This window comes from Sus scrofa, chromosome 17 (assembly GCF_054392235.1).
Source record: "Sus scrofa isolate SSC_HxYL_T2T_F1_AM1 chromosome 17, Sscrofa_HxYL_maternal_Yorkshire_Landrace_v2.0, whole genome shotgun sequence".
NCBI lineage: Eukaryota > Metazoa > Chordata > Mammalia > Artiodactyla > Suidae > Sus > Sus scrofa.
The window spans coordinates 44,183,166-44,253,146 of NC_139399.1; the positions used below are offsets into that span (position 1 = coordinate 44,183,166).

Here is a 69,981-nt window from a genome sequence, read left to right on the forward strand (position 1 = left end):
TTTTGTAGAAAGGTTCATTTGTGCCATATTTTAGATTCCACATATAAGTGGTATCATAGGGCATTTCCTTTGCCCATTTTTGAATTGGGTTTGTTTTTTGTTGTTGAGTTTTAGGAGTTCGTTAAATATTCTGAATATTAATCTCTTATCAAATCAGATACAAAATATTTGCAAATATTTTCTCCCATTCTGTGGGTTGCCTCTTTACTTTGTTGATATTGTCTTTTGATGCACACAGTGGAAAGAAATGTTTACATCTGGAAAAACAAGAGGTCCAGAGGGTGTACGTGTCCTGTCTAACGGTACAGAGTAAATCGTGTGTGATGTTGAAACACTCTGTGATGGTCGGGGTGGGATTTCTCATCTCCCACCTCATCTGCTACAACTGCCGTAATCCTGTCCCCACTGTACAGATGGGGAGACTGAGAGGGCTGGGTCTTGCCCAAGGTCACGGGGGTCAGGGCAGAGCTTGACCTGAACCAGGAAAATGACTCATGTACGGGTGTCAGATGGCCTGGGGCTGAATCCTGGTACTGCTGATAGCTGGCTGTGACTTCTGGCAAGTCACTGTTTTACTTGGAGACTTTCCTGTCCCCCATCTGTGAAATGGGGTCTCATGGGGCTGCTGTGAGGGTGCCTGGGTGCCAGCCCAGGATCGATCACTGCTAACTGAGCTCCAGATGTCAAACCCTAGCCTTCCCTCACTTTGGGGCCAAAAGACACTTGAACTTGTGCTCGGGTGCAAAGAATACACTTTAATCTCTCTTGGGGTGGGCGGGGGTCTGGTGAGGCTGCTCTCTGGGTGGGGTCACGGAGCCGTGCACGCGCACTCGGTACAGGCAGGTGAAGCGTGGGTTCCCCCAGTTGCTTGATATCTTCACCTTGACTGCCCCAAAAGTCCTGGGAGGCTGGTTCTGGAAGAGGCAGAGACACAGGGCCCCTCTCCCATTGGCCCCCACCCAGCCTGTCCAGAGGAGCATTTGGGAGTGGAAGGGAACCCCATTTCCTCAGGTGGGGAAACTGAGGCTCAGAGAGGGGAATGGACTATCCCAAAGCCACACAGCAAGTTGACCCTTGGGCTGGAATGGAAGGGGCTGAAGCTGGAAGGACACGTGGACTGTGACTGGGAGTGTGTTCAAGACTCGAGGTCCAGCGCATACGTGCTCCAGGACCCTGGGTAAACCCCTGCCCTCTCTGGGCTCCAGTTCCTGCTAAGATGGGAGGAGTAGTATCTGCTTCCCAGGGTTGTCGTGAGCAAGAAATGAGATCTTGGGGCTAGAGGACTTACCAGCACCTGGCGCATGGTAGATGCCAGTAGTGCGGCCCCCTCTCCTTTTTGATCTCCCCCCCGCGGCCCCCTGAGAGGGGATGGAGCCCAGTGCAAAAGGGGTCTTTGGCCCGTGAGGTCTCACTGGGGGTCTCCACCTCCCATGACATCACATCAGGAGAGACTGAGGCCCGGAGAGGAAGAGAATGGCCCAAGATTATGCCGAATTTGTGGTTGGGTCAGGATCTGGACCCGTGTCAGCTTGAATCCCATGCCTAGACATCCCACCAATCTCAGGGCCATTCCAGCCTTCACCCTCTGGTCCTGCTTCTGTCCCCAGCTCCCACCCCTCTAGGCCTCAGTTTCCCCACTGTGGTTGGACCAGGTGCTGGTGATGTGGTCACATGGCCTCCCAGGATGGAGACACTAAATTTGAAGCCAGTGACCCTGGCCGGATGGGCCCCGCCTGCTTAGCACCTGGAGGAACCACAGCAGGAGGGCTCCTGGGGGTCAGGGAAATGGAGGCCCGATGGGTCTCCTCCGGGTCCAACTCTCAGCCCTGGGCAGTGACTCCATTGCTCTGGGCCTCAGTTTCCTCATCTGTCAAGTGGATTGGTGACAACTGGGCACCCCCTGGGGCTGCTGAGGGGTGAAGCGGGGTCCCCTGGGTAAAGCCTTGCACACAGTGTGCATTCGGTAGGTGCTCAACGTGGGCAACTTTTCTCAGGTACCTGGAGCTGGAACATCTGAATGATGTTTTCTGGCTGAAACTGAAACGCCCCCAGGAATACCTCCTCCCTGGGGGAGCCTTCCATTCCCTGGAGAATCGGAACCAAGAAGAAAGCATCAGGTACAGGCAGGACCTCCAGAAGGTGTCACTCCTCACCCCTGGAGATTTGCACACCTCCCAGGATGGGGAGCTCCTTACCGCTTTGGCACCGTTCCCTTGCAACACAGAGTAAAGGATAGGAAGGGCACTGGCCTGGGAGTCAGAAGGTTAAGGGTCCACTTCTAACTGCTCTTGACTTGTAGGATTTGGTGCTTCCCCGCCCTTTCTTTGGACCTGAGTTTCCTTATCAGTAAAATGGGGGCTCAGTGGTCTCAAGACTAAACTGGCTCTGCAAAGCCTGGGGTGAAATAGAGTCCTCTCTGCCCCCTATCCTTGAAGCTGCGATCTGACCCCGACCCTGGCCCTTCCCAGTCTCAGCAGAGCCTCAGCCAGGCCCTCCAGGCTGCGTGAGTTGTTCAGTTTATCCCAGTGCCTGGAATCCGCCCCAGTTAAGCCTCGCCCCTGGGCGGGGCGTGCTCACGTAGATGACGAAGTCCTTGGGGGCCGTGTCCAGGCTGCCCGACAGTGAGATGGTTTTGGGGATGTGCTGCAGTGTCAGGTTGGACAGGTAGACCTTCTGGGCCAGTCGGATGGTCACCTGGCCTCGGTCACCGGCGAAGGCCCAGCAATTACCAGGCGTCACGTTGGGCTGGAAGGGGCCGGTGCCATGAGGCTATGCTGGGTGGGTGGGTGGGTGAGCACGCGTTCCCCATCCCACCCTGGCTCCCCTAGACCTCCTCAGCCCTCCTGGCTGGGCCAGATCCTTCCCATCTACAAAGCTTGGCTCCAGCACCACCAACTCCAGGAAGCTTCCCTGATTGCAGGCGGCAAGGAGGAGCCTTCCCCTCAGCCCAGCCCCCTGAGGGCAGGGGCCCTCTTGGGATCCTGAAGCTTTCCTGAGCCTCAAGACTTGAGGGCTGGGTGGGGGCCCCCTTCCAGCGCCAAAGTGGGCTGTCGCTGCCCTGGGCCTGTCCCCTTCTCCCCTGTCCCTCGCCTCTTGCCCTCACCCTGACTTCTCTCCAGCCCCCACCCATCAACTGTCCCCTTTCTCTGCCTTTGCTCCCTGCTGTCCTCTTCCTACCCTATCCCTGCCCCAGCCCCCTGTTCCTCACTCTCACCCCAACCTCTGCTTTCGGCTGCTGCCCCCAGACCCCTGACCACACCCCTGCCCCTCTCCCCTTGTCCTGCCATTCCTCCTGCCTCGAGGATCACGTCCGGGGGCTGGGCATAGTTCCACAGGCGGATCCAGTTCCAGTAGGAGCGAGCCTTGTCGTGGTTGTAAGTGGCTGACGTTTGCTCAAAGTCGATGGTGGCCCCTGGATGGGAGATGATGGGGGCGGGGGTGTCTCAGCTGAGCAGCCCTGGCTTCTGCCTGCGAGAGGGGAGTGTCTGTGCCAGGGCAGCACTTTGGAAGAGTCACTGGTCCTCCCTGGACCTCAGTGTTCTCCTCTGAGAAATGGGAGTAATAAGAGTAACGGTAAAGTGGAGTTTCTGTCATGGCTCAGTGGGTTAAGAACCTGACACAGTGTCCATGAGGATGGGGATTTGATCCCTAGCCTTACTCAGTGGGTCAGGGATCTGGTGTTGCCGTGAACTGTGGTGTAGGTCACACACGTGGCTCGGATTCCGAGTTGCTGTGGCTGTGGTGTAGGCCGGCTGCTGCAGCTCCAGTTTAACCCCTAGCCTGGGAACTTCCATATGGCTGCAGGTATGGCCCGAAAAAAGCAAAAAAATCAATCAATCAATCAATAAATCAATAAAGATAAAAGAAAAGAGTAACGGTAAAGTGGTAAGAGCGCCCCTTCTTGGGTTGTCATGATGGTGAAAGCAGTGAATGCAGCACACTCGTTTTCCAGCAGCGCCTGGTGCAAAGTAAGCGCTTGCTCACTTACGCCAGCCTTGCACGATACCCTAGCTATGATTACAATGGCCATTATATTTTTTCTTTTTAGGGCCACACCTGCCTGTGGAGGTTCCCAGGCTAGGGGTCGAATTGGAGCTGCAGCTGCCGGCCTTCGCCGCAGCCACGCCTGATCGGAGCCGCACCTGTGGCTTATGCCACAGCTTGTGGCGACAGCCAGGGCCATGATTATACCCACTGCACAGAGGAAGAAACGGCCCTGAGAGGCTGGACTGAAGCCCTCTGACCCCACATGTCCTCGGGCTTGGGGGTGCCTGGCTCAGCTGGTGGGGAGCAGCCCGCCTCCCTTATCACCTCCCCCGCGTCCCCTCCCGGGGGTACCTTTCACAGCCCTTCCCTTGGTCTGGAATGCTTTTCCCTGCTCACCCAGTCTCCACTCAACGTCCTCCCACTACCCCTCTGCCCATATCCCCTCTATCGCAGCCATGGCTTTATTTTCCCAAGGTACCGATTCCCAGTTGTAATTGGGCCCATGTTGATTTTCTTATGTGGTCAGTCCCCCCTCCACCCCCCGCCCCCGGCCACCAACCCTCAGTAGGTCTGGAGGACTGTGGAGGGGGTAGAGGGGTGAGGGAGGGCCTCCCCTCCCCACCTCAGCCACCATGAGAGAAAACAGCAAACTGTAGCAAGAAAACCAGCTGGGCTGCAGCAGTTAGCTCTGAGGATGAACTTCCCAGCAGCAGAGGCGCCCCAGACCTGAAATCCACCCTCTGAAGAGTTTCTGAGGAAACCTGAGGTGGGTCCATGGGTGGGGAGCGGGTAGGGGGAGTCACTCACCTATCGACTTCAGGGCAAAGTCCGGCTTTTCAATATAATCTCCTTGGATCATCTTCATTATTTTCTGGGCCATCTTTTGCTGAGAAGGCAGAAAACACAGCTGTGCACTGGGGTGTGCTTAGAGATGGCAGTGCACGTGCTTGTTCACACCAGGTGACATGTGGCAGCGGGGCACCCTCTTGTCCCTTCCTGCTTGCCCTGCCTGTGGAAGCCGTGGCTGGTCCACAGGCGGAGCTCCTGGTGTCTACGCTGTGAGGAGGCCCAGAGCCACTCCCGCTGCACCCGGGGGCGTTACTTGGTGTTTTCACACCCACTGTGATGGGGGGATCACACACGCAGGACCAGGAGTCTCAGTGAAGTTAAGGGCAGGGGGCCTGCAGTCAGACAGACCTTTCCTGCCATGGGCCCGTGGACTAGTTATTGCCCCTAGGTCTTGATTTTCTGTCTCTAAGACGGGATGATAGTCACTCCACCTCCCACTGTTGTGAGGATCAGAACTAAGACTCAAAGCCACTGCTACCTGCCAGGACTGTCTTTGGCTCCACATCTGTTCACACTTACTCCCTCCAGCAACCCTAGAAGGTATGTACTATTACCATCCACTTTTATTTTTATTTTTGGCCATGCCCATGGGTTCCCAGATCAGGGACTGAACCTCAGCCGCAGCAGTGATAATGCCAGATCCTTAACCAACTGAGCCATCAGGAAACTCCTTATCATTCCCATTTTATTTTATTTTAATTAATGAATTCATTGGCCATGCCTGTGGCATGTGGCAGTTCTCAGGCCAGAGACTGAACCCATGCCACAGCAGTGACCCAAGCCCCTGCGTGACAACGCCAGATCCTTAACCCACTGTGCCCTAAGAGAACTCTCATCACGCCTATTTTAAAGAAGAGGAGAATACTGGAGTTCCCATCGTGGCGCAGTGGTTAACAAATCCAACTAGGAACCATGAGGTTGCGGGTTCAATCCCTGGACTTGCTCAGTGGATTGGGGATCCAGCGTTGCCATGTGTTGTGGTGTAGGTCACAGACATGGCTCGGATCTGGTGTGGCTGTGGCTCTGGCGTAGGCCGGAGGTTATGGCTCCAATTCAACCCCTAGCCTGGGAACCTCCATTTGCCACTAGAAGCGGCCCTAGAAAAGGCAACAAGACAAAATAAATAAATAAAGAAGAGAATACTGAGTCACAAAATGGTAATTTGTCCAAGATCACACAGCTGATAAGAGACCCAGGAACGCTGGTTCCAGAGTTCAGGCTCTTAACCACTACACGCCATTGCCAGAAAAAGACTGCAAAGCATTTAGTACAGTGGGTGCTCCATAATTGCTGGCTATTATTTTATTAGACTCTTCACAGCTAGTGTTTACGCGGCAGATTATGTTTGCCAGGAATGGCTGCAAAAAGTTCTCCCATCCCGCACTCGTCTTGCAGTGTGGCTTTGACACTCTTCTCCCTGAGACGTGGGAGTTCAGTTCCCTCTCCGTCGGGCGGAGCTGTAACATGGCAGCAGTGATGTTGTACAGGCATCACTCCTGCCATGTGACTCTGGGCTCAGTCCTAAAAGGTGAGCTGTGCCTGCTTCTCTGGGGACGCTCCCTCTTGGAAGCCAGTTGCGGTGTTGTGAGGAAGCCTGTGTCATAGGAAAGGGCCACCATTGGGTGTTCTTGTCAACAGCTCTGAGTTCCCAGCTGACAGCCAGCATCAACCTCTAGACAAGCGAGTAAAGATTCCTCCAAATGATTCTTTCTTTTTTCCTTTTTCTTTTTAAGGCCAGACTTGCGGCATACGGAGGTTCCCAGGCTAGGGGTTGAATCGGAGCTCCAGCAGCTGGCCTATGCCAGAGCCACAGCAAGGCAGGATCCCAGATGATTCTAGACCCAGCTCTTGGGTCACTCTTGGCCTTCAAGTCTTCCCAGCTGAGCCCCAGACATTGTAAGCAGAGACAAACCATCCTTGTTGTGTCCTGTCTGAATTCCTGACTCGTAGAATCTCTAACATAATGAAATGATTGCGTTATACCACTATGTTTAGGATAGCTTGTTATGCACCAGTGGTAACTAGGATAATGGCTGGATGTTACAGGGAGGTGATTATCACTGTTTTGTTTGTGTGGAAACTGAAGCTCAGAGAGGACCTGCCTCAGCTCCAAAAGGTAAGAAAAGATACAGCATCCACAAAATAAGAATAGAATTATATGAAAAGCAGCAACCACCCAGAGAACAAAAAGAAAATTCTTAGGTATTAAGAATATGTTAGTAGGAGTTCCTGTTGTGGCGCAGTGGTTAACAAATCCGACTAGGAACCATGAGGTTGTAGGTTTGATCCCTGGCCTTGCTCAGTGGGTTAAGGATCCGGCATTGCCGTGAGCTGGGGTGTAGGTTGCAGACGCAGCTTGGATCCCACGTTGCTGTGGCTCTGGTGTAGGCCAGTGGCTATAGCTCTGATTAGACCTCTAGCCTGGGAACCTCCATGTGCTGCAGGAGCAGCCCAAGAAAAGACAAAAAGACAAAAGGACCAAAAAAAAAAAAATTTCTTAGGACCAAAGAACACATGTTTTCAGATTGATAGCATCCCAAGGATGGCCAGCCCCTAAGCACTTTATTATGACACTTCGGATGTAAGGTAAGATGTAGAGCTTCTAGGTAAGATGTAGTAAGTTGCAGAGAACCAGTGTTCCCATTGAAAACAACTAGAAAAAGCCAGATAGTTTACTAAATCATATTTTAGAAGCATCATTGAGCTATGAAAGAAATATGACCAGAGGGACTAAAATTCTAGAGAGGGGACTACCATTCTGAAATGTGCTAACATTAAAAAATATCAATTCCTGTGGCATTTGATGATTCTGAGAATGGGCTGAAGATCGAGGTTTAGGTGGGACTAGGGGCTGCCACTGATGAAAAAGAAAGCAGCAATTTTTTTAACAGTCACATAGAACTGGTGGGACAAAATTGGAGACGAGAAGCCCCAGCCAGGGCCAGTTTCCCCCATTAGATGCTCACTGAAACCCAAGACAATGTCGGAAGATGAAGGGCTGCTTTGAAAGGTTCTGAAAGGCAGACTAAAATGTCCTGATATCACAATCTTAGTCAACTAAGTCCCTTTGAGAAAGGGAACCCCAAAACAAAACAAGCAAGAGATTAAAGCCTTAGAACAGTGACTGACTCTCACTGAGTGTCAGAATCACCTGGAGGACTTCTTGAAACACAGAGAGTTGGTTCCCATCCTCAAAGTACAGGATTCAGTAGGTCTGGGTGGGGCCCACTAGTTGGAATTTCTAACATTTTTCCAGGTAATGCTGATGCTGCTGGAACGGGGGCACACTTTGAGAACTGCTGTCCTAGAAGAAATGTTGAATCAATACTGAGTAGCTATAGCTGTGCTTTACCTGCAGGCAGTAAACCAATTATGGGTACAATTAGAGGCTGAGAATCCAAGCTTGCCCCTGGCAGAGAAGGCTGCCAATGGAGTCAGAGATTTTGTATTCAAAATTGGGGAGTTCCTGTCGAGGCTCAGCAGTTAACGAACCCCACTAGGATCCATGAGGATGTGTGTTCGATCCCTGGCCTTGCTTAGTGGATTAAGGATCAGGTGTTGCCGTGAGGTGTGGTGTAGGCCACAGATGCAGCTCGAATGTTGCATTGCTGTGGTGTAGGCCGGCAGCTGTAGCTCTGATTGGATCCCTAGCCTAGGAACCTCCATATGCCGTTTTTTTTAGGTGCGGCCCTAAAAAAAAAAAAAAGAAACTCAAGGCCTCAAGTATATGGTCCGTCTTTTCCATTAAGAAATTTTCCAATTGTTTTCTTTTTTATTTTTAGGGCCACACCTGTGGCATATGGAAGTTCCCAGGCTAGGGTTGAATCAGAGCTACAGCTGCCAGCCTACACCACAGCCACAGCAACGTGGGATCTGAGCCGTGTCTGTGACCTACACCACAGCCCATGGCAACGCCAGATCCCAACCCACTGAGCAAGGCCAGGGATTGAAACTGCATCTTCATGGGTACTAGCTGGATTCATTTCTACTGCACCACAACGGAAACTCCTGACATTTCCCAATTTTTTGAAATTGCATAGGCAGGAGGCTAGAGGGTTCAGCTGAAAACCTCTGACTCAATTCTATAAAAACTGCAATTCTGTTCTGAACCAGTTCAATGCATATTTACCTAGAAGTGATCAGTATACTTCATCTTCCTTACAAAGAAAAGAAAGCACTCTCCCTGGTTGAAATTGTAATTATCTGGAGCATCTAGTTCTCTTGTAGACAATGCCCAGAAAACACTAAAAAATTACCAGACATGAAAAGGAAAGACCATAAGATTGATACTCCAGAGAAAAACAGACAAGAAGAGGAGACCATAGATGATACAAATATCATATTTAGCAGACAGAGATTTAAAAATAATGGTGACCAATGTTTTAAATAAAGAAAAAGAGGGACAACATAGACACAATGTTGGAGGATTTCACCATAGAATTAAAATCCATGAAAAAGAATCAGATGTATCTTCTAGAACTAAACAATACAATATATGAAATTAAGAACTTAAATGTAAAGTCTTAACAGTACATTGGACAGAATGCAATATGAGATTATTAGTGAACCTGAAGAAATATGAAGGGAAAATATCGAAACTTAAATGTGTAGAGAAAAAGAATGAAAAAACAAGCAAATCAAGTAATAGCAGTAGGAATTATGTAGAAGGCACAATAAAGGTCCAGCATAGATGTAATTGGAGTCCCAGGAGAGGATTTAGATAATGGGGTAAAAACAATATTTTAAGGAATAATAGCTAAGAATTTCCCCAAACTATTGACAAACATTCTACCCATGGATTCAATAAGCTCAGCAGTCCCCCAAGTAAGTTAAATACAATAAAATGGGGACAAAAATTTTTTTATAAATTCCCAGGGATAAAAACACCACATTCAAAGGATCAATAATAAAAGTGACATTAGACTTCTCTACAGCAACAGTATAAACTAGAGAATAATGGACTTCTTTCAAAATTCTCAGGGGAAACTATTTCCTATCTAGAATTCCATACCCAGCCAAACTATCAATCAAGCATGAGGATAGAATAAAGACACTTTCAAACATGCAAGTTAAAAAAAATTAATATATAGGAGTTCCTGTTGTGGCACAGTGGAAATGAATCCAACTAGTAACCATGAGGTTGTGGGTTTGGTCCCTGTCCAAGCTCACTGGGTTAAGGATCTGGTGTTGCTGCGAGCTGTGGTGTAGGTCACAGATGTGGCTCAGATCTAGCATTGCTGTGGCTGTGGTGTAGGCTGACAGCAGTAGCTCCGATTCACCTCTAGCCTGGGAACCTCCATATGCTGTGGGTGTGGCCCTAAAAAGCAACAAACAAACAAACCACCAAATAAAACAAAACAAAAACCTCTTATTCAACTCTTTTCCAGGAAATCACTGGGGGATGTGGACCATCAAAACTTGAGATATGAGGGTCAGGGCATCAAACAAAGAGATAAGTTTTGGGGGTCAGAATGGCTAGCACCTTACCTCATCAGACATGGCTTCCATCTCCTGGAGCTTGGCAATGAGCTGGTTTATGTTACCTCGGAGGTCCTGGATTTCTCCAGTATGATGTCGTACCTTCTCTTGGTACATCCTTATGAGGAAGGAGTGAGAACAGGAACTGACTGATTTGTGATGCTGCTAATATCACCCTCAGCTTCTACCTTAGCCCGTTAGTCCACAAAGATCTAGCTTCACATTTTTCCAGTCTCCTGGACCCATCCCTGGACCTACCCAGTAGGTTCTTATCTCTAAAACATGAAAACATTATTCATTCTCTTCCTCTTGCTTGGAATATCCTTAAACCCAGCTCATTCCTTCCAAATTTTTGCATAGTTTTTCTGCATTTAAGGATGCTGCCATCAGGAGCATCCTTAAATGCAGAAAATTTGTAACTTGTTGGTTAAAATTTGTAACTTGTTGGTTAAAATTTAAAATTCTCAACTACCATTTCCTGATCCCTAACCATGGGCCAGGAACTATTCAAGACATCTTACATCTTCTTTAATACCCATAATTAGCTAGAACAAGGTGGGTGTATTTATTCATCTCATAAATAAGGAGTCAAAAACCCAGAGAGGTGAAGTGACTTGTATAACTAGGTAGGAAATATGGGAGCTGGGATTTAAACTCAGGTTGGTCTGACTGTAGAGCCCACATTCTTAGCTGATACATCCCAGGTCCTTGCAATAGTTATGGGTTTTAGGTGATAATAGGACTATTTAGCAGAATCTTCTTACCTCAAGCTCTGCAGTGGACTATGTATGCTATCATCCTGGTGGGGTAGTGAGGAAAACAAGGGGTCTCCTTCAGATGGCCTGATCTGGGCACAATAGCGCTTTATCCATCCATCCTCCCACAGCCATAATTCATTCTTTCATCTGCTTTGCTATTTATTCTTCCATCCACCTACCATCCATTCAAAATCCAGTTTACCCACATTTTTATTCATCTATCCACATCCACCCTCCATCTACCCACCCTTTCTTATCTATCTGCTCCTTCATTTATCCAGTTTTCCTCATCCATCTACCCTGATATCCACCTTACATTACCCTTTGACCCTCTCATCAGTCCATGCATACATGCATCCAGCTACCCTTCCATCTTTCCACCATCTCCCTCAACTATCCATTCATCTATCCATCCCTCCATCAGTTTACCCACCCATACCCATCTGCCCTCCCATCCATCCACCCATCTATCCCCCTATCCATTTCCCCTCATCCCTACATCCATCATTTCCATCCCCCCTTCATTCATGCTCCCATCTGGCCATCTAGACATCCAACATTGATTGTGGCCACCCTGTGCCTGACATTGAGGTGGACCTAATTGCTGGAATTAATCAGACCTGGATCTGCCTTTAAGGACTCCCTATACAACTGGGGAAATTATGATTCCAAGACATTGCATATATGATTACAGAAAATTGTGGGGGAAAAAAGGGAACCGTGACTACCTCTGCTTGGATGCTTCTGGAGGAGGTGATATTTTAGCTGGAACTTGGCCCATGTGATGGAATTTATAAGGGGAGAAGAGGAGAGGAAGGGACAGGCCCATTAGATCCCCTTTCTCTCTAGACCTTCTGAGACGTTTTGCTCAGGGAGTTCGAACTACTGATTTCCTCCTCCTTCTCCTCCAGGAGCCACAAAGCAAATGGTTTCATCTCATCTGAGCAGAGGAAGAAACTTCCTTGAGCAGAGGGAGCAATGTGTCCCCCGGCCTCACCATCCCACTTTAGGTGGAGGCCTTGATAAAGGAAAGATGGGTCACCTCTGGGAGTGAGTGACAGGAGAGGCATCCTGGGGGAGGCACTGTGCATCTGTCCTTGCAAGACCTATTTTGGTGGGAGAGACGGGTTCCAGGTGGGTTGGCATGGCAGAGGCAGCGATTTGGAGCTGGAATGAGTCAGGAACTGAGTAGGGCCCAGATGTGTCAAGAATGAAAGGACCAGTCATTGAAGGTGACATTGACTGGATAGGGGCCTGAAGAGAGCACATACTCACCTGCCAGACTTCCAGTTTGGATGGTAAGTGCATAGAAAACACCCAGAAGCCTGTAGGGCCAGGAGAATGAGAACGAGCCATTTAAAACGAAAGGTTCAGAGCTTAGGCTCTGGAGTTAAGGTATTTGGAGTCAAATCCCAGCCTTGCCACTTACTAGCACTGTGCAGAGTTGGGAGAAGATACTTACTCTCTCTCTTCCTCAGTTTCCTCCTCATAAAGTGGGAATAATTATAACATCCACTTCATGATCCAAGGACATCGTATGTGCAAAGTGCATCACATTAACCAAACAGTCTATGTCTGTGCTCCCTCTCCTGTCCCAATCCTACTGGGGATAATTGGCAAGAGATGAAAAGTGGGTGGGTGGTCTCCCCTGACTTTTATGATCTCCGTGCTACTGGAAATTTCATCATCCAAGCCATTATTAAAAGCCCTTAAAACCTATTTGATGTAAAAATACCCAACAACAACAATGAAATAGAATGGAACTTCCTCAATCTGATAAAACCGTTTATGAAAAACCCACAGCTAAGATAATACATAATGGTGAAAGACTGGATGCTTTCTTCCTAAGATCAGGAAGAAGACAGGATGTCTGTTCTTGCTGTTTCTATTTGAAATTATCCTGGAGATTCTAGTGAGTTCAAATTAATCAAGGAAAAGAAAAGGCAGATGACATGATCTTGCATATAGAAATCCTGAATTATCCAAGACTGGGTGTCTTGTCCAGTGTCAGAAGTAATGAATGAGTTCAGCAAGGTTGCAGGATACAAGTCCAGTTGTATCCTGCAATCACTTGTACAGTTGACCCTTGACAACAAGGGTTTGAACTTTGGGGGCCCCCTTATATGTGGATTTTTTTTTTGAGAAATATACAGTCAGCCCTCCATATTTGGGAGTTTCACATCCACAGAATCGACCAACTGCTGATCAAAATTTCTTTCTGTAGTTGGGTGAATCCCCAGAGGCAAAACTTGCAGGTAAGGAGGACTGATTGTATTCTTTGTGACACAGCTCGGATCCTGTGTTGCTTCACTGTGGCTGTGGCTGGCAGCTATAGCTCTGATTTGAGCCATAGCCTGGGAACTTCCTTATGCCATGGGTGTGGGCCTAAAAAAAGTGAAAAGAAAAAAAAATTACAATTTTGTGCTGCAAAGAACACCATCAAGAAAGACAATCGTCAGAGAGAGTTCCTGTCGTGGCGCAGTGGAAACAAATCTGACTAGGGACCGTGAGGTTGCAGGTTCGATCCCTCGCCTTGCTCAGTGGGTTAGGGATCCGGCGTTGCTGTGAGCTGTGGTGTAGGTCACAGATGCGGCTCAAATCTTGCATTGCTGTGGCTCTGGCGTAGGCTGGCAGCTACAGCTCCGATTAGATCCCTAGCCTGGGAATCTCCATATACTGTGGGTGTGGCCCCAGAAAAGACAAAAAAAAAAAAAAAAAAAAAAAAAAAGAAAAGAAAAAAAGAAAAAAAAGCAACAACAAAAAAACACAATCCTCAGATCATGAAAAAATTTTTGCAGATCATATATCTGAGAAGGGACTATATAAGGGATTCTTTTAACTCAATTAAAAAACCCCCAATTAAAAAAAGTACAAAGATCTGAATAGACCTTTCTCCAAAGGAGGTATACTAATGGCCAATAAGCACTGGAAAATGTGCTCAACATCATTAGAGAAATGTAATAAAAACCACAGTGAGATACCACCTCACACCCCCAGGATGGCTAAAATAAAAGATAGACACTAGTACTTGGAACCCGCATATACGGTTGGAAATGTAAAATGGTGCAGCCTTTGGTAAAAAAAAGTCTGGCAATTCCTCAGTTAAACAAAGAGTTAACTTAATGACTCAGCAATTCTACACCAAGGTATATACGGAAGAGAATTGAAAACACGGGTCTACGTAAAAATTTTAGAACTTTCACAGTAGCACTATTAATAATAGCCAAAAAGCAGAAATAACCCTAATATCTACCGAATGATGGATGGATAAACAAAGTGTAGCTTATCTACACAAAGGATTCTCAGCTATGAAAAGGAATAAAACGCTTATTATATGTGCTGCAACATGGATGAACTTTTTTTGGGCGGGGGGCATACCCACAGTATATGGAGGTTCCCAAGCTAAGGGTCGAATCAGAGCTGCAACTGCCAGCCTAGACCACAGCCACAGCAATGCAGGACCCAAGCCAAGTCTGCAACCTACACCACAGCTCACGGCAATGCCAGATCCTTAATCCACCGATTGAGTCCAGGGATTGAACCTGCAACCTCATGGTTCCTAGTTGGATTCGTTTATGCTGTACCACCGACGGGAACTCCTGCATGGACCTTGAAAACACTGTCAGTGAAAGAAGCCATAAAGACAAACTATTGTATGATCCTATTTATATGAAATGTCCGGAAGAGGCAAATCCACAGAGCCAGAAAATAGATGAGTAGTTGCCTAGGTCTGGAGGAGGGGGCATGGGAATGACTGCCAGTGATGGGGGACTTCCTTTCTGGGGCTGTGAAAATCCTGGAACCTGGTAGTGGTGATGGATATGCTACTTTGTGAACATACTAAAAATTGCTGAATTATACTTTAAAAAATGAAGTAAATAAATAAATAAATCTATGGTATATGAATTACATTTAATAAAGCTGTTATTTTAAAAAATTGTATCTTTTGGGTTATGTTGCCTAGGAATTTCTAATTTCCTAGGAAATTGTCCCCCTGCCACACACCCCTTCTCCCCCACACATGCCATGTTGTACTTAAGTGGAGGGAGGAGATTCCTTTGTTTGAAAAAGCAAAATTGTCGGAGTTCCCATTGTGGCGCAGTGGTTAATGAATCCAACTAGTAACCATGAGGTTGCAGGTTTGATCCCCAGCCTCACTCAGTGGGTTCAGGATCTGGCATTGCCGTGAGCTGTGGTGTAGGTCGCAGATGTGGTTGGGATCTGGTGTGGCTGTGACTGTGGCTGAGGCTGGCAGCTGTAGCTCCGATTGGACCCCTAGCCTGGGAATGTCCACATGCCGTGGGTGCGGCCCTAGAAAAGGCAAAAAGACAAAAGAAACAAAGAAAAAGCAAAATTGTGATGTGGGAGGAGGTGGAGGTGGTGGCTGGAAGGAAGCCACAGAAACAGGGAGAGAGAGGGAAATAATTAACATAATATGGTTCTCGGAGAATTTCACAGTTTTCAAAGATTTTTTTAGCTTTCAGAAATTTTTCTTGGCCGTCACTTCATTTAATCCTCACAGCCACACTTATTATAGACAGATGAGGACACTGCCGCTTACAGAGAGGCAGTGTCTCAGCCAGTGTCACACAGTCAGTGCCAGAACCCTCACTCTTCCTCCCCAGGATGGCCAAGAGGCCAGAGCACCTCCACCAGGGATGGGACAGAGTCCTGGACACGCACCAAAAGCACAGAGGACCAGAACACCAGTCTTTTCCATGAGCTTGTGGAAGAGCAGCCTGCATCTGGAAGACAGAGAAGCAGTGGTTAAGGAGAAGCAGGGCCTTGCGTAGGCTCATCAGTCTCAGCCTGGCCCTTGCTCCTTTCCCACCCTGAGAGGCAGGTTCCCATTGGGCCGTGATACTCTCTCCAAGATGCTGGCCGGGCTCCATGGCTCACAGCATCTCAGAGGAAAGAAAGCTCTTACCCCAGTATTTGGGGCCATCAGAGATCAACTCACAGTGGTCACCCATGTCCTTCCTTTCGCCATCGACATACTGTTTTTCCCCTCCCTTCTTCTCTCCCGGTAAACGCATCCTTCAGGGTTCAGTTCAAATGTCCTCTCTGCCTACAACCTCCAGAGTCAACACTCCCAGCCTCTTTGTAGTGTCTACCTTCCCCAACGAACTGGGTGCTCATGAGTGGGAGAGGCCAAGGCTGGGCCCAGTGTAGGCATTAGGAAACATTTAGAGCGTAACCTTATTTTTTAGAAAATGTTATTTATTTATTAAAATAATTTTTTTTTAGGGTTTCACCTGTGGCATATGGAAATTCCCAGGTTAGGGGTTGAATCAGAGCTGTAGCTGCCGGCCTACACCACCGCCAGGGACCACAGCAAGGTGGGATCCTTAACCTACTGAGTGAGGCCAGGGATCTAACCCACATCCTCATGGATACTAGTTGGATTCTTAACTCACTGAGCCACAATGGGAACTCCTAGAATGTAAACTTTCAATGAATGAATAAGGTGGAAATCTCTGCAGGAATTTAGAGGCATTTGCATGGGCAGGAAATAGAAAGAGTGGGTCAGGCCTTCCAGGCAGAAAGAAGAGCGTGTACAAAGGTATGGAAGTAGGAATAGGATTGGGGGTCCAGGGAGTGAGCATCCTAGGCTTGCTGGTCCAATGGGTCCACTGCAGAAAGCAGAATAAGGGGGGCTTGGAAAGGAAGGGAGGGGCAAGGTTTCAGAGGGCTACAGGCCGAGGAGCTTGAAACCATGGGGAGCCACAGTGGGTTCTGGGGTGAGGGGATCCAATAAAAACCAGGTTTCAGATAGCTTATCTGTTCTAGTGATAAGGGGGTTCCAAACCATTGATGGGGTTTCCATGGTCACCAGCTGCATGGTCCCAGTCCCTGTAACTCTCCCCTTACCTCTTCCTGCTTACCTGCAGTTGTTGAACAGAACTTGGTGGGCCTGAGTCCTTAGGAAGCAGACTAGGCAGGCGATCCAGGCTGTGGGAGAAACAGGAGAACTCTCAGGAGCTGCACCCTCATCTTTATTTTACAACAACTCACAGAGGGTGAGGCCCTATTGCTGGGAGACCCCCTCAATGTGCTAGTCGAGCCCAGGATGGTCCCTTGCTGGGTGGGGTGAGCACCAGTTTGGAGTGTGTACTGGGACTATAGTAAGCCCTGCTTGCAACCGGAAGTTAATAAATACTTAAGAATGACTTCAGGAGCAGGAAAAGTCTGAGCTGTCCTTCCTAATGTCCATTCCCAGACACCAAGGGCTTCTCACTAGAAGAGTCCTTGTCAGTTTCATCCCTGGGTGCCTTGCATTGCCCCTAAAGGCTAGGCAAAAAGTAGGGGTTCAGGATGGGTGAGTAGGTGGAAAGATGTGTTTATAAATGGAAGAATGGGGAAGAGAACGGTCTGGAAGACAGATGAATGGAAGATGGATAAGAAGATAGGAAAATCAGAAGGGAATGGATGGGCCGATGACTGGATGGATGTGAGTATTAATAAAGGTAAATAAAGGTGTGGCTGAATTGATTGATGGGTGAATTGATGGGTGACTCAGTGAATGGATGGATGGATGGACTAATGGATGTGTGGATATTACGACACGTGGCTATGTGGACAGACGGCTGGATAAATGACTGAGTGGGTGAGTAAGTGGAGGTGGATGGACACAGAAGACCTATCTCTAGGGTGGGGTCAGACCCATGGCCTTGAGGTGAGGATGAGTTGCATCCAACCACTTCCATGGCTTCACCAACAGTGTCTTGGCTCGGGGGCCAGGCTGCTGGCAGAGGAGACGAGGGCTGGCAGTTAGCTCTCCCTCCAAACAGCAAGTCTTCCTCCCACTCCCTCTCTCCAACCACCAAAGAGATGCTCGGTGGAATGACACCTGAGGGGAAGACCTCCAGAGTTCAACCTGCAGCCTGGCCCATGTTGATGGCCAAGGTGGCCCTTCAGTGTATACGTACACATGCATCCCAGCATGCACTGGGTCAGGCCTGGGGCTGGGACACTGATGCGGATAGGCAACAGGACGGCGTCACCTGCGGAGAGAACAGGGCTGTCAGGTCACTGCTGGTCTCCGGGACATGGTGCCTGTAGTCACTGGGGATTTACCCAGGGCTTGGTGGAGGCATCGCTGCCCCCCTGCCCTGCCCTGCCCCCTGCTGGGGGACCCTGGGTTGCTCACTTGACATCTCTGAGCCTCAGCCCCTGGCTTCCCACAAAGACCCCAGGGCACCCCCCTCCCCTCCCTTCTCACTTGTGTTTGACAAAGGCTCCTCTGCCATCCTGCAGATGTTCCGGCCTCGCTGAATGATCCTGGCAATGACATTTCACGAATGCATTTAACGATTTTTAAGGAGCATGGTGTCCCCACATTCCAGATGGAGAAAGTGAATTGCAGAGAAGCTGGCTTAAGACCACAAGCCTGTGAATCAGGGACAGACCTGGGTCTGGCTTTCCCCCCTGCAGGTCTCTTTAGAGGAAAGGACTGAGTTTGCCGTGGCCATCACAGGCGGTTGTCATCCAAAAGCCACTCTGTCCTCTTACTGGCAGGAGGCTGGTCTCGGTCCCTTGTCCACTTCTCCCCCATGTGATCTTTTTTTTTCTTCTTCTTCTTTTTTGGCCATTCCGTGGCATATGGAGTTCCCTGGCCAGGGATCAGATCCGAGCTGCAGTTACTACCAAAGTCACAGCTGCAGCAATGCCAGGTCCTTAACCCACTGTGCCGGGCTGGGGATCGAACCTACATCCCAGCACTCCCAAGACACTGCCAATCCCATTGCATCGCAGTAGGAACTCCTCCCCCATGTGATCCAGACAGTCAGTCTCAGCCTGTGGCAGGACACTCAGTCCCTGTGCTGTTGGCTCAAGGATGGGGAATTCTGCCTGCACGATGTGTGGGGATGGGTACGGGGGTCTGGGACTAGGGGGAAAAGTTTTCTCATTGCTAAACTCAGACCACAGGTTGCAATAGCCACTCTCCTTCCATCTTACACAGCCGTGCTTCTGTGTGACCCACAGACAGTGGTGGCTGTCTTGGGATTGTGAGACGAGGCCAAAAGGGGGAGAGAAGGGACAGCAGGAACCTGGGCCTTGGCTGGCACTGCAGAACTGCAGAATTGATGTTCTCTGGAGCTACCCATAGCTACGGACCTTTTGGTATGTGAGATAAATTTTTACTTCTTTTTTATTTTTTGGCTGCATGCACAGCATGCAGAAGTTCTGGGACCAGGGCTCAAACGCAGAAACACAGCAGTGACCTGAACCACAGCAGGGAAACACTAGAACCTTAACTTTCTGAGCCACTGGGGAACTTCAATTTTCTTAATTTCTTTTAAAAAGTTTTGTTATTGTAGTATAGTTGTACAATATTTTAAAAGTTATAGGTGTATAATACAGTGATTTACAATTTTTAAAACTTATACTCCATTTATGGTTATTATAAAATATTAGCTGTATTCCCCATTGTACATTTTTCCTTATTTCTTTTCTTTACTTTTTTTTTTTTTTTTGTCTTTTTAGGGCCGCAGCCACACCATAGGGAGGTTCCCAGGCTAAGGGTTGAAATGGAGCTAAAGCTGCCGGCTTACACCACAGCCACAGACACAGCAACACCAGATCCGAGCAGCGTCTTCGACCTACACCACTGCTCATGGCAACGCTGGATCCTTAACCTACTGAGCTAGGCCAGGGATCGAACCCTAGTCCTCACGGATACCAGTTAGATTAGTTTCCACTGTGCCACAACAGGAGCTCCTTTCAGTGGATTGTTTCGTATAGATCCCTCTTGGGATAGACACCTGTTTGGGGAGCCCGGAAGGAGGCATCTTTTTGAGTTGGAACTTCCATCACCTGCAGAGATGCGTGTTTCCTCACCTACCGCCTGTCTCCCTCACGTCAGCTCCATGGGGGCGGAGAGCACTTGCATCTGTTGCAACACCATGCTCGCAAGGCTCTGCCCAGGGCCTGGCATACAGCAGGCGCTCAGTGAAACGTGCTGAAAGGCTGACCTCTCCCCCACTTCCTGGCTGGGAGGGAGACTTTAGGAAAGCCATTAGCAAATCTCCCTGACCTCAGGCACTGCATCTGTAGCTGCAGCTGGCAATGCCCGCTGGCTCCCAAGAAAGGGAGCATTTTGTAAACTGCCAAGGGCTGGGCAGAAGGAGGGCCTGCTCTCCTCACCTCCTGGGCCTGATCTCCCTGGGGACGTGGGCCACATCTCTTGGTGGGTCGCATGAGTCCCCGGGGCTCCTTGGGGACCGCGGCATCGGTTTCCTTCTCTAGGACGGGGAATTGGTGGCGGGGCTCTCTGGGGGTCGGTGAGGAGGAAGTGGCTGCAGCTGCCACCACCTCCTGGCGTTCTCTGAAAGGTGCCATGTGGAATCTTCCCTGGGTCAAAAGGAGCTGTTGGCACTGTGACCTCACAGAGCAGGTGGGGGTGCTCTGTCCAGTCTTGGCCCTGGAATTTCTCTGTGGAGGAACCATTCCGACCAACTTTTCACTCTTAAGATGGGGACACCGAGGCCTCGAGAAAGCAAGGGCCATGCCAGAGTCTTGGGGTCTGGACAGGGCCGAGACCCGGGGCTCCAGTATCCAGGCCAGGCTTTTTCTTGCTCCCAGACCCCTTTCTGTCCCAGGCTTCCTGGACTTGCCACCTTTTTAGGTTGTCCAAGAATGCATTCTGTAAAGCTGAGCTTCTCGCTGGTGGATGTCTTACACCACACAAAACAATATGTGCGTGTTGTTGGCTTTCTCCTGGTGACAAATAACAGCCCGCAGAGTGGGAAAGGCTGCTATGGTTTTTCTGTCAGTCCTGCCTGTGGAGAAGCCTATTCGGACTGTGAAGCTGACATGAGTTCGCTTTTGCCCCCTGGTGGCAGTAGCTCAAATTGCAGGCTAAGTACGCATGATAAACAGGATAACTGAACTCCCAAGAGGCTCATGTACTAAAAGCTGAACATATAAATATGTTAGGCTCCATAACAAAGGGGAGCTAAAGCTTGCAGGTGAGGTTAAGGTTGCTAGGCAGCTAACCTGGGAATGAGAGACTATCCTAGATTATCCAGGTGGGCCCAGTGTAATTTAAGAGGGAAAGAGGAAAGAAGAGAAGCATAAAGAGCCTAACCTGCTGGTTTTGAAGATGGAGGAAGGGGCCTTGAGCCCAGAAATGAAGGCCAGGAAGTGGATTCTCTTCTAGAGCTTCTAGAAAGGGACAAAGTCCTGCCAATATCTTGATTTGAGCCCAGGGAGACCCGTTTTGGACTTCTGATACCCCAAAACTGTGAGATAATAAGTTTGTATTTTAAGTCACTAAGTCTGGGGTACTTTAGAGCATTAGAGCAGCAGGAGGAAACTAACACAATGCCCTGAAGAATATTTGGTGACTAAGAAGGTCTGAAATGCTGCAACGGTACATTCATTCATTCATTCATTCACTGAACAAGTGCTGATTAAGCATGTTATTTCTTAAGCACAGGGGTGAGCAGACCCAGCTCCCACCCCTGGCCTGGAGGGCAAAGTGGCTGCAGAAGAGCCTGCCTGTAGTGGGTATTCACGGAGCAGTGCTTGTCATTGCTGTAGGGAGGAGGGTCTGGAGAGAATCTTCCTCCTTTGTGTCTCCTGGCTGTCACCCAATGTCCCCTGCTGCTTGAAATGTCGGGAAGAGGAAGTGTTCATGCTGAGAGCAAACACTGAGAATGGCTTTGGTCAATATTTGTGCCGTGCTCTCTACTGAGTCTGCTATTGGCCTCGGCTACAGGCTGTGGGCAACGGGGAAGACCAGAAGGGCTGGTCCTGTGCATCTGTGGACAAACTGAGGCCAGGAGAAGCGTGTCAGGGAGCGTGCACGTGGCTCTGCTCATTCTTTTTAGCTTATAAAATGGGGCAGGGCACTGGCTGGGAGGGAGGCTGGTTCAGGAGAGCTCTGGCGTCTCAGGGCAGGGCCCGATGGTTTCTGTAGTTCCTGTTAGCTTTGCGGGCTCTCGGGGGACCCAGCACAGGTGCGCCTGGTATATGGGCTGGTGTGGAATCAGTGGGAGCCATGGAGGGCTCTGGAGTGAGGGAAGGCCTCAAGGCCTCTTGTGCCTGTATCCCAGGAGAGCCAGGCAGAGGAACAGAGAGGGCTTCCCTGTAGTTCTGCCATCACCTCCTGTCTACACATGTATGTACACATACAGACACAAATGCACACCCCCAGTGCCAGGGAACAGTCCACTATACACACACACACAAACACAGACCCACGGACACACTCAGTATACTAAGCCCACTTACACACACACACACACAGACACACACACATATTTTTGCTCTTTTTAGTGCCACACCCACCCCAGGCTAGGGATCAAATTGGAGCTACGGCACCTGGCCACAACCACAGCCACAGCAACCCAGGGTCCGAGCCATGTCTGCAACCTACACCATAGCTCACGGCAACGCTGGATCCTTAACCCACTGAGCAGGGCCAGGGATCCAACCTGCATCCTCATGGATGCTAGTTGGGTTCTTTACTGCTGAGCCATGACAGGAACTCCATTTATACGCATATTGTACACAAAACTCCCCATACCTGCATTCATGTAGGTTCATGTAAACAGGCATGTGATGCCATAAACTAAGAGGGCAATGTGCCCTCTCCATGTCCACACCCACACACAAAAACACGCTTTCCTCTGATGCCAGCCATTATGACCTGGTATATGTGTGAATGCAGGATGGTGCACACATGACCACACACACACACACAAAAACACACATATAACTCTCAGTTCCTTGAGCTCTGTATAGCCAAAGTGGAGGCTGGAGTTTGTAATTCAGAAAAAGAGGGTGGGCTTGGTCCTTCGCAAGTGGAACATGCCTTTGGAGTGTTGGGTAGCAGGACTGGGTCCTCTGTACTTTCTCCTTTTTTTTTTTCCTTTTTCTTTTCTTTTTTTCTTCTCTTTTTCTTTTTTAATGGCTGCACCTGTGGCATATGGAAGATCCCAGGCTAGGGGTCAAATTGGAGCTGCAGCTGCCGGCTACGCCGCAGCCACAGCAACATGGGATCCGAGCCACGTGTGTGACCTACACCACAGCTCATGGCAACACCAGATCCCTGACCCACTGAGTGATCACGGCCAGGGATCAACCCTGCATTCTCATGGACACTGTGTTGACTTCTTAACCTGCTGATCCACAGCAGGAACTCTGTATACTCTCTTCCCTGAGTTTGGGCTCCATGCCTCATGAGGGCTTATTATGTGACCAGGAAGAGGGCTCAGTTGGTGGCAGAGGGCTTAGGTGGCCTCCTGCTCCTCCTGAAAGGGCCGAGTTTCCACATGGAGGCCCAGGTGAGAGGTAGTTGCCGCCATCCCCCTGACCGTGGACAGCCCCTCCTTCCTGGGCCTGGCCAGCCCTTGTGGGGGTGATGGGGGACCATCCTGGAAGCAACTCTCCTCCTTTGAGCCCCCTATAGCCCCGTATAGAGATCTGCTGGTCTTTTGAGGCCCCAAAACTGTCCAGCCGCAGAGTCTCGCAGTGGTTGGCAGCTGGGCTTGCTACGTGGCAGCCCCACCACACACGTGAGATGAGACACTCTGGTAAAGGCCATGTTTGCAAGGAAAACACTTGTAACCACAATCAAACCTGCCCCTCCCTGGGTCCCTTCCCGGTGGGTCCTGTGCACCAGGGAGCCTCATAAAGCAGTTTCCACACCTGTTGGGGGCCGCAGAGGGCTTGGCTGGAGCTGAGAGTCCACCTGTTCCAGGAATCTCCTGAGGTAGGACTGGAGATGGGGCTGGCGCTCCTCCAGGGAGGAGCCTCGATTTCTCCATCTGTTCAGTGGGGATGCTGATGATACTTCTAAAAGCCTTCTGCAGAAGGGTCCATCCTTGGTGTTGCTGTGGGACTCTGGGCAAGGGCTGCCTGGCTGGGCCTCAGTTACCCATCTGAGCTGCGCCCCCATCCCCCTGACCCCATTCCACCCTGGTTCCCTCTCTCCGGCTCCATGTAGCTGGGCTGGGTCGGGAGGGGCCGGGGGCCATATGAGAGGCTGGCCCTCAGGACATTCCTCACCCGGCACAGGATGAGATGAGGATGGGAGCCACCTGGGTCCTTCCCTGATTGGGTTCAGACAGCTGGGCACCAGGCTGGGCTGGACTCCTGGCATCAGGTGACACAGCCCTGGGCCTTGGGGCAGTGGGCCTATGCTCCCTCTGTGGGACAGAGGGCTGCCCTCAGTCTCTGCATCTGGGGAGTCTCTCCATCCTCCTCTGGCAGGGCTCGGTCCTGCACCTGGCCCTATTTTGCTGTGTGACCTCAGGCAAGGCCATGTCCCCTCTGGGCCTTGGGGGCCATTTTTAGACTAGATGCCCCTGAGGTTCCCGATGGACCAGGCTGGGAAGACAATTTTTTCCAGGGCAGAAATGCCAAAACTGATGGTGGGGGTTGGGAGGAGTGTCTTGGGCAGGGCCGGGGTCCCCACTCTCAGCTTGCGACTTCCAGGTAATGGTTTGAGCAGCCCAGGGTGGGGCCATTCTGGACAAGTCCCCTGACGCTTGTCCCCACCCCAGCCCACAGATCCTGGGGGCGGGGGCCAGGCTGCCATGACTCGGGAAAACGGGCTGGGCCTGCTGCTGGTGCTGCTGCTGCCCGTGGTCGGTGCCTCCAGGCCGGGCACCGTGGTCAGACTCAACAAGGAAGTGCTGAGCTACGGTAAGAGACGGAGCCCCCGGCAGTCCCATGTGTGTCTACGCATGAGCGAGTGCGTGAATCCACGTCTGCATGTGCGTGTACCATCCTAGGTGTACACGTGTATCTATGAACTGGAAAGCCCCTCAGGGATCAGGATTTTATCTCTGCTGCTGTGTCCCTGGTCCCTAGACAGTGCTGCTCAACAAAGATGCATTGAATGAATGCGTGCCCGGTTGGGCTCCAGTAAGCAGTGTGAGGACAGATGGGTTTGCGAGGCTCTTTTTGCTTGTGTGCGTCTGGTAGGGTTTGAAAATCCAGGGAGATGCACCCCTGGGTACTTGAGGGTCGGAAGCTGCCTAACCATAGGCATGTGTGCAAAGGCCAGGAGCATACCTGGATGTGTGTGTACAGGTGTGGCCGTGCAGCCTGGGCATATGCGTGTGCGTGTGAGCAGGGGGTCTGCATGCACATGCGCTCTGGGAAGAGGCACAGCTAGCACTGTGCTGGGGGACTGGGCCCTCCCGCTGGTGAGAAGAACCAGCCCCTCTCTGGGCCCTTCCTGGGAGAGGCCTCTGTTCTGTTTCTCTTCCTTCTCTCCAAGTCCTGCCCCTAGGGCAAATTGGGAAATCTTGGCCCAGGGAGGGACAAAAGCTGCCCTCCAGCTGCCCTGCAGCTGCCCTCGGGGAGGTTCTGGGATCCCGCTGAGACTGAGTCAGGAGTGAGAAATCAAGCCGTTTCAAGGCCAGCCAAACTCAGATAACAGCATGAGGGACTCAAGTCAGACAGTGGGAGGGACTTTCAGTGGGAGGGACTTTCAGTGGCCCTGGGCCCTGAGTCAGTGAGGTAATGGCTCAAGGAGGCAGTGGGGTCCCCCTGGGGTTCACACAGCCTTTTGGAACCTTGTATCCAGGCAGATGGGCAGACAGTATAAGGGGTCAGTGATCTGTGTTAAGTGGCACATGGCGGACTGTAGGCCGGAACAGGAAGCCCGTGCCCTCCCCTGGCTACCTCCCTCGGCCTGTGCCCTGTGAGCCTCCTTTGTCCCCAGACCACCCTCTAGGGTGCTCCTGCCCGTGTGTGTTCTCAGTGGAGATCTGGCAGGAGGCCCACACTGCATGCATCTCTGAGGCCGAGCTGGTGGCTTCTTCCGTGTCCTCCCTGGCCCACCCTTCAAGGGCCAGTGTTCAAGCCCACGTCAGGGGAGCCCTGTGGACGGAGTCCAGAGGCCTGGGTGTGAGTCTCAGCTCAGCTGCAGATGGTCAGGCTGGAGGTGGGCCTTGGGAAATGGAAACCGCCACCTTCATGCTCCAGGGTCTGTGGAAACGGAGGCTAGGAGGGGCACGAGGACGCCCCAGGTCCCCTAGACAGTGAGTCTGAGGGAAGTTAGGTCCACGGGCTCCTCCGTGGCTGCTCCCTTCTCACACCATGACCTCAAGGTTTAATTCTGCTTGTGTTTAATTGTTTCATTAGTGCCTCCAGCAGGCTGGCAGCGCAGGTGTTCGAGGGAGTCCAGGGCCTCGAGGGCCAGATCCAACATCTCCTTGCCAAGGTCCTCACCTCCTGGTTAACCTGGGCCTACAAGCTGAGTGTGTTGAGGAAGACCCAAGTGCTCAGAACAGCGCCTGGCACAAAGGGGGCGCTGTAGGAGAGCCGGCCATGGTGGTGACAAACATAAGTGGTCACGGGAGCGAACGCTCACTGTGCACTGAGTCTCTCCAAGGATGCCATGTGACAGGCACCATTCTAGTCATTGCAGTTTAATAGGCAGGGAAACTGAGGCCCAGAGCAGCCACATGGAGAGCCAGTAGCAGAGCTGGGACCCAGAATCCGAGGGACCCCAGAGCCCTCAGCCCTCATCTCCGCTGGACTGGGAAATACTTCTCCCACCTGGGGTTTGTGAAGGTTCTTGAGGAAGTGGAGTCTGGTCGGGGCCTTGCAGAAGGGCTAAGGATGTTGCTGTTTTTGAGACGGTAGACACGTAGGATTTGAGAGGCAGATGTGAGAGAGGAAAGTGAGGCCTGGAGGGGCCTGGTGGGGTCGTGCACCCAAAGGGACCACATGGGGGCCCAGTGGACAAGCCCGCCCCTGCCGACCCCTGAGTTCTCTCTGCTCAAGATGTGGGGCAGACGGTGGGGGGCGTGAGCTCTTTCCGTGGCTCCTGAGGACGGCCTGACTTCACCCTGATCTGGCTCCTCAGCGGCTGAAGCCGGGAAAGCCCCTCTCCAGCGGGCCCTGCAAGTCACTGTCCCAAATTTCCTGGACCGGAGTGGAGAGGCGCTCCAGCCCACCAGGTGAGTGCTCCTGCCCTCCAGGTGATGTGCTCCTGTCGCCAGGTGAGTGCTCCCGGCCCCTGGGGAAAATGCTCCAGCCCACCAGGTGGACATGCAGCTCTAGTTGAGTCGCTTCCCTACCAGCTAGAAGAGTGTTTCCCTCTCCAGGTTAGACACGCCCACCTACCAGGGAGTTGTCACAAGAGGCCTTAGGACATGGGACCAGACATGGGGGCCTGGTACTTTTTTTTTTAATTGTCTATTATGACAGCACCTATTTATTTGCTTTTTGGGGTCACACCTATGGCCTATGGAGGTTCCCAGGCTAGGGGGTTGAATGGGAACTACAGCTGCCAACCTACGCCACAGCCACAGCAACTGGGGGTCTGAGCCACGTCTGTGACCTACACCGCAGCTCACGGCAACCCCAGATCGCTCACCCACTGAGAGAGGCCAGGGATAGAACCTGCATCCTCACCGCTGCTAGTTGGATTCTTTTCCATTGCACCACGACAGGAACGCTCCCCTCCTTTTTTGGTCTTTTTAAGGCTATACTGGTGGCATATGGAGGTTCCCAGGCTGGGGTAGAATTAGAGCTTTAGCTGCCAGCCTACACCGCAGCCACAGAAACATCAGATCCAAGCTGGTCTGCAACCTGCAACCACAGCTCAGGGCAATGCCCGATCCTTAACCCACTGAGTGAGACCAGGGATCAAACTTGCATCCTCATGGATGCTAGTCAGATTTGTTTCTACTGAGCCATGATGGGAACTCCTCCCCTTTTTTGAATTAAAATATGGTTGATTTACAATGTTGTGCCAATTTATGCTGTACAGAAAAGTGACTCAGTCGTACATCATACATATATACACATTTCTTTTTTTTTTTTTTTTTTTTTTAGGGCCACATCTGTGGCACATATAAGTTCCCAGGCTAGGGGTTGGATCGGAGCTGCAGCTGCCGGCCACAGCCATAGCCACAGCAATGCCAGATCCGAGACACCTCCGCCACCTCCGCTGCACCTTGTGACAGCGCCGGATCCTTAACCCACTGAGCCAGGCCAGGGATTGAACCTCATCTTCAGGGATACTAGTCAGGTTCTTAAGCTGCTGAGCCACAATGTGAACTCTGACTTTTTTTTTTAATAATTATTTTCCATCGTGGTCTATCCCAGGAGATTGAATATAGTTCCCTGTGCTGTACAGTAGGACTTTATTGTCTATCCATTCTAAATGTAGTTGTTTGCATCTGCTAATCCCAACTTGGCCTGTGCCTCTTAATTAGTAGATTTCTACCCCCAGGAGCCAAGACCGTGGTTCCTGGGTCCTCAGGGCCAGCAGGACACTTGCGTACTTCCTCCAAAAGCTATACCCAAATCTAAGCCTATTTTACCCTACACTGCAACCCCACCCCCCTCCCATAATGCATAGAGACTCAAGGGCAGAGGTAGAGACGTTTCAAACTCAGACACTTTCAGGGTCTGGGCTAATTATCCCCATCCATGTGGGAACACAGACTCATCATAACCAAATCTCTGAATTTCAAGAGAAGCCATATATATTTATAAAAGGCCATATATATGCAGGCCCGTGGCATGCAAAATTCTGGGTCAGGGATCGAATCTGCACCACAGCAGCTACTTGAGCCATAGCAGTGACAACACCAGATCCTTAACCCACTGAGCCACCAGGGAACTCCCATATGAAGCTAAATATCTTATTGACCATTGCTAGCAGTGTTTTATTTCTTCTTCATCACCATCATCATCAACGACAAACACGCGGTTTCTTCCTTCTGCCTACGTGGCATTGTAAAATGTTTATCACACTCGGCGAGGGTACCAAATTTATAAATCCAATATACCCATGCAAAGTTGAAGCCATTAAAAAGATCTTAATAACAACTATTAGGAGGTAATTAAATCTGCTCTGAAGTGTTGATGGATCTGTGAAGAAATTGAAAAACAACACACAAACTCTACCATTTGGAAGAGGTTGTACTTGGGAAGGGGTGAAAGGGGAACTTTTCATCTACCACTGAGGGGTTTTCTAGACACGGCAAAGAATTGTCAGCTGCGTTACTCTGTGCATCGTCACAGGAGATCCCATCATCATTACTCTATATTTAAAACTTATCAAGTTTCGGAGTTCCCGCCATGGTGCAGTGGGTTAAGGCTCCAACTGCAGTGGCTCAGGTCACTGCAGAGGCATGGGTTCGATCCCCTGCACCGTGGGTTAAGGGATCAGGCATTGCCGCAGTTGTGTCTGGGATTCATTCCCTGGCCCAGGAACTTCCATCTGCCTCCAGTGTGGCCATAAAATAAAAAGACTCTATCAAGTTTTGAATGACGGCAACTAAACTTTAAACATTTAAAACTTTAAAATACTAGGTGTGTGAAAAGAGCTGGAGTGGAAGCCCTCAGTTTGAGACTCTAGGGTAGGGCTGGGAGGCTGCTCGTGGAGTAGATGATGATGTGGAGAGCTGGGAACATCCGTGCCCAATAATTGAGAATCCCTAAATGATTTGCAGCCTGGCCACACAAGGGGCATCATGTGGTTGTTTGAAAACAGTGGCAAGAATCCTTGTTTGTAGCTGTGGGAACACATCCAGTATGGTTGTCGAGTGAAAAGAAGCAGGTTCTAGATCAGGTTCTAGGTGTCTCCTGTTCTAAGGGAGTCTTGGAAAGATGTCACCCAAAAGCTAACAGTGAGAGTGTTTCAGGGTGGCGTTTTGATGTGACCTGAAAGTCCTACCATTTTGGAATGCCCCCCACATCTAACCACTCTGCAGAAAAGAAATGACTATCATTTAGGGAAAAAAAAATCATAGATTGGCTGGAGACCACTTAGCAATCTGAACAGGTATCTTTGAGAGAGTTTCCCGTTGCTGGAGGGCTATAAGCCAAAGCTAATGACTAGAGTGGATTTCTGCCTTCTGTGGATCCCAAAGCCTTTCCCTATCTTTCCAGCTTTCCAGACCCCCCCATCGGAAATTAAAATCCCTCCAATATCTGAGCGATTATTTCAGCCAATGCCTGCCCAACACTGGGGTTCTCACTGCATCTTGTCCCAGCTAACCTTGGCTTGCATGCTCCCTATGATGGAGAACCCACTACCTCTTCCTCATCCGTGGTTCTAGTTGTCATTAAGTCCTTTATAAACGTCAACGTTGTGGGTATGCTCGGGGCATCCACCCCAGAATTGATTCCATGGTTTAAAAGGGGCCACCTTGCCACTGATTCTCACCCTGCAGGATTCAGATTCTGAATGTCCACCTGCCCCACCTCCACCTGAAATTGATTGCCGGTTTTGGAATACGCTTGTCGGCAGCCGCCAATTTTACTCTCAAGATCTTTCAGTGAGTGACTCTCCTTCCTGGGAGCGGGAGGATTTTCAAGGACTCTCCCTGGGCAGAGGGGAGGGGTTTAGCAACTCCCAGGACCCCAACTCAGACCTTCCGACTCTCTGTCCAGCAGCCTCTTTCCAGTGTCTTCTCTCATATCCTCCAGTGGGGGAGCAAGACGGTGAGAGAATTTCTGAGACCCCAGACCCTGCTCAATAGCTATGCAACTGGGCAGTCCTTTTCCTTCTCCGACCCTCAGTTTCTTCGTCTGTAAAAAACAAAAAGACATGAAACTTTTGTGGCTTGGGTGTGAGGGTTGCCGTGAATGGATTCCTTTCTGTGATTCAAATTGTATTACCCTTTTCATAGTGCAAGGCACATAGCAGGTGCTCAATAAAATACTAGACTTGTTTCTGTACATCAGTCACTTTCTATACATTTAATTTTCAAACTAGGAGCTGAGTATTCATGTTTTAATCCCTCTGTCCTGACACTACCATTTTATGGCTTCTCACTGTGGCCAGGCTCCAAGCGGGATGTTTTCCCATGACTGTATGCTAGAAAACTCAGCAGAGCAGCCCTGTAAGATAGGTGCCACCAGTATTATACTCATTTTGCAGAAGAAGAAACAGAGGATCAACATGAGGAATGGCTGGCCCAGGGTCTCGCAGTAAGAGGGTGCAGGGAGCCCGAGTTCACAGTCATATGTTGCAATGTCTGTGACCCTGAGTGGAGTTGGGGGCATGCCCGGCCTACCCTAGGTGGGGCCATCTCATGTTGAGTGGGGGGCCTGCCTGTATTAAGTGGACAGAAGTCTCTGGAGTTTGTAGGGTCTTGCATCTGTCAATCTGGGCTCTGCTGGGTAGTACCACTGGGGCTCAGGACCGGTGTCCCTGCAGTGTCCCAGAGCCCCTGCACCTGATGCTGCCCATGGAGCTGCTGGTCGATGCCCCTGTGGACCAGTGCTCCATTGGGACCCCCGTGGTCAGCATCTCCGACTGCTTCTCTTTCTTCGATGAAGCCATCGTGTTGGATGATCGTAACCGGTGAGTGCCTGTTGGGGGCTGGGCTGGATGCTATTTCTTGAACCTTCTACTTCAGTCACCGCAATGGGCTTCAGACACCCCTCACCCCAGCCCCCGGGCATCACACCTATTTTTTGGCTGAGGACATGGAGGCTCACACATGCCAGAGGGGGTGGGACCTGCCAGAGGTCACATAGTGAGTGTGTGGCCAGAGCTTGTTGTCCTGCCCCACACCAGGTGACAATGCATGCTAGCCACTAATGTCCTGTTTGGCGAAGGAGTCTGGACTGGTAGCCACTGTTAGGGACCTCAGAGGGCTGCCCCCCCCCCCGCAGAAACTCAGGCCCAGGGAGGGGCTGGGACCTGCCTAGTCTCACTGTGAGTCAGGTGGCTGCTCCTGTTGGCATCTAAAGCTCACAGCCCCTCCACCTCCAGAGCACGTGTGGGGTGGGGGACAGTTCTGGGCCCTTTATGTGTATCATCTCACCGTAGTCCTACCAGGTAGGTGGAAGCATCTCCCCCATTTTATAGAAGAGCAAACAGAGGCACAGAGTGGTTAAGTGACCTGCCGAAGGTCACACAGCTGACCAACGGTCCCTACCCTGGCAGCTGGACTAACCCCACTGCTGTGAATCCCTCTGTGTTCGGTTTACACCTTCTCACGTGTGGGTGGGGGCTCACTGGGAGGTGACTGAGTACGGCAGAGGCTTCAAAGGGTGTGACATGTACACAAAGACTGGACCTCTTCCTCTGAGAAGGCTTGGGTGTAAAGCTATTCACACTTGGGTCCCTGATCAGCCTGTGTAACTCACGACCCCTCACGGCGGGTCCTCATGGGCAGGGGCTGCTCATGGTTTATTTTGGGAAAACGGAAGCCCAGAGTTTGGTGCCATGGAGAACATAGATGCCACCCTCCCACCTCCCCCGAGAGGCCATTCAGTGAGATTGGACTGTGGCTGAGGTCAACATTTTAGGAAGCCAAGGTACCATCATTTCAATGGGTTTCCATAGAGAAACACGACTTAGACCCACCTCTCACTGAAGAAAGGACTTTATAGTAAGTGTGTCGCAGAGAAATGGGGCCCACGCCGAAAGCAGCCCTGAGATTCCAGCCCCACCCCCACCTCAATGGCCAAAGACGTGGCTGAACCTGGCTTCCCCCTCTGCCCCCCGCCCCCCAACCGGGGCCTCATTCTCCTGTATTCCAAACCTTGAGACCAGCGACCCCTGCTTTTTTTCTTTTACTATGGCTGTACCCCCGGCATATGGAGGTTCCCAGGCTAGGGGATGAGTCAGAGCTGTAGCTGCCGGCCTACATCACAGCCACCGCAATGTGGGATCTGAGCTGCGTCTTCGACCTACACCGCAGCTCACGGCAACGCTGCATCCTTAACTCATTAAGCAAGGCCAGGGATCAAATCCGCGTCCCCGTGGATACTGATCAGATTCTTAACCCACTGGGCCACAACTGGAACTCCCCAGTGACCGCTTCTTGAAGGCTGTTTCCTCCTCCATGGGGACATCGGGCTTGCACTGTGCCCAGCACGTGGCAGGGTGTGGAGGGGGACTTGCTGGCCCTCTGGCTGAGGGGTCAGACTCCTCGAGGGGACAGACCTCTCTCAGGGATCTGTGGTTTGCTGAGAGACCTGCCCCATCGCGCTGACCTGGCGCTCAGGGCCTCTCTGTGTCTCTTCCTTAGCGCAGCCCCCGCGCTGCTGGTGCCCCTGCAGAAGCACATCCAAGCTGTCCTGCAGAGCAAGGTAAAGGACCTCCCGCCAGAGGCATCGGGGAGGAGGGTGTGGCTCAGGCCCCGGGAAGATGGGGGCGGTAGAAGACCCTTCATGGGGTTCCTCCAATTTCCCCACGAGGGCAGGGAAGAGGCTGCGGTGACAGTCCAAGACAATGACGTGGGGGCCCAAATGGGGGGAGCGGGGAGGCTGTGGGACTGCATGGGGCGGGGGGCTCATCCTCTTGGACTACCCGCAGCTCCTCGCTGGGGGGTGGGGTGGGGACAGGGCTTTCAGGGCTTGTGGCTTAGGGAAGGAGAACACAATGAGACGTGTGTGGTCGCAAGAGCCAGATGCGCCCTGGCTTTGGGTCCTGGGCTCCCTCCTTCCCACCTGCAGTGAACCTTGGACTAGTCACCTGACCTCCCTCGGCCCCTCCTTCTGCACCTGTAATGCACAGAGTGAATGTCCCTTGTCCCATCCCCTCAGAGGCAGGCCGTGGGGGTTGAGCGCATTAACACTTGTAAAGAGTTTTGAACATTTTGGGGAGAGCAAGCCAGCGAGCGGAGTGAGGAGGCTGCTACTACTGTTCTGTTTTAGCTCCTGTCATTGTCTGTAGGTCGCTGACCTGGTGAGAGATGGTGCCCCAGGCCAGGGTCCCCCTGCCCCAGGGGAGCCGACTCTCCCTCCCTGACCCTTCTTCCTGCCCCACCCCCACCTCTCCAAGGGGCAGTAGTAGAGACCGGATCAACCCACTGTGCTCCATCCCACATGCTGAGAGGCAGCCCTCAGCATTCCCATCCTGCAGATGAGAAAACTGAGGCTGGAGGGCTGACGGTGATACAGCCTGATCCGGCCCTTTTCTCTGCCTCCTGGACTTTCCTGGCCCGGCCTCACCAACTCTTGCCTGGATCAGCTCTGACTCCCCCACCGCCCCCCAATCCACCGGCCTTGCCATCAGCCTTGTCTCTCCTCTGCTCCAACTTTTGCACAATGACCCCAGCTTAATCCGCCTCTCTGGAGGCCCTCTGTGCCCAGGAGGACCCCAGTCTCCCTGGCCTAGCTGGCTCACTGCCTGCCTCCGCTGCAGTTAGCTCCCTTCCATCAGCTGGGCCTTCGAACCCCGAGGCAGCAGGCTCTCTGCCTTAGTTGCCTGGGCCCAGCTGTGGCCACCTCTGCTGCGTCCCACAGCCCCTCTTTCCTTGACGCCCATGGGCCCCAGCTTGCCCTCTGAACCCCCCGTGCCCAGAGGAGGTGGTGGAAGATGCCCATGGGGTGGTGGAGGAAGGGAGGGATGCCAGGCCTTGGTGTCCAGGTTGGCGGAGGCTTCTAGACAGGGACTCTGGACCCTCCCAGCCCCGCCCCCTCCAGCCCTGACGCAGCGCCTGTCTCTCTGCAGCTGTGCCTGAGAGTCTCCAACGTGGTGCAGAGCCTCAATGTCCACCTGGGCACTTTAATTGGTAAGACCTGGGAGTCCAGGGGGAGGGGGCTGGGCCTCTGGGATCCTCTGGGACCCCCACGATCCTTCAAAGAGTCCTCCTTTGCATCAGGATCAACCTCTGGGTGGTCAGTGCGAGGATGACTGAACAATTATTGGTGGAATGTGGGACTCTCCAAATTCTAGAACTGAATCTTTGACTATTGCGTGTGTTGAGGGGGCGGGTTCATCTCAGTTTGCAATGGCCTCTGCCCCCGCCTGGGGATTCAGGGACACCCATCCTCCCCTGGTTTTGCTGCCACATCTCCCACATTCTTTGCTGCACTCTCTTCCTGGCCCGCACTTTCAGGGCTCAGGCCCCTATGTTCCACCTCTTCCTGGACACCTCCTTCTGGAAGGCCCACAGGTTCTTCCGACTCAGCACATCCTTGACGGAACACAAACTCTTCTGCTCCCGAACGCCCCTGCCCCTGTTTCCCCCCTCAGCTCCCCCCCCCCCCGCCCGCTGTCCTGCAGGGGCCCACAGCCACGGCTCCCTCTCCTCTGCATGTTCCACCCCTGATGTTTCCAGGGGTCCTTGCTGTCTAGGGAGAGTTCTAGGAGTGCACTAGGAGAAGGCCACTGTCAGCCTAGTCCCCCCAGAGGCAGACCCTGAGGTGAGAATTCCAGTGTGTTTCACATGGGGGGTGGTCCTAGGGAGCCCTGGTTGGGGAGGGGAGTGATCAGACGAGGTGGGGGGAAGCGTGTTAATGAGAGGGTGTGCTGTGTGCACCTGCGGCTCACTCCCTCGGCAGGGGGGTGCTGGAGGGGGGCTCCGGGAGACGGAGTTGAACATGCCTAGTGTGGTCCTACATGAGGGACAGGAGCCGGGCTGTGAAATCACCAACCCCCATCACCTCCCTACTGCCCTGCACACCTCCCTCCACCGCGACGGGCGGATCCCAGGGGCGCGCAGCCCGACACACACATAGTCTGCTTGGAGCTGTGCGAACTAAACAAGGCTCAGCAGGGCTTGCACTTGCAGTATGGACCCCAAAGCTATAAAAGTAGGTCAGCTTCATCTTTTGAGTGGTATTTATCAATATTGAAGAACTACCCTGGCAATTACCCACCCATCTCCAGACTGATCAAAGAAGAGACTCATCCTCTGTTGATTTGGGGCAGGGTAATATTTTCTCAGAGAGCCCTGAGTATGTTACCTGGGGCTTCCTCCGTTTTTTTCACAACGCTGTTTGGAAGCTGCTCCTGTTTGAAGTGCACCTTCTCCTACCTGACAGCTTTGCCTGGGATTGCAGTGTTTCTCCTCTGTTGCGACATTGACTTTGTGAAATCTGTTGGCCATCGGTGGGCTTTGCCTTTGAGTCAGGGGCTTCATCTAACTCTCACATAGCCTGGGACAGGCGCTCAGGGACAGGTGTGCGGGGCTGCGTAGTGCTGTCAAAACAGGAGGGATGTCTGGCAGGGCCCACGTTTATCCGCGGTGGCTTCCTCAGGGAATATTTTCTTTTCTTTTTTGTCTTTTTGGGCCCTCACCGGCGGCATATGGAGGTTCCCAGGTTAGGAGTCCAATCAGAGCTGTAGCTGCTGGTCTACCCCACAGTCACAGCAATAGTAGATCCGAGCCGTGTCTGCGACCTGCACCACAGCTCACAGCAACACTGGATCCTTAACCCACTGGGCGAGGCTAGGGATTGAACCCATGTCCTCATGGATACTCGTCAGATTTGTTTCTGCTGAGCCACGACAGAAACTCCAGGGAAGGTTTTCATGTCAAAGTAGCTCTGGCTGTCTTGTGCAAACTTTTAATAACAGTCCTATGAGTTGATGTCGTTATCCCCAATTTATAGATGGGAAATCAGAGGCTCCGAGTCCACAATCCTCAGCAGGTGCTGGAGCCCCCCAGGAATCAGCTCACCCAGGTTTTCTCCTTCTCACATGCCTGCTGCTCTGTCCACACTTCAAAGTCCAGCTCAAAGTCTGGGGGACATTCCTCCCTGCCCCAACCCCAAAGTCACCTTCACAGGAGGTACTAGGCGGCCAAGGAAACTGGGCTTGGCATCAGAGGACATAAGTGTGAATTCTGGCCCTGTTGCTCCCTTGCTGTGTGATCTTAGGGAAGCCACTCCATGTTTCTGAGCTTAATCATTCCATCCAAAAATAGGAATCAAAATGTCTACTTTCAGAGTTCCCGTTGTGGCTCCGCATGTTAAGAACCCAACTAGTATCCATGAGGATGTGGCTTCGATCCCTGGCCTCGCTCAGTGGGTTAAGGATCTGGCATGGTTGTGAGCTGTGATGTAGGTTACAGACAAGGCTCGGATCCTGCATTGCTGTGGCTATGGCTGGCGGCTACAGCTCCGACTTGACCCCTGGCTTGAAAAGGTCCATGTGCCACAGGTGTGGCCCTAAAAAAAGCAAAATAAAAAAAATTCTACTTTCGCCATGTGTTGTTATAAGACAGCGCAGGTTACATGCCTGGCATGCAATACACTCAATAAACATTCGTCTCTCCCTTCTTCCTCAGGAAGCTGTCCCCATCAAGATGCCTTGTAGTTGGGTTTATCCCAAAGACCAGCCCTTGTCTTTGAGGAATTTTTCAAAATCTGGTAAAGGAAATCCAAGTGTCCAACCCTAGGGGACTGTTTACCTGAGTCACGTACATGTGGCAGGTGGAGTGACAGGAACCAATAAAAGCATAGTTTAAAGGGGGCATTTAATCACCTAGCAACATGCCTGGCAAAAGACAGTATAAAAGGAGCTATTATCTACTCTCGCAGTATTAGCTTCATTTTACAGTTGAAGAAACTGAGGCAGTCTGCTTAGACAGATTGTGCTTTTAACTAAGCTATCATGCCATTCTGCAAAGAAGAAGAGGATGCAAAACTATATACAGCTTCACTCCAGTGAGAGAGATTATTTCTCTTTAACAAAATACTGAAAAAGAAATTTGAGATTCTGCGTTATGTTTTTCCATCTTTTAAGAATCTTCTATATGTACACAATAAATATGTATTATTATTTTATTCATTTAAAAACATAATTTTTTTTTTAGGGCCTCATGTGTGGCATATGGAAGTTCCCAGGCTAGGGGTCAAACCGGAGCTGTAGCTGCCGGCCTACATCACAGCCACAGCAACGCTGGATCCGAGTTGCATCTGTGACCTACACCGCAGCTCACAGCAATGATGGATCCTTAATCCACTGAGCCAGGGATTGAACCTGCATCTTCACAGATACTAGTCATGTTCGTTACCGCTGAGTCACAATGAAAACTCCCCCAAAAACATATTTTCAAGCGTCAAGTTCTATGAGTTTTGACAAATAAATGGATATGGTCATGTAACCACCCTTCAAATGCAGAACCTTCCATCAACCCCCAAATCTCTTTGGGCTGTCCCACTCCTCCACTCTAATCTTTGATAACACTGATCTGTAGAAATGGAGTCATACGATGTTGCTTTTACAATCATAAATTTCCAAAATACTAGAGAAGATAAAATTAAATCCAGAAAAGACAGTAGAAAATCAGACAGAGTCTGAATGCACGTACGCGTGCAGGCACACGCGCACACACACACACACACATGCCCACACCTTGGTTACCCAGAGTCTTTGGGGGAGGAGCTCTTGCTAAGCAGAAGTGGCTTTTCTGGAGTTCCTGCCGTGGCTCGGTGGTAACCAATCTGACTGGTATCCATGAGGATATGGGTTTGATCCCTGGCCTCTTTCAGTGGGTTAAGGATCTGATGTTGCCATGAGCTGTGGTGTAGGTTGCAGATGCAGCTCAGACCCTTCGTTGCTGTGGCTGTGGTGTAGGCCGGCAGCTGGAGCTCCAATTTAACCCCTAGCCTGGGAACCGCCATATGCCGTGGGTGTAGGGCCCCCCCCCCGCCCAAAAAAAAAAAAAAAAAAAGAGGAGGTTTTTCCTGCCATGTCCACAGATGTGCATCCCACAAGTGACTCCTCCTTTGCAAACAGACTATTCTGAGCCTTTGGGGAAGTTGCCTTATAGGAGCTGAGCCCTCAACTCCCCTCCTGGGGGCCTGCCACTCTGGGCATCTGAGAGGAAGTTGCACTGAACACCCTGAGGTGTGTGGCTTCTGAGGTCCTGTAGGGGGTGGTGTGGTTAAGTGGAGAAAGAGTAGCTTTGGTGTCAGATGGATCAGGTACGCACTCTTGAGCATGACTGAACTTGCCAAATTTGGGGTGTGTGTGTGTGTGTGTGTGTGTGTGTGTGTGTGTGATGGGCTCCTAACCCTACAGGATCGTGCTGAGGGTTGAATGATGCAGTGTAACGCAACGGTGTGGACCTTGGTAAATGTGAGCTCCCTCCTTGCTCTCTGATTCCTTCTTGGCTTGGTCCGGGGTGTTGGTGGCTGGAATGTCCCTCTCCTTCCTTTGAATCTGGGGTCTCTAGTCTTCTACTGATTAGGAAAACAAAAACCAAACCTGTTAGAATTGTGTCTCAACTAAGAGTCCAGAGGCTGTGAGAGGCTGCATCTTGGGTGTGCGCTGTGCAACCTAAATTTGCTTCCACCAGGGCCTTCTTCCGCCTCTTTTCTTGGCCTGGGTCTGGCTAGACGAAGCCTTGGCGGATGGTGCTAAGCACGCCATCTTTTGTTCCTCACCCGGGTTTCGTGCAGGCCTCAGCCGGGTGGGTCCGGAGTCCCAGGTTCGCTACTCCATGATCAACGCACCCACCATCACCAGGGACTACATTTCCTTGGATGTCAACGTAAGTGTCTCCTTGTCAGCCCAGAGCTGGGGGCTTCATGACAGTGAGCCTTCACCTGCCATGACACCTGCCTCTGGAGTCCTGAGCGTTCTGGAAGATTCCTAAAGGAGCAGGGGAGTTGAGGGGAGAGAAGCTGGGACGGGCCTTCCAGGTGGGAGCTTAGCACACAGGCAAAGGTGTGAGGCTGGCAGTGCCGGGGCATCTTGGGGTGGGTGGCATCTCGCTATGGAGCTGCCTACTGATGGCACCCCCCCCCCCCGCCCCCGCGCTTTCCTCCCTGCTCCGCACCTCCAACCCCACAGGCTATTCTCTTCCTGCTGGGCAGACCCATCATGCTGCCCGAGGTCAACACCTCCTTCGTGCTGCCACATCATGTGGGCACCCGCGGTGCCATGGTAACCGTGGGCCTCTCCCAGGACCTGTTCGACTCCGCCCTCCTGCTGCTGCAGAAGGCTGGCGTGCTCAACATGGACATCACTGGGCAGCTGGTGAGAGTGGGTCCCGCTGTCCCGGGGAGACCCTGCTGAGGCCCGGTTGTGGGCAGGTGGGACAGTTGGGGCTTTGGGGCCACCCGATGGCTTTGGGAAGGGTTAGAAAGGGAGGGGGGGGAAGCAAAAGGTGCTCTAACTTGGGAAGCGGCCACTCTGAAACCTGTCCTGATTTCAGAAGTCAGATGACAACATACTGAACACGTCCGTGCTGGGCCAGCTCATCCCTGAGGTGGGTGATGTTTCTGGTCATTTCAGCGGCTGAGACCCAGGATTGGGGCGGGGGAGGCTGTCTGGGCTGGGGGGGCGGGTCTCTGCTGGCTAATATCTGCACCAAGTGGGGTTCAGCATCTGCCCTTCCATCTGCACCTCCTCCGTCTCCAGGCGGCCCCTCCTTCTGCCCAGACCTCACGCTATTTTCTCCTTCCTGTGTGGTGTGCACGCCGTGCCCTCTGCCTGCAGTGTCTTTCTTGCTTCCTTTCCCTTAACCGTCTTTAAGTCCCAGCGTGGGGATGACCTCCTAGGTCTTGTCCAGGAGCCTCCTTAGGCTCCCCCGCCCCTGAGCTTCCCTCCTTCCTGGCACAGATCACACAGGCTGTTCTTGTCTTCGTGTGACTGCCCATCACATTGGGTGTCCCTGAGGGCAGGGACCAGGGGGACGGACCCAATTCTGTGGCTTGGGCATGTCCAGCGCAACGGTGGCTTGATCAGCATCTGAGCAATGATGAGCGAAGGGCCCATCCAGTCTTTGTCCCCCGTTGCCCTCCTCCCTCTGGCCCCCTCTGCTCCCCAGGTGGCCCGTCAGTTCCCCGAGCCCATGGCCCTGGTGCTCAAGGTACGGCTGGGTGCCATGCCCACTGTCACACTCCATACCAACAACGCCACACTGCAGCTGCAGCCCTTTGTGGAGGTCCTGGCCCCAGCCTCTAACTCGGCTTTCCAGTCCCTCTTCTCCCTCAATGTGGTGAGTGAGGTGGGCTGGGGCAGGGGGCTGGCTGGAGGGGTGGGCGACCCTCAAGGAGACCTCACTTCCTCCCATACTCTCCTCACTTGCTCTGCTCTAACCACACTGGCTCCTTCAGTGGGCCGGACATTCCTGCCTCAGGTCCTTTGCACATGCCACACCGGGTGCCTAGGGCACTCTTCCCCTGGTTCTTGGTATGACTGGCTTCTCCTCATCTTTCAAGTCTCAGCTTAAACATCAAAGCCCCGGAGTTCCCGTCGTGGCGCAGTGGTTAACGAATCCGACTAGGAACCATGAGGTTATGGGTTCGGTCCCTGCCCTTGCTCAGTGGGTTAAGGATCTGGCGTTGCCGTGAGCTGTGGTGTACGTTGCAGACGTGGCTCGGATCCCGCGTTGCTGTGGCTCTGGCGTAGGCCGGTGGCTCCAGCTCCGATTCCACCCCTAGCCTGGGAACCTCCATATGCTGCGGGAGCGGCCCAAGAAATAGCAACAACAACAACAACAAAAGACAAAAGACAAAAACAAAAACAAAAACAAAAAAAAACATCAAAGCCCCAAGGAAGATGATCCCCATCAGCCCTCTCCACACCCCACTCTGCCTTGGTGGCACCTACCACTCTGACTGATTACTTTGGTGGTGGTTCACCTCCCCCACTGTGCCCCCCAAACCCTAAATGAATAGGGGCACAGAGGGAGACTGGGGTAGCTGGTGGCCATTCCCTCGTGGCTCTGTGCCCTTTGACCCTGTTCTCCCCACACTCTCAGGTAGTGAACCTGAGCCTCCAGCTCTTCGTGTCCGGGGTGAGGCTTCGGGGGACCACGTCTGTGCTGGGGTAAGTGAGGCCTCCTGGACCCAGCAGCCTCAGTGTGTTCCTCTCTGCAATGGGCCCGCAGCCACCCATCAGAGTGTCAGTCAGAGGGGTCTGGGGTGCAGCAGGTGTGGTACGTGGGTGGAGGCACTGGGTCCCCTTGTTCCTAAGCCCCCTTCTTCCCTTTCAGGAATGTTCAGATCACTATGGCCTCCTCCAATGTGGGCTTCATTGATGTGAGTGTGGGGCTGGGGTCTCCAGAGACCCCCTCACTGGGTGGGGCAGGCCTTAAGCCCAGGGAGGGAAAGTGTGTGCACGTGTGCTCACAGGCGTGTGTGCCAGGACCAGGCTTCCTCCCTGCGCGGTCAGGGGGTGGCCCACCCATCAGATAGTCATCTTTCCCAGGCTGTCCATCTGCTGGGCAGCGGTCTGTCAGCCTCAGTGGGGTCAGTGGGCCTGTCACTGCCGGGGTTTCAATGGTTCGTCAATCCCACTCTCAGCTCAAGAATCACTAGGTCTCATAGTAAGGTGTCTGTATAAGCCAGCGTCAGACAGTGTCAGCTGTTCTTTCAGGCACATGACGTGGCTGGGCCACCAGCCGCCGTGCGTCCCTTTACTGGTGGCCCATCCATCACTTGGCCCTGTCAGTCTGTCCATGGTCAGTCTGTCTGTCTGTTGGCGCCAAAAAGCAGCCTGTCCACCTGGTGGTCACGCAGCAAATGAATGTCTGTCAATCAGGGGCTCATCCCTCAGTGCCCCCGCCCCCGGCCAGCAGGCCGCTGGGTCCCTGATGCTGATGGGGACAGCAGGGCTCTGCTTAAAGCCCAGGCAGGGGGGACCTTCCCTTGTCCCTCCCATTGTGCCCCTACCGTCTGTGTGTCTGTCTGTGTGTTCATGCTCCCGGCCCCTCGCTGGGGCGGACCTACGGTCCCTGTCCCCCTGGTGCCCTGGCTGCAGATGGAGAAAGTGCAGATACTCATGGACACCGTGTTTGAGAGGCCCCTGCTGGACCACCTCAACGGTGAGCTCTGCCTTCTGCCCCAGTGTGGCCACTCTGGCCCCCTCCTGCCCCCATCCCAGCTCCAGGCTAGATCTTGGCCTCTTCTCACTCCCCAGGCTCAGAGGCTAAGAGGGTGGCCTTGGGAGCCCAGCTGCCCGGATGTGCGTCTTGGCTCGGCTGTTTGGCAGCTGTGTGATTTTAGCTAAGTTCTGGTCCCTCTCTTGGCCTCAGTATTCCTGTCTATAAAGTGGGTGTAATAATCACAGCTCCCACCTCCTGGGTATGGGTGTCACAGTGCTCAAGAGGACTTCAGCACAGGCCAGCCCTGGGGGTGCTTTGTTACGGCCTCCCGGCTGAACTTGACTTCTCTTTTCCCTCCTGCAGCTCTCCTGGGCCTGGGCATTGCCCTCCCCCACGTGGTCAACCTCCACTACATCTCCCCTGAGATCTTCGTCTATGAGGTGAGAGCCTTTGGGTGTGACCAGAGGGGCCTCGTCCATCTTTGGAGGAAGGCTGGGCTCGGGGAGGCAGGGATCACCTCTCTCCCTCCCTCCCTGCTGGTGCACGCAGGGGGTCTGGGGTCAGCCAGGCCTGGGAGTGACCCCTGCTCCCACCCAGACCACGCCATGAATCCTCAGCTGCAATGACGTGGAAATTCAGGATGTCAAGAGACATTGCAGTAAGGCTTTCACTCACCCTCTAGTCCTCATCAAAGACCACACCAGCCACACTCAGGGCCTCCAGTTGTCTTGTGACTCTGTGCCCTGGGACAGGCACAGCCCCTTGGGTGTCTGGGGAGGATGAGGGTGGGGGTCCTTCCAGCTGTGTGTACACCTCTGCAAGCCAGATGGTGGGAGGGATGTCCCTGGATTAGGGATCGTGGGCCCAGGGTGAATTCAACCACCACGGCCCAGGGTCAGATCCGACAACTTCTTTCTGTGGATTAAAAGGATAATATTCTTGCTCATTCTCTGAGAAAGACAGTCATGGGACAGAAAGCTTAACCAAGGTCCCTTGAGCCCTACATCTGTGTGTGTCATTCACGCCCCCCGGGTGGGACCGTCTTGTGTCTTTCAGGGAAGATGCCTTTTTTGCTTAAGAACTGTGGTCCCAGAGGTCCCAGAGTGGCTCAGTGGTAACAAACCCAACTAGTGTCCATGAGGATGCGAGTTCAATTCCTGGCCTTGCTCAGTGGGTTAAGGATGCGGCGTTGCCAATGAGCTGTCGTGTAGGTCACAGACATGGCTCAGATCTGGTGTTGCTGTGGCTCTGGTGTATGCCGGCAGCTGTAGCTCTGACTCGACCCCTAGCCTGGGAACCTCCATATGCCACGAGTGTGGCCCTAAAAAGACAAAAAAAAAAAAAAAAAAAAAAATTGTGGGCCCAAGGCAAGCAGTTGGACCCCTGAGAAGGACCGGTCAGCCCGCGTCAGAGTAGGGCTTTGAGGAGTGTTTCCCCAAGATTTTCCTGAATGGGCACCATTGATGGCTGACCCACCTTGGCACTCCTAGAACCTGTTACCTCGGTCAGAAGTCAAATGTCCTAGACTAGCCCTGTCCAACAGATCTTCCTGCAACGACAGAAGTCTGCACTGTCCAAGGCAGAGGCCACTTTCAGCCATGGGGCACCTGTAGCCTCTGACACTTGAAAAGTGGCCACTGCAACTGAGGGGCTGAATTCTAAATTTTACTTACTTTTACTTGTTTAAGTGGGTACTGGTCCCCCCTTATTTGTAGGGATGTGTTCCAAGGCCCCCCAGGGGATGCCCAATGTTGCAGATAGAGAGTATTGAACCTGTACATTCTATGTTTTGGGTTTTTTTCTTTTTTTTTTTTTTTTTTGTCTTTTTAGGGCCACACCCGTGGCATGTGGAGGTTCCCAGACTAGGGATCGAGTCGGAGCTACAGCTGCCGGCCTACACCAGAGCCACAGCAACACCAGATCTGAGCCATGTCTGTGACCTACATGACAGCTCATTGGCAACGCCGCATCTTTAACCCACTGAGTGAGGCCAGGGATTGAACCCGCAACCTCATGGTTCCTAGTCGGATTCATTTCCACTGAGTCATTCTGGGAAGTTCCTGTGTTTTTTCCTATATAACTGATGGGTTATGTACACAGCATGGATCTGTTGGACAAAGGGCTGACTCACGCCCAGGGTGGGACACGGCAGGACGGCATGAGATTGCATCATGCTACTCAGAACAGCATGGAATTAAAAACCTGTGAATTGTTTATTTTTAGAATTTTCCATTTAATATTTTTGGACCGCAGTTAAATGTGGGTCAATGAAACCATGGATAAGAGGGGATAACTGTAATTAGCCACATGTGGCTGCTGGCTACCATATTGGACCACTTATGAGCTATCCAAGGGCAGGGACTGGGTCTGCTTTTTTCCTCTGCTGGGTCCCCAACACAGCAGAGGCTCTATGACAATATATTGAGTAAATGAATGAATGAGAGATTGGCAGGCCCCCAGGCCATTTGCACAGTGCAGTGTGGAGAGTAGGGGACACGTGGGGGCAGGGCTGGCTCTGCTGGGGAGACTTGGACTTGGAGAAGATACTGAGAGTCTGGATTCCTGGCCCTAAAACAGAGATAGTCCTGACCATGTACGGAGCACACATCAAGCTCCAGCCCCACACTGAGCGCTCTGCCTGCGTGGTCTGGCTGTATCGTCACCTGGCCAGGTGGATGCTATTACCAACCCCAAGTACCAGCAGGAAACAGGCCCAGAGAGGCAAATGACTGTCCTCAGGCTCACAGCAGGAGTGGCAGAGCATGAACCCAGAGCCAGGCTGATGGAGAGGCTGGGGGGGGAGGTCCCATGGTCCTCGTGTGACCTCTGACCTGGCTCATAGTTGTCTTTGCCCTTCAGGGCTACGTCGTGGTCTCCAGTGCACTCTTGTACCAGCGCTGACGTGGGACCACTGGGAGTGCTGCTGTGGGAACCCTTTTGCCTCCAGCCACTTGGGAAACAGAGACAAAGCCACATTTAGTCATCACCAGCAAGCTGGATGGCCCCACCGGGCTGCCTAATCCCCCTCCGCCTTCTCCCCTCCTCCCTTCACCCCCTCTTTGTGGGGAGCAGACACCTCCTCCAGGGTGTATAGATCTCTCTCCTCTTGCATTAAACTTCTTCTCTTGAGCTGCAACTTCCAGCCAGGCCTGGCAAACTCTTTGCATACCAGAGGCCAGTTCTCTGCATGCCGTCCCTGGTCCTGTCTGTCCTGGGAGCCACCAAAGCTGCCTGGGGGAGGAAGAGGATGTGACCACATCTCTGCTGATCATATCTGATGGCAGCAGCACCTCCTAGCCCAGGGGAGCAACGCAGCTGACCTGGAAGTTCTGAATGCCATGGTGGCACTCTAGACACCGGGTCCTCCCTGCCCCCCCCCACCCCGTGTGGCATTTTCTCTCTACAGTGTCACGTTCCATCCTGTTCCTCGAACCTCCTAGGAGCCCTGGAGGCAGGCAGGCACGGCGTGCAGCTCCATCTCACAGATGCAGAGATTAAGGCCCAGGAAGGAGAGGAATATGCCCAGAGTCCTGAGAGGGGTGGCAGCAGATCCTAGGACTCTGACCTTCCTGGCATCCAGACATAACGATTTTCAGTCCTGGGGTTCCTGTGGTGGCTCAGGGGTTAAGGATGTTGTCTCTGTGAGGATGTGAGTTCAATCCCCGGCCTTGCTCAGTGGGGTAAGGATATGGCATTGCCATAAGCTGCAGCATAGGTCACAGATGTGGCTCAGATCCTGTGTTCCTGTGATCCTATCACAGCCACAGCTTCGCTTCCACTCCTGGCCTGGGAACTTCCATGTGCCGAAGGTGCGGCTGTAAACAAACAAACAAACAAAGATGTTCAGTCCCCTCTTCCATCACCAGCACCCCCACGTGGGGTTTGTCCTTGGGTCATAAGCCTTAGCTCATTGTCTTCTCGGGAGGCCTCTTCACCTTGGTTTACTCGGATCACTGGCGAGTTTATATGCGAAGGAGGCAGGATCTGCCTCCTGGGCCTGTGATCTCACTGAGCACGTCTAATTCCTTTTTCCTCTGAAAGCCCTTCAAACCCAGCAGGTCACATGCCAAAAGATGGCCCAGGGAAGACCCAGGGATGCCAAGGCTGGCAGGATGAAGCCATGTGTTTTTCTCTCCTGATTAGCGAATCTCTTAGCCAGAGAGAATATTCCTGCCCAGATACACAGGATTCCCGTTTTGTTTATGTTTCCCCAGGGAGTAAATGTGCCTGAATTTCCACCATCAGTGAGCAAAGCCTTTGGCACCACCTCCCCCCTGCCTCAGCTATGGGTTCATCCCTGGTGTGACCAACTGAGGGGCTGGAACAAGCCTGCCTCTCGGTGGGAGGAGGTGGAGGTGGTGCTGACAGATGGAAAGAGCCGGGCTGTAAAATCCAACCTCGTGATTTTGCCCAGGACAGCATGGCTTTTATTTCATTTGGTTGCTTAGTTAATTAATTCATTAATCCTACTTTTCCTGGGACCTAATACAGGCTCGACCCAAGACTAGGTGGTTTGAAATGTGGGAGAGACAAAATTTCTAAGACACAGACCTGACCCATAAAGGAATTTAATAACCTACAGAAAGATCAGTACCTAAGATCTGTTCATTAAGCAATCAGACCAGTGAGTCAGCCACTCTTCCTCCCCTCTTCTTCCTTCCTTCTGTCCTTCCTTCCCTCCTTCCTTCCTTCTATCCATCCATCCATCCTGCCATACATATATTCACCTGCTTTTCCAACCAGCTACATCTTTGTACCCATGATGTGCCTGGTTCTGTTGCAAACATTCTCTTAAGATGAGGGGGATGAAATGCCTGAGTCAAGCTCCCTGCCCAGAGGGAAGCCGTGATCTGCCTGAAGAGAACTGACCCAATCCCTAGGGGACCCCATGCAGCCATCCTGTTAGGAGGCTGCTGGGCGCTGGCTGCTGAGGGGGACAGATGCGGTCCAGTCAGAAGGTAGAAACCACACGGTAGCTTAAACAGAGGATGTTTTTTATGAAGGATAATGAACTATGGTTAAGAGTAACTATAGGCTCTAAGGAAACACTATACGGTTTGCTAGGGCTGAGGGAGTGCACCCGGGCACGGAAACACCTGGAAGGGCTCAGACTTCGACGGGGAGGATACTGGTCAGCAGAGACATTTGCTACCAGGTCGGAGTGAGCTGGGCACTGGGCAGACAATGGCAACTAAGACCTCCAGAATTGCCCTCCCCACCCCCGCAAGCAGCGTGGGGGAAGGGAAGAGGGGAAGGAGAGGCGGGGTTTGTGACATGCAGATGTGGCCGCCACCTGTGGCCCAGAGAGACACACACCAAACAGCTGTCAGAGGGGTTGCAGGCACTGTCATGGGCCAGTGACTTTCAGATTGAGCGGACAGAGGGGTACAGGTGGGGTGAGGGCCCTGGTTTGTTTGGAAAGGCTGTCCCCAGGCTGAGGCTGAAGGTTGCAGAGAGATTGAGTCCAGGCTTGTGACTGAGACAGGCTTCGCTGGCTGGTCTCCTGCTCACACTGTGCACCCCAAGCCGCCCAGAAATTGTAGGAGGAGGCCCCTTCCTCCCCCACCTCTGCCCTCTGCGTGCCCTCTGGTTAGCATCCTTCTTCTCCAAAGAGAAGATGCTGAAATGAATTCTGGATTCTGTCTCATGTGTTGCTCTCTTGAGGGGCGCCTTCAGAGGGAGCGGCAAGGCACTGCCGGGTCCTCTCAGGTCTGGCTGCTTCACAAACCTCCAACCTCCCCCCTGCCCAGGCAAGGCCCACCCTTCAGCTCGAATATGCACCCAGCAGATTTCCTCTCTAGGCCTTGGCCTTTGTCCTGGCTCTTTGCTCCACCTGGGCCACCTGAACCTGAGCCAGTTCACCCCTCGCCCCCCGCGCTGCCCCCAACTCAAATGCAGTCGCCCTGCCCTGGTGACTCTGATGCCCTTCAATTTCCCGGTATCTGTGGCTTCCCTCTCCGCTGCACCTCTCTGACTCTTCCAGAGCCCTGTACACAGCAAGTGCATAAGGGCGTGGTGAGTGAGCTGCTTGCATGTGTATTTCTGAGCTCCAGCCCGGGCTTGTCCAGCCCTGAGCTTGGGAAGCCATGAGGAGCCCAATCCCCATGAGCAGGCAGCGTGGCTGGCCTGGGAGTCACTCTTGTTGGGTCCCCAAAGGGTCTATGGAGAAGGAAGAAGATGGCACTGAGCTTCGGAGCCGGTCCAGCCTCCGGTAACTGGGAAGTGGGGTGGAGGTTGGGGGTTGGCTATTTCCCTGGAGGAAGGAGCTGCGACTGGTCCTAGAAGGATGGTGGGATTTGGAGCAGTGTTAGGGACCAGGCAGGGCCATGCTGGGGCATGGGAATAGGAGGTCAGGTAGGTAGGCAGTGCCCCCCTTGGCTGTGCCTTGCCGGGTCTCGGCCTGGGCTCTTGGATCCAGATACAGCCCATGGCTGTGCCATCACTCGCTGTACACCTTGGGCGATCTCTCTCAGCCTCATTTTCTCTGTAAAATGGAGAACACCGCCAAAGTGCCCAGCACAGAATTAAATGGACTAGTGTATATCAAGCAAGCTGCCTGGCACAGGTCAGATGCACAGTAAATCCCCCCCTCCCCGCCTTTGCTGCTTTTTAGGGCCTCACCCTTGGCATATGGAGGTTCCCAGGCTAGGGGTTGAATTGGAGCTGTAGCTACCGGCCTACACCAGCCACAGTCACAGCAACATAAGATCTGAGGCGTGTCTGTGACCTACACCAGAGCTCATGGCAACGCCGGATCCTTAACCCACTGAACCAGGCCAGAGGTCGAACCCGCATCCTCATGGATACTAGTCGGGTTCATTACTGATGAGCCTCGATGGGAACTCCATGGCCCTCTTATCACTGTTATTGTCAGCATGGAGAGAGCTGGGGCACACTGCTTCCAATGGCTTCAGTCAGAAGCTGGCTGGGCCAGTCTCCCTGGGAACGCTGAAGCCATGCGATGACCCAGGGCTCCAGAAAGGACTCTGTTTCCTTGAAGTCATTTATTTTTTAGGGGGCTTGCCTCCTATCTGGCCACTGGAACTCGGCTGGGGCCACTTTGAACTTAGAGGAGCAGGGGCTGACATGACTGTCCTTTTCTCAGAATTACTATTATCATTCTGCCCCCTCATCATAAAGAGGATCAAACAGTGGCCCAGGGGGGTTGAAGGAGCCACCCAAAGCCACACAGCTTGAGAGAGCAGTGGCTGGGACTGGGGCTCAGATCCTTGAATCCACACAAGGGATTATTCCCAGCCTCCCCGCCTCCGGTCCTTCCGGCCTCCCCCTTCCCCCAATACCCAGGATGGGCCTGGGGCGGGGCGAGCAAGGCCACTGGACGGAGGAGGAGGCGTGGCCTGTGCTCCCTCTGTCTGTTGGGGGCGGATCTGCAGGGATAAAATGATGCTATCTGCAGTCTGGTTCCTCCAGCTCAGGGGCCAGATCAGGATGGAGACTGCCTGGGCCGACCTGGATCCTTCTCTCCCCTGTTCCAACCTGGCTTCAGCCCCCCTGATCTCAGGCATGCCCTCAGCCCCCTCTGGCCTCCACGGACACAGAAGTTTCCTTGATCTTCCAGACCTGTGGGCTCCCTGTGGGTGGAAGAGGAAAACCCCAGTCCTCCCGCGTTCCCCCAGGACAGTTCATCACTCTCAAGGTGCCTCCAGCCATGCCGCCTGCCCAGAGCCTCGTGGAGAGCAGAGCAGAGGCTGTGCAGCCCGAGGCCTGGGTTCTAGCCTCAGCTCTGTGGCCAGCTTGCTTTGTGGCCCTGGGGTCACCCTGCCTTCATGCCCCTCCAGATTTAGACCTTGCGGGCAAGGCCCTGCCCCAGCATGTACCACCTCCTGGCATCTCAAAGAGGGTCTCCCCTGAGGACACCCCACTGGGCCATGAGCTCTTTGTGCCTTCGAATCTCAGACCCCAGCCCTCATGGTCCGCCCACATCCCCCAGGCCTTTGTGCTTGCTGACTCCCCCCCTCCCCCCCAACTCCTTCCCCTGCCTTGCAGAACTGGATCTGCTCACCCCCCAGCACTGGCTCCAATGCCTCCACCCAGGGGTCTTCTGCTCTGAATATAACCCCGTTCTTCCCTCCCCATCCCATGCCCGGTGAGCGGTTTCCACCACACTTGGCTCCCCAGGACTGACCTGGCTCTGCACTGTCCACTTGTGGGGTCTCCCCTGTAGGCTCCAGGAGCCCTCTTAGGACCCCAGTTGCCTTGCTCACAGCAGCATCCCTAGCACCTGCACTGGCATGGTGCACAGTAGGTCCTCAATAAACTTTTGTGAAAGCAGTAGATAAGGGCCAACCGCATGTCCAATCTTGTCGGAGGTGCTGAGTCTAGGGGCGGGGGAAGTGAGCCCCAGTGCCCCCTCTGGCCACCTCATCCCCTCCCCAGGCCCGCCCCAGTGCAGCCACCAGGGCTGCTTTGCCACCCCCATCCTCTGTGCTATTTACATTGGAACAGACTGAATCATCACGTGAGCATCGGGGCTCCTGTTCTTTGGGCCTCTAGATAATTATCTGGGTCTTATTAAACCCTTAATTATCCAAGCAGCTAATCAGGCTCCCACATATAAGGGCTTCCTCGTCCCAGGGTGGGGAGGCAGGGGCCAGTCATTGGAGGACGTCCCCAGGCTCGGCAAGGTAAGGACAGGCTCTACCTGTGGAACTCTCCCTAGAGAGTGTCTTATTCACCCCCTGTCATTTTACAGATGAAGCCATTGAGGCTCAGAGAGGGCAAGGGACTTGCCTGAGGTCACACAGCAACTGGGCGGCAGGGCCAGGGCTTGGATCCATGTCCTAACCCCTGTCCCGTGCTCCCCACCTGACAGGAAGCCACTGGACAGGGCAATCCTTGGATGCTGTAGGCCTTGGGCAAGGTCAAGGAGACAGCAGATCTGAGATGCCTCCTTGGGCTCCATCTGAGGCTGATGGGAGATAAGAGAGGCTCTGCTTTGCAGGAGCTCAGAGTTGAGCTGAGGCCACAGGGGTGGGGCTGCTATGTAGAAGCATTTGCTAAGCAGCAACAGATGAGAAAGACTCCAGGAGAAGGAAACTTAGCACGCAGAGGATGAGGGCAGGAAACGTTCATCTTGGGGTGGGATGGATTCGATATACAGTCAGGTTCAAACTGTGATCTTTGAGGCTGTAGGTGGTTGGAGGTGGATGGGAGGCTTCCTGGTGGAGGAGGCAAGGGCTGAAATTAGGACTTGAGGCGTAAGCAGGTAGTAGATGGGTGAGGGGAGGGAACCCTAAGAGGAAAGGACAGCTTAGGCAAAAGCACAAGCACAGTCAGAAACAAAACCCTGGCACTGACCGTTTGTCCCAGAAACACTCTCCTGACTGTGTACCATGAGCTATTGTAAGATGGCAAAAAACCTGCTCCGAGGGGCCTCGACACCTGTCATCATTTCTAGCCTGGGAATGGGACAAGTGGGGTGGCACACAGTCTTGGGGAGACTGGGGTGAGGCTGGAGGAGACCCTTACCCAGACCCTTCATGCTCTGCTGCCCTGGCGCTGATCCCCACAGTCCCCCAAGGGGTGATCTTCGGAGATTTGTCCCTGGATGTGCATGTGCCCAGCATTCCATGGCACACACGTGTGTGTGTGTTCATTGGGGTTGGGGAAACACCAATATTGAATATTTTCAAGCGCAGATAGATAATTTAAAAATCGAATGGGGGAGTTCTCATTGTGGCTCAGTGGTAACGAACTCAACTAGTCTCCGTGAGGATGTGGGTTCGATCCCTGGCCTTGCTCAGTGGGTTAAGGATCTGGCGTTGCTGTGAGCTGTGGCTTAGGTCCCAGATGTGGCTTGGATTTGGTATTGCTATGGCTGTGGTGTAGGCCAGCACCTGCAGCTCTGATTTGACCCCTAGCCAGGGAACTTCCATATGCCATAGGTGCGGCCCTAAAACAGAAAAAAAAATTGAATGGGATGAGAGACAAATAAATCATGCTTTCATTGAGCAAATATTAATTGTAGGCTCAATGGTCTCCCTGGCTTTTTATATGCTGTCTGCTTCTCATCCTCTAGGTCTTAGCCTAAATAACTTCTCTTTAGAGAGTCCTTCCCCGACCCCCTTTCCCCGGCCCCCACCCCATATACACTGCATCACATTCGATGGCATCTCTTTATTTTTTCTATTTTTTAATTTTTTATTTGTCTTTTTAGGGCTGCACCCGCGGCATATGGAGGTTCCCAGGCTAGGGGTCTAATCAGAGCTGTAGCCGCCGTCCTATGCCAGAGCCACAGCAACGCAGGATCTGAGCTCTGTCTGCAACCTACACTACAGCTCATGGCAACGCCGGATCCTTAACCCACTGAGAGAGGCCAGGGATCGAACCTGCAACCTCAATGTTCCTAGTCGTGTTTGTTAACCACTGGGTCACGATGGGAACTCTGACGGCATCTCTTTAAAATACAGGAGGAGCTGTATGTAGCTTATAGCCCAGCCTGCCTGGCGCATAGTAGGTGCTCAGTAAATGCCAGTTGAGTGAATGAACACATGCAGGCAGGCATGGGCTTGGACTGGAAACATGGGTCCCTAGTAGGTGCCCGTCTGTGTTTGTGGATCGGTGGAGCCCTCAGTGGCAGAGCCTGCTGTCAGCAGGAATCCATCCGGAACGCTCCCTCTCTGGTGACACAGGCCAGTCCTGGTGGCCACCCCCTCCCCCGCCTCGATTCTTTTCAGCCACAGCTCAAACCTGAAAAAAACACTTGGCTTCTGGTTGGGAGAATTTCAGGTCTTGGTAAGTAGTCAGTAGGAGGAAGGGGTGTCTGGGGGTCTAGGGTGGCCATGGGGCTTTCCTGGGAATTTTGCAGGGTCTGGGATGGGAGGTTGTTATTCTCCACTCAGCAGCTGTGTGGCCTTGGGTCCGGTTCAAACTGTGCCTCAGTTTCCCTATGGGTGAGGTGATGTCTCAAGGGGCCTTAAGAGGCTGTGGGCTGAGATTTCTGGAAGTGAGACTGAGCTGGAGAGGGTAGGGGATGCCACTGGCTATAGTGCCAGGGCTGGGGGAGCAGAGGGTTCCCCCATTCCCAAACTGCAGTGGGAATTCCCAGAGTCAGGGCCAGGCTGGAATCTCCTCTGTGGCCCCAGCATTGCCCTCTGACCCACCCTTGAACTCAGGAAAACCTGCAGCTAAACTTCCCGCCAACCCCATAATGCAGACTGGTCAGAATGCATCATGCCCGCAGATGAGGAAACTGAGGCTTAGACAGGGAAGTCACCGGCGTGGGGTGACTCCAAGAGCCCTGTGTTTAGTGTGGACACTCTTTGGCCCTTCTGGAGGAGGCAGTCGTGAGGTTTGCTCAGCTGGCTTGAGTCCAAAGGCTCCTGGACTCCCGAGATCATCCAGGGGGCCTAGTCTGCTCTGGAGCATGGGGGGGTCCCCAGGGGACCCAGGGCCTGGTGGGCTGCCCCCAATTCAGGTCCCGTGGCACAGGCGGAGCCATGCTGCGAATCCTGTGTCTGGCGCTCTGCGGCCTGCTGACCCCAGCACGAGCGGACCCTGGGGCGCTGTTGCGGCTGGGCATGGACATCATGAATCGAGGTGAGCTGGCGGGCCCCTGGGGGGCTGGGGGCTGGGGGGTGGGGACAGGGGTTAGGGAGTAGGTAGTGATGGCTCCTGTTTACAAAGACTTGAGTATTTTATGATCTTCAAAATAAACTTATCAGCAGTATGTTATTCTTCTTCCATTTTACAGTGTGGGGCGGGGAGGGGGGACTGAGGCCCAGAGAAAATGGGGCGACTTGCCTAAGATGCCCCACCAATTGGAGGCTGAGCTGGAAATTCTACCTCCTTGGAGCCTTTCCTTGGCCCTGATGGCAGACAGGAGTTGGCATCTACAAGTGGTGAGAGACATGAGCTAAATCCCAGCTCTGCCAACAATTTAATGTGTGACCTCAGGCATGTCACTTACTCTCTCTGTGTTGCCATTTGCTCATCTGTAAATGTAAAATATGGTTAACCATCCTTGTTTGGCAGCTTTAGATGAAATATGAGATTTAAGTGCCCTGGGGGTCTTACTAAGAAATACTTTCCACCCCAGCTCTGGGACCCCGAGGGAAGTCACATCCAGGCGTAAGGGGCTAATGACGGTTCATCAGCTCCACATTTGTCCCCTCTCTGGGAACTAGCCTGTGACCATTATGAAGTGTTTCTGCAACATGTCACTTGGGGTTGGGGCCTCCAGGCCTGGGGAACCAGAACATCCTGGCTTTAGGCACAGAATCTTCACTTTAACAAGCTCCCAGTGGAATTCCCTAATCACCCAGGTTTGAAGGGGCTGGGCCACAGGATAAGGTTGACACTCTAGCTTGGGGGTTCAAGATGCACCCTAAAACTGCTCTAGTTGCTCTGTCCTGTCTCTCCCCACTCCAGCCATGTTGTATCTCTCACTCCTCCCTTGCCATGCCACCTTCTTCCCCACATCCCCGCCTTGGCACTTGCTGGGCTCTCTGCCCCAGTGGCTTGCTTTATCCCTTTACTTCCTGGTGAAAATTCCCTTTCCTCTCTTGAGGACCGACTAGGATGTCACCTCCTCCTGGAAGCCTTCCACAGCTCTTCCTTTCCTGATCCCAACCCCCCATGCGCTTCCTCCAGCTGCCTGCAGTTCTATGCTCCCATCACTCATTCCTGTCATTGCTGGTGATTCTGTCTCCCCCGTGGACCAGGGCAGGGGCTGGGCATGACTCATCTCTAGGATGCTGGAGAGACTGGCCCAGGGCAGGGAAGCAGCGAGGAGCTCAGCTGAGTGTCTCTCTCCCCCCACTCTACTTCCAGAGGTCCAGAATGCCATGGATGAGAGTCACATCCTGGAGAAGATGGCAGCGGAAGCGGGCAAAAAGCGACCGGGGATGAAACCCATCAAGGGCATCACTGAGTGAGCAGGGGGAGGGGCTTCAGGGGAGGGGATGGGATGGGGGTGGTTAGGGCAGAGGGTGGTGGGGAATGCTGTGCTCAGGCCCTGATACAGCTGGTGGGAGAGCGATGCAGGGTGTGGGGCCTCTTCCTGGCTTTGCTGCTGGCTTGCTGTGTGACCTTGGGCAGGTCACTGCTCCTGCCTGGGCCTCAGTTCCCTCAGTCATTTGCTAGGGTCAATTCTAGTCCTATTGTGAGCAGGGCTATTGGAAGGAGGAAGGGAGCCTGGAAAGTCAAACTCCAACTCCCTGCATGCAGCAGGAGCTCACTGAATGTACATGACATTGAATGATAAGCCTTCTTGTGGCTGAATGGGAACGATCATCTAATGACAGGGGCAAATTCGTTTTACTGCAAGCATCATATGTGGTCGATTGGTAGGGGCTTCCTGGAATGAAGTCCTGGGGAGGCGTCTCAGGCATTTTCTAGACTTAGCAGGAATAGGACTGTGATCAATTAGCAATGTCTGCCAAGAGCTTGGGATGGGCAGGCAGAGGTAGATGTGCCATAACTTTGTTATCCTGGATCTTGACTGGCAGTTCTCAACCAGGGCTGATTTTGCCTCCAAGGGACTTTTGGCAATGTCTGGACACATTTTTGGTTGTCACAGCTTGTGGGGTGGGGGAAAGGGGCGCGTCTAGTGCCTCTACTGGGCAGAGGCCAAGGATGGCTACTGCTTCATAGTGTGCAGGTCAACCCATGGCAAAGATGATCCTGCCCCAAATGTCCACAGCATCACTGTTGAGAAACACTTATCTAAGCAAACATCTGTTTAGCCAGTGGGGAAACTGAGGCCCACAGCAGGGACAGGAGCAGCCCAAGGTCACAAATTAAGCCAGGTGTTCCGACTCACATATGGCGAGTTCTTTCTGCGAACAAATTGGTTTATCTCCAGCCTTTTGTTTGTGTTTCATCATGGCCACAGCGGTAGGTTTAGCCCTATGACACGGGTGGGGGATTTACCCAAGGCCTCCCAGGAGCGTGATGGAGGAGCCGGTTGCGGGCCTGCATCTCACCTGTCAGGTTCTCATTGCTTGTTTGTCTGCCTCTCCCAGCCTGAAGGTGAAGGATGTGAAGCTTCCTGTCATCACACTGAGCTTCATGCCTGGGGTGGGCATCTTCCAATGTGTGTCCACGGGCATGACCATCACTGGCAAGAGGTGGGTATGACGGGAGGGGAGAAGGAAAGGACAATGACCTCTTTGTCTCACCCTGGCATGCCCCTTTATTGAGTATCTACTGTGCACATGTTGTGGTCTGAGATGATGCAAACTTGGTTCTTACCTTTGATGAGAACCAGACCTGAGCACAGATGATCACAGACTGAAGGCTTGGCCTGGGACAGAAGAAACATTGCTAGGCTGCTGGGGGTGGATATTAGAAAAGACTTTTGGAAGATGATGACAGCTGAGCAGAGCAGGGTTTTGAAGGATGTATAGGAGTTCGCCAACGCAAGAGGGGAGAGGAAAGACTGGTTGTGTGAGCTCAGACAGGTCCCATCCCTCTCCCCCTCTAAGATCTGCTGGGACTGTGGGCAAAGAGGCGACAGGGGTAGTGGCCAGAGTGGCAGAGGTGCTCATGATGCCTGCCTACCCCCTCCTGCAGCTTCATGGGTGGGAACATGGAGATCATCGTGGTCCTGAACATCACAGCCACCAACCGGCTTCTGCAGGATGAGGAGACGGGCCTCCCCATGTTCAAGAGCGAGGGCTGTGAGGTCATCCTGGTCAGCGTGAAGACGAACCTGCCTAGCAAGTGAGGGGCTCAGCAGGTCGGGTGGAAGGCTGGGTCCTCCTTGCTACCCCGCCTTGGCCCAGCATCCCACTGCCTGAGCCTCTGAACTTCCTTAGCCATGTCCCTGCATGTCCCATGCCTAACTTCCTGCCGTCTGTGCCTTTGTCCCTGTCCTCTGTGGCCAGCATGCTCCCCAAGGTGGTCAACAAGTTCCTGGACAGCACCCTACACAAAGTTCTCCCTGGCCTGGTGAGTGCCCAGAGCCAGCCTCTGCCCTGCATCCGCAGCGTACTTAGACCAGGGCCGGCATGTGCATTTCATCTCAGGGGCTTTCTCTGATTGAATACTTGTGGCTGAGGAGGGTTCTGAGGCTGTGGCTGGCTCAGTGGGAGAAACTTCTGTGATCAGCTAGTGATGTCTGCTGTGAGCTGGGGAGGAGGCGATAGCAGCCTGCACAGCACACTTGCCAACTCTGCATAGAGCACCAGTCCCTAGGAAGTGAGTCCTCACTGACCTTGCTGGCTGTGGTCAGCAGATCTGGATTCTAGCCCAGGCTCTGCCATTGATTTCATGTGCAACTTGTGGCCTTGGGCCCCTCCTCTAGTCCCTGTCCCACCAGGACCCTTGAGACTCCCTGTGGAGGAATATTCAGCTGTGAGGAGTGAGGTTCTCCATGCAGGGGCTGCCTCAGCCCAGTGCCTTCTCTTTCTCCAGATGTGTCCAGCCATTGATGCGGTCCTAGTGTATGTGAATAAGAAGTGGGCCAACCTGAATGGTGAGTCGCCCTAGCCGTGCCCTGCTCCCACAAGGGTATGGCAGGATGGCTGGACTTCGATGCCCTGCTCCCCATTCAAGGGTCTGCTCTGGGCCCAGCCTTGAGACTAGAGGAGGTCTAAGGTCACCAAGTCCATTCATCCCCCCACTTCCCAGATGGGGAGCCTAAGGCCCTGAGGGCCTCTGGGGTCCTTGCCTCTCAGCCCTTCACCCACTGTTCTACCCATCACTCCCCCGACTCCAAGGATAGCAGCCATTGTGTCCTTGCACCACAAACCTCGCACCACAAATTGTAACCCCAGTAGCAACCCCACCCTTTCCTTTGCCCAGGGGATCTGCTGCCTCCATCATGTCAGGGTCCACGGGTCCTCAGCATGGGGGAGAGGATAGCCCAATGGCTGGGACTGAGGAAAACTGGTTCATGTGCCCAGCAGTGTGTCCTGGGTGGTCACTTCACTCCTCCAGCCTCAGTTCATGCATCTGTAAAATGGAGCCAATGATCCTGTTCCCGCCAGTCTGAGAACTGAGCTGCACAACACTTGGTGAGCTCTTAAGCTCTGTGCTTGTAGAGTATGTGAGGGGGCGTGATTTTCTGGATCAGGCACCATTGGCTCCATTCTCCAGATGAGACTACCAAGGCCCAGAGATGCTAAGTAGTTTGCCTTGGGTCACCCAGAGGGCCAGTGTTCCTGGCGCCCAGGTCAGGCTGAGATGGCAACTGGCTGGTGCTGAGTGAAACCTCTTTTTTGCACAGCCCCCATGCCCGTGGGCCAGATGGGCACCGTCAAATACGTCCTGACCTCCATACCAACCACCACGGCCAACTACATTCAAGTGGACTTTAATGTAAGTGCCAGGGGTGGGGAGGGGGAGGTGGCGGGGGCAGGAAGGGACACCAGCAGGCTGAGGTCTCATCCGGCCGGGGATAGCTGGCTGGGCTGGGACTGCGGAGGGTAGGAGGGTCCTCTCCCTCCTTCTGCTCTCAACATGAGCCCCAAGTCCTGAGCTGGTTTCCGGGGTGGCTGACTCCACACCCTACTTCTCCCAAGGTTGCCTGCTTCTCCCAATGAGTGCCTCACCCAGTTGCCCCTGTCACTGTGCAGGCGGGAGCGCCACTATCCAGCCAGGGGACAGGCTGGGGTCCCACCATGAGCTGGTGGCGGAACCAGGTCATCACTCAGGTCTCCAGGGGCCCAGGGCCCCAGGTGAATGCATCTTGCAGGAATGGGGAGAAAAATCCCAAGCAGTCATCTCCCTGTGAAGTCTTTCTCCAGAGCGTGGTTTCTACAGGGCCCTGTGTTTTTTTTTGTTTGTTTGTTTGTTTTCCCACTGACCTCCTCTCCTGAGAAGAGAAACACGTTCTGTGCAAATGAGGGCCCCTATCAGTCAGAGTCAGGTCAACTGAGGTTCCTGAAGCAATTCTGGGTAGGAAGTGCCAGTGGTTTAGTGACTGACTCCTAATCCTCTCGGGCCTCAGGCTACCCACCTCCACCCTGGGAGGGCTGAACCCCTAGAGTCTGCTCTGGCTCTATCGTCTTAGGACTTGCTGACTTGGGGCTGATGTGAGCGCCATTAGTTTGGAGGACTGAGAGGCACCCTTGGCCACGGTCCCTCATGGCCAAGGCTGAGTGGCTGTCCCTTGGCTGTCCCACAGCCTGTGGTGCAGCAGCAAAGAGGTGATACCATCCAGCTTGCTGGTGCTGGGGAGGCCCTTGAGTTCCCCAAGGACTCTGCTGCAGGCTCCTCACAGCTGCTGCTCTCGGCCGCCTTCCTCACGGCAGAGCTTGCTCTTCTGCAGAAGTCCTTTGATGTGAATGTCCAGGATACAACGGTGAGCTGCCCGGGGTCACACCCCCCACATCTGCATCTGTCCCCTGTAATGATACTCCCTGCCTTGGAGAGTGTATTCCGAGGCTCATCTTGGGGTCGTGGGCCACACTAGGCCTGGGAGGTGCCAGGACTGGTTTGGGTTTCTATCATCTGTTCACCCCGCTAACCACCGTCTCGCTGTCCAAGTAACTACCATCTACTTATCCATTCATTCAACTGTCCACCAAACCAAGTATTTATCTGTCAGCCTATGACTCTCATGCACTGGCCATCCATCCACCTTATTTTTATCCAGTCACCACCCACCCACTCATCTATATCACTGCTATTTATTAGTGCCCTAAACTCTATCCCTCCAGCTAGCATCCATCCAACCCTAGAAAAGGGCCTGATACTATGGAATGAGTGAATCTATGCTCTGTCATTTAACACTCAAACACCCAGATATCTACCCACCCAATCAGTATTATTCAATTATCTATTCATTCAGTCATTCATTCAATTATCCATTATTAAATTATCCAGTCATGCATCAATTCATCCAAGAATTATTCAGTAATTATTCAATTATCCATTCATTCGTCAAGCCACACTGATTGTTCCTTGATTCACTCTCCTATCCATGCGTACACCTTCCATCTGTGAACCTTCCCATCCATCCGCTCACCCATCAATCCTTTCATCATTCACTCTTCCATTCATTCATCAGACCATTCCACCATCTTCCCATGCACTCATCCTCCCATCCATTATTCCTTTCATCCCTCCACCCACCCATTCACCTCCCCGTCTACCTGTGATTCATTCTCTTACACAAACACTCATCTATCCATTCACCCATCCATTCACCCACTCATCTGTTTATCCACTTTCCCCATTCATCTACCCATCCATGGATCCATCCAGCACCCCCTTTCATCCATTGAATCCACCCATTCTCCCATCTATCTGTCTGCTTTGTCACCCAACAAAATTTTCACAGCATGTGATCTTGTTGTTCAGAACTATGGGCACTGGAATGTGTAAGCCCCAGTCTGGAAGCTCATATCTACTTAATCAAAGCGTGATTAGCATTTTGATGCAGTCTCAGAGGGCACTTCTCATGGAGTCAGAGGAGAGGTTTTTTAGGATGGCTCAGGGAAGCCTGCAAGAATCCTAACCTGGACTTGTATTCTGTAGATCGGCGAGCTGCCCCCACAAACCACGGAGACCCTGGCTGGCTTCATCCCTGAAGTGAGTGCCCCAAGCAGCCCTGCTCACCACGCCCCACCCTGTTCTCCAGGTGAAGAGACAAGGGACTGTAAACCCCACGCCTCCCTTGCCCACTGTGGCGTCAACCCAATTTCTCCATAGAGTACTTGTAGGGCCCAGTTTAGAAACAGCTGAGCTTTAGCACATTGCACTTCCGCGTCCAACCTAGAAGCAGCCAGATGGATCGCCGCTTTGTCTCTTCTGTTTCCTGATAGGCACACCCTTGCCTTTGCTGATAGTGCTTCTAGGGTTCAAGGTCAAAATCCCCTGGTTCATGAAGGACTCCTGGTTTCAGCTGAAGCCGCCAGCCTGAGCTGTTGGCCCTGAGGGGGATTTTTTGGTTTCTGTAGGTGGCTGAGGCCTATCCCAAGCCGAAACCCCTGGTGACTCGGATCAGGATAAACAAGCCCCCCAAGGTCACCATGCGGACCGGCAAGAGCCTGCTGCACCTCCACGGCACTCTGCAGATGTTCGCTGCTCGGCAGCGGGGCAGGGCTCCTGTATCTCTCTTTCTTCTGGAAATTGTGAGTGGATTCTGTGCCCCATTTAGACCCAAATGCATGAATATCCAAGAATGGAGGGTGGACTTTTAGCTAATAGCCAAGTAATGGATTGAAGGGTTCTTGGTTAATCTCAGTTGTGTGATCTTAACCTCCTGGGCACTGTCACCTGACTTGGGCTCTGCCGTTAATGCTTTGAATGGCCAGAAAGATCAACAAAATGGATGGAGGCCAGAATTTAGTCCTTCCTTTCTCTTCCCTCCCTCCTCTTCCCCTTACTCTCTGCCTTTCATCCCCCCCACCCGCTTCCTCCAATAGTCATCAGCTTCTATAAGGGCAGTGAAAGACTCACCTAGAGAGCTAGAGACATCCTGAATCTAGTTTTAGAAAATCACAGAGGGCTTCCTAGAGGAGGTGATGTCTCAGCTATATTTCGAAGGTTGAGCAGGAGCTGGCTAGGGAAAGGGTGGGTGTTGGGGAGACTGGTGATGGAGGGGACTCTAGGTGGAGTCACAGGCTATGCAGAGACCTGGAGCAATAACATGGTGAGGGCAGGGACCTACAAACTGCCAGGATTTGTGATAGTGTTATCCTGGGGAGATGAAAACCCTGGGCCGAGTGCGTGGGGAGGCTGCTGGGTTCGGTTCCTGAAGGTAGATGGGCAAAGAGGAAGACCCCTGCCTTGCCTTGGCAGTGATGGTGGTCCTGGGAAGGTGATCGAGCCCCTGGTTTTACCAGCCCTGATGGGGGACCCACTGCCTTCTCCCTGCTTCCCTCCATGTCAGCATTTCAACGTGAAAATCCAGTACTCAGTTCGTGAGGACCGGCTGCAGATGGCCACCTCTCTGGACAGGTAGGAGTCTGCTGCCCACGCTGGCATCCCTGTGCCCCCGCATGGGCCTTCTCAGTGCCACTTAGTTCTCTGTTCCAGAGTCTCCTTCTAATCCATCCGGTGTGGCTCACACTGCCAGGTTGCTCTGGTCACTTATCCCTCTTCTAGAACCCTCCATGGCTCCCCAAAATCTGCATGATCTTTTCTCAAACCTTCACCTGGCACTCAAGGCCCTTCTCAAGTTCTCCCACCATTGCTCCCACTATTCCACTAGGCTCTTGCACAGTGAATCTGAGTGTGGGCCCATGTTCCATTTTCCATTAATAGGCTTTTACCCTTGCCATCCAAATGCTGTCTCCTCCAGGAAGCCTTTCCTGATACCAAAAACAGCTAACGTTTATAGAGCTCTATTTATGAAGCCTGGTTTCACATTCAGTTGCTCATTGATTTTTGTATTTGTCCTATTTTTTTTTTTTTTTTTTGTCTTTTCATCTTTTCTAGGGCTGCACTCACGGCATATGGAGGTTCCCAGGCTAGGGGGTCTAATCAGAGCTGTAACTGCCAGCCTACACCACAGCCACAGCAACGCGGGATCCAAGCCGTGTCTGCGACCTACACCACAGCTCATGGCAATGCCAGATCCTTAACCCACTGAGCGAGGCCAGGGATCAAACCCGCAACCTCCTGGTTCCTAGTCAGATTCTTAACCACTATGGTACGTGGGGAACTCCTGTCCTAATTTTTTTTTTTTTTTTGGTCTTTTGTCTTTTTGTTGTTGTTGTTGTTGTTGCTATTTCTTGGGCCGCTCCCGCGGCATATAGAGGTTCCCAGGCTAGGGGTCGAATCGGAGCTGTAACCACCGGCCTACGCCAGAGCCAGAGCAACGCGGGATCCGAGCTGCGTCTGTGACCTGCACCACAGCTCACGGCAACGCCAGATCGTTAACCCACTGTGCAAGGGCAGGGACCAAACCCACAACCTCATGGTTCCTAGTTGGATTCATTAACCACTGCGCCACGACGGGAACTCCCTAATTTTTTTTTTAACCCAACTTGTATTAGACCAGGATTCTTTCAGTTGTAGAAGACAATTCCAACTTTAACTGGCTTAAGCCCCAAAAGGGAAACTTTTGACTCCTATATTAAAATCCCTAGAGATAGATCTTCCCTTTCAGGCATGGCTGGAGGTAAGTACACAAAATTCTTACAAGTCTCCCTCCTCCCTTGGCCTTTGCTGTCCACTTTGTTGGACATTTTCAGGCAGCCTCACTTCTCCCCAGGTGGTTGTAAAGTCAGGCTTCCTGTTTTAATAGTTTTAATAAAATCTCAAGGCTGCTTCTCATTGGTCTGGCATGAATCACATGACCACCCACAAGCTATTCACTCTGACTCTAGAGACGGCATGCTCTGATTGGCCAGGCTCAGGTCATGTGCTCACCCTAGGGGCTCTGGGTTCAGCTCCACCTAAATACCTTGGAATGAGAACAGAAAATGGAGGACCTGCTGCTAGAAGAGAATAGATGTTGGGAAGATAGAGTTACCACATGGTCTGTTCTGCTGCCAAGATGCTTACGGGAAGCTATGCAGGGAAGGGGGCTGTGTGAGGGGATCTGTGTCCTGCAAAAATCTGGGACTAACGGAGTTGAGCTGCAAACCTCTGCACACCTGGCCTTGGGCAGAAGCAAGACCTGATGAGGTCCCAGAGGGTGGAGTTAGGACCAATGACAAGAAGCAGTGGTTTGGGATGCAGGAAAACCAAGTGGACTGTAATGCAAGGTGCTAAGTCAGAGTTTCTGTTGTGGCTCAGCAGTAATGAACCCAACTAATATCTGTGAGGATGTGGGTTCAATCCCTGGCCTTGCTCAGCGGGTTAAGGATCTGATGTTGCTGTGAGCTGTGGTATAGGTCACAGACATGACTCAGATCTGGCGTTGTTGTGGCCATGGCAGAGGCATCTGCAGCTCCGATTCCACCCCTCACCTGGGAACTTCCATATGCTACAGGCGTGGCCCGGTGGGGTGGCGGGGGGGCGGGGGGGGGAGGTGTGAAGTGCCCCATCCTATGTAGCTTGTAGGCAGACTTATGAGCACCAGGTGTGAAGGCTGGGGAGGGAACTTCTGCATCAGGGAGGAGTTGGGGTGTTTGAAATCCCTTTTCTCCAGGGCAGGGGGAGTGGCCCTGACCGTCCTTCCCCCTCCTCTTTCCCTTTCTTCTGCAGATTGTTGAGCCTGTCCCGGCGGTCTTCCTCAATTGGCGCCTTCAATGTGAGTGTCCCAAGGACTTTTGCCTGGTCTGGCTTTAAGGCAAGACTGGTCCTATTCTTTGCAGGAAAGGGCTCTGAAAGGGAGGCAGTGTGAATAGAGTAGGTCCTTGTGGAGCTTGGGGCCCCTGACTGGCTGTACGACCTTGGGGAAATCACTTGGCTTCTCTGAGCCCCTGTTTTCTTTTCTGGATAGCATCTGGAAGTCTCCCTGGATTGATGTGAAAAGCATTGTTATGCATAGCAGCAACCCGAGCTGGCTTGGCTGGTCCAGCTGTTATTTTTATTAGTCTCTGTAGCCTCAGGGCCCAACACAGAACCTGATACAGAAGGCGCTAATAATAATCATCATAGCCACCACAGCAGCAGCAGCAGCACCAATTGCTGGGCACTTACTCTGTGCCATGTGCTTTACCTAAACTCATTGAATCCTCACAGAAACCCCATGAGTAGGTGCTATTATATTTCTCTTTCACAGATGGGGTTACTGAGGAACAAAGTTAGTGAATGAATGAGTCCTCAGAGCCACTGAGTTTTCTGTAGCAGCAGGAGTAGGGTCTGCAGGCCACCCAGTGTCCAGATTTCCTTCTTGTCTGCACAGCGACCCAAGGCCCACATGTCACCCAAACTGGGACTAAGCAGAGGTGAAGGGCATCAGCCTACAGTCTAACAGTCAGATGCGATGGTGATGCGATTTGATGTTTCCAAGATTCATCTCTGTGGTCCCCAGACCCAGTGGGAGTGAGGGCTGAGAAAAATCTGTTGAATTTAATTCAGTGATGGGATGGAGGTGTTCTCTCTCTTTCGTTCTGTCCCCCAGGAGAAGGAATTGACTGGCTTCATCACCGATTTTCTCCAAGAAGCCTACATCCCAGCCATCAATGGTGAGGGCTCCAACAGGCTGGGATTTTGCTGGTGCCAAGAAGCACTCTGAGCTGGAAGGGACACAACCTGGGTGGTTTCAAAGCCCCTCCACTGGCCCCAGCTGAGGGAGGCTAAAAGGGAGTGGATGGTCATTGCGGAATCTTTGAGGCTGATGTCATCTTAATGTCACTTACCTGGGGCCCTCCCACGACTTGGACTCTGACCCTTGACCCTAGACCATGCGCTGGATCTTGACTCAGACCTGGGATGCAGGTACATGTGATCCAGCTGATGCTCCCTAGGCCTGTGCAGCTGGCAGACATCATGAATCAATCACTGCACTGTTTCCCACTACTCCAGTCCAGGCAGGCCCTCCGTAATCAATTGCAGAGCAGGCCCGCTGAAATGACTCTTCCTGTATTTCTCAGATGTGCTCCAAGTTGGGCTCCCACTTCCGGACTTTCTGGACATGAATTACAACCTGGCAGAGCTGGATATAGCAGAGGTGAGGAGAGGAGCTGGGGAAGGGCATGTCAGCCAGCACTGCTGGCCAATGAATGATGAGCGGAAGTTGGCCTCTCTCCACCCGGAGGGAGTTGGACTGAGGAGGGCGTGGCCATCAGTACAATCCTGCCAAACCCTTGAGCAAGACCCTGCCCCTCAGATACCACCCACCCCCTCAAAGCCAGTGGCTCCTCAGGAGGAAACAAATTCTGCTGCTCTCCTTCTTTGCCACCTAGGGCAAATTGCTTCCTTTTTCTCTATGCTGCTGCTGCTGCTGCTTCTTCTTCTTCTTCTTTTTTTTTTTTTTTTTTTTTTTTTTTTGTCTTTTTAGGGCTGAACCTACCGCATATGGAGGTTCCCAGGCTAAGGGTCGAATTGGAGCAATAGCTGCTGACCTACACCACAGCCACAGCAACGCCAGATCCTTACCCCACTGAGCAAGGCCAGGGATGGAACCCGTTGCGTCCTCATGGATACTAGTCGGATTCGTTAACCACTGAGGCATGACGGGAACTCCTATGCTTCTATTTTTCTGTTGCCTAAAATGGAGATGATAAGGTGTATCCACATCAGAGAGCTGTTGTGACGATTCATTGAGGTAATTCACCAAAGGCATACAGTAAGCACTCAGTAAATATTAGCTTTACAAGTCACACCAAGCATTGCACTTGGAGCATTCGATGGACGTTTTTCTCATTTAATCTCTCCACTCTGGGAGGTAGGGGCGCTAATCCCCACTTGACTGTTGAGAAAACCAAGGCTCAGAGCAGTGAAGTGTCACAAAGCCAGTCTCATTCCTCCTTTGCTCTTAAACATGGCGCTGGCCGCACTATCCCTCCCTGTGTCTGGGTGGCCCCATCATTGCTCCCCGAGCCCCTACCTCCCGGCCCTTTGTCTCCTGCCAGAATGCCCTGGTGCTGGACTTGAAGCTGGACTGACCAGGACAAGATGTGCCTGCCAGCTGCTCACATACCACCATCCGGCTGCACCCTGTGGAGGAGCCTGATTGGAGCCAGTGGGCCTGGCCCCCTACCACCAGGGCTGCTTCCTCTGATGGGAAGTAAGCAGGGCAGGACTGGGCCAGGGCCTGGGCAATAAACAGGAGAAAGGCCCTTACAAACGTCGGATGCTTTGACCTTTTTATTTGTGGCAAATCGATGTGTGGCTTTTCTTCCCCTTTGGTGGGTGCTGGGGTCTAAGAGTAGCTTGGAGTCCGAGGGGCTGGCTTGAGCACAGATCAAGTACCTGCTGAATGCCATGCTCAGCGCTTTACTTGTAGCATCTATTTAATCCACACAATAACCTTGAGAGGAGGGCGGCTGTTGCCATCCCTACTTTACAGAGGGAATGGAGGCCCAAGGAGGTCAACTCCGTGGCCCATGGTCAGAGTTTAACAAGCCCCTCCCACTCCACCTTAGCTGTTGCCCCCAAATCTTGATAACTTGAGCCTGGCCCTATGCACAGGGCGCCCACGGAAGGCCCTGTGTGCTCCCAGGAGTTCTCCCGTGCCACCTCCTTTAAGCCCCCCGACAGGCGAGGGAGCTGAGGACTGTCCCCATTTCACAGATGAGGAGGCTGAGGCTCAGAGAGGTGCCATCTGGCAGTTCAGGGGACAGAGCTGGGACTGAAATACAGAAGAAAAAAAAAAAAGAGTTCCCATTGCGGTTCAACAGGTTAAGAACCTGACATTGTCTCTGTGAGGATGTGGGTTCGAACCCTGGCCTGGCTCAGTGGGTTAAGGGTCCAGCATCGCCCACAAGCTGCGGGGTAGGTCACAGATGCTGCTCGGATCCAGTGTTGCCATGGCCATGGCATGGGCCACCAACTATATCTCCGAGACGACACCAAGCCTGGAACTTCCATATGCTGCAGGTGCGGTGGTTAAAAAAAAAGAGAGAGAGACTCAGGCTCTAGAGCCAGTCTGCCTGGGTTCAAATCCCCGCCCTGCCTTCTCATGCCCTGGGCAAGTCACTTAGCTCACCGAACCTCACGTTCCTCACCTGTACAATGGGAATGATGACAGTACCAAGCGCAGCAGGGTTGCTGTGAAGATTAAATGAATCAAATCATCAGAAGTGCTTAGCGTGGTACCTGGCACCCAGAGAGTGCTTAATAAGTGTTAGCCACAGGTGAATTTGTGAGGCTGGGGGAGACATGGACAGGTGTGTCTGTGTTGGAGTGCATGTGGCTCAGCCATGTGTGACTGTGCTGGCGTATGCATTTTGCAGCATGCGTCACTCTATAAATGGCCTCTGGATCAGGGTGGCCCCAGGTGTCTGCAGCCATGCGTGTCCAGTCGTGGAGGTTTGTGTGTGAAGAGACCTCTGGGGTCCATCCACGTCTATGTGTCTGCGTGTTCCCATGTTACTCGCACATTGTCTGCATCAAGGGTGGTTGCATGTCCCATAGATGACATGCATGCGAGGACTGGCTCCTGCAGGTTTATATCTGCCCCATCACTTCTCCTGGGAGTCACACGGATACTGTTCTTCAAATGGACTCTTTGTAAAGTAAATATATGTTTACATGTAACTAAGTCAAAAATACAATTTAAAATAGATATATTCTAAGTGGACCCTGAAAATCAGAATCATTTCCTAGAATGTAAAACAAAACAAACAAAAAAACAAAAACATAACTTTGAAACTAAAAAAGGACATTGGAGCCCCTGTGATGAGCTGGTACCCCAGCCCCCAAATTATCAGAATGGGGGCCCCATGTGTCCATGTGTTAGTGTGTGTGTCTGTCAGAGGCTCTGTCTCCATGGGGGCAGGGCTGTGAAGGCAGGGGGTCCATGTCTGGGCACACGGAGGTGTCTGTGGGTGGTGTGGTCAGAGGCCTGGCCATGAGGCTGGCACTCCTGGAGCCCACGGGGCCCCAACCCCGGCCCAGCCTGGCCCAGGCCCATGTCGCAGAGGAAGGAGGGACCCTCTCTGGCTTTGGCCTGGATGCCAGAGCCTCCCCTTTTCCCTCATTGTCGGCCCTAATCCCATCACCCATCATCTCCTGTTTCTGGGACAATAGCAGCCTTGAGACCGGGCTGGCAGATCCAGACGCCGGTAATCGTGGATAATCTGTGGGTGGCTGGTGCCTACCCTGGGCGTGCCAGAGACGCCCCCTCCACTCCCCTAATCCCGTCCTTGGATGTTCGCACAGCACATGATGGCCACCCAAAACCTCAGCACCGCCCTCTCCCTCCCAGGTCCGCGCATAGATGGAGAAACCAAGGCACGAAGCTTGAGAGTCAGGAGGATGGGGTTCTTGCCTTAGCAGGAACAGGGGCACATTGTGTGGCCTTGGACAAACCATAGCTCCTCTCTAGACCTCAGTTTTCTCATCTGGAAAATGGGTGGAGTGCTCAGACCTCTAATCTGATCGCAACATTCTTTGAATGATCAGTTACCCCAGATTTACCATGGGCAGGAAATGAGGGCTGGGCTGTTTGGGGGAGTCCTGGGCTGTGACCCCACCTCCCGGGGAGGCCGTGATGGGGGTTCTCTGACTGTGGGCATTGCTCACTTTCCAAGACTCCCAATCCTGGATGAGGAAGTGGAGGCTCGGAGAAATGAAGGCAGCGCCAAGGGCACACTTGCCTGTGGGGCTGGGACTTGAAGCCTGTGTCCCCGAGTCCAAGGCTCATTCTTGCTTCTTCATATCTCATTCAGCAGCCAGCTGCATCCTCCTCTAAAGAAACTGAGGACCAGAGGGGGTGTGTGATCAGCTCAAGGTCACAGAGCAAGAAGACAGCAGAGCCATGTCTTTGAACCTGGGCCTGTGGCTATTGAGCCCCACTGCCTGCCAGGCAGCCACCTGGGGAAGCTGAAGACCATACACCATCCCCCACATTTGTGTCCACACCAGTCACCACCCAGCCTGCTTCTCAGCCCCTCCTGGCCCACTCTCAGCTCCAGAACCTCTAGGAAGGCCTCTTTGCCACGGTCTGAATTACTCTGGCACCTTTGGCACCCCTTCCTTGA

The 69,981-nt window shown here is 52.6% G+C and overlaps 3 protein-coding genes across 3 annotated transcripts; 2 read left to right on the forward strand and 1 right to left on the reverse strand.

Moving 5' to 3' along the window:
* Window positions 1-755: 755 nt before the first annotated feature.
* On the reverse strand, window positions 756-20,305 carry SUN5 (Sad1 and UNC84 domain containing 5). The gene is given in 13 exon segments (NM_001177910.1): window positions 756-914; window positions 1,999-2,085; window positions 2,578-2,745; window positions 3,297-3,412; window positions 4,795-4,873; window positions 10,324-10,432; window positions 11,079-11,113; window positions 12,348-12,397; window positions 15,756-15,817; window positions 16,958-17,024; window positions 18,002-18,076; window positions 18,295-18,353; window positions 20,220-20,305. Coding segments are annotated over 13 exon segments (1,152 nt in total).
* A 3,432-nt stretch (window positions 20,306-23,737) lies between these two features.
* Window positions 23,738-45,666, forward strand: BPIFB2 (BPI fold containing family B member 2). Its single transcript, NM_001101030.1, is given in 16 exon segments — window positions 23,738-23,793; window positions 24,587-24,728; window positions 26,905-26,998; window positions 30,230-30,334; window positions 31,219-31,365; window positions 33,044-33,104; window positions 34,471-34,531; window positions 39,153-39,244; window positions 39,547-39,732; window positions 39,911-39,964; window positions 40,526-40,696; window positions 41,462-41,529; window positions 41,696-41,741; window positions 42,463-42,526; window positions 42,890-42,966; window positions 45,386-45,666. Coding segments are annotated over 15 exon segments (1,377 nt in total). The 5' UTR covers window positions 23,738-23,793; window positions 24,587-24,619; the 3' UTR covers window positions 45,428-45,666.
* An 8,304-nt stretch (window positions 45,667-53,970) lies between these two features.
* On the forward strand, window positions 53,971-66,942 carry BPIFB6 (BPI fold containing family B member 6). Its single transcript, XM_021078082.2, has 15 exons — window positions 53,971-54,085; window positions 55,319-55,418; window positions 56,512-56,616; window positions 57,062-57,211; window positions 57,376-57,439; window positions 57,905-57,965; window positions 58,719-58,810; window positions 59,619-59,795; window positions 60,974-61,027; window positions 61,396-61,569; window positions 62,331-62,398; window positions 64,595-64,640; window positions 65,457-65,520; window positions 65,929-66,005; window positions 66,910-66,942. The coding sequence occupies exons 1-15, from the start codon at window positions 53,986-53,988 to the stop codon at window positions 66,940-66,942; spliced, it is 1,365 nt and encodes a 454-aa protein (XP_020933741.1). The 5' UTR covers window positions 53,971-53,985.
* Window positions 66,943-69,981: the final 3,039 nt, after the last annotated feature.

Bases quoted from the DNA above. Each gene is read 5' to 3' on its own strand.
- BPIFB6 (XM_021078082.2), top strand. From the start codon at position 53,986: ATGCTGCGAATCCTGTGTCTGGCGCTCTGCGGCCTGCTGACCCCAGCA. The intron at 59,796-60,973 runs GTGAGCTGCCCG...TGTATTCTGTAG, and splicing joins TGAATGTCCAGGATACAACG to ATCGGCGAGCTGCCCCCACA. The intron at 66,006-66,909 runs GTGAGGAGAGGA...GTCTCCTGCCAG, and splicing joins CAGAGCTGGATATAGCAGAG to AATGCCCTGGTGCTGGACTT.